Here is a 72089-nt window from a genome sequence, read left to right as displayed (position 1 = left end):
CTAACCTCCTGCAAAACCACCAGAGGCGGAGATGGCGGACGCACAGCGGTCACAACTGCAGATCCAGAATAGGCTCTTGATACAGAATAGGCTCTTGATACATCTCCAAGGGCATCCTGAACATATTCCCCACAATGGTGGGGATAATAACCTCAAATAACGAACACTCCCATGCAAGAGAAGAAAGCAAATAAATATATAAAAAAAAACACTAACGGATGCAATGGAAGGAAAACTTACGTTCGTCGTCCCGGGAGAAATATGGCTGCTCCGCAGGGTATGGCCAAAGGCGGCTCATCCCCACCTGGACTAACGCAGACTCGGGGATCAGACCCATCGGATTAGGAGTCCGCGTCAACTCCTAGAACCACTCCTGACCCCCAGTGTCGCAGCAGGAAGGGAAACTTTGGAGGTCAGCGAACGGCGGGTCATGGCTAGCGGAATAACATCCGCATTAACCCACAAATCTTGTTCTTCCATTCGTGAGCACTCCTTGGAGGCTCAGTCCCTATCGCCTTCCCCTGGACGGCGAAGCTAAACCAGCTGTCGCGGGTTTGAATCTTGTAGATCGCCAGATTGCGATCTACCTTTGGCCTCTATCGCCAGAGCCCTGCAGCAGAACTCGAAGTGTCGGAGCCTCATCACTCCGAATGGATGCAACTGGGATATATGAATCCCAATAGCAACCAAGAAATCACCAAAAAACCTGGTGATAGGCAATCGGAAATTGCTTGTGGTGAACGACTCACCGTACAAGGCAATCTTCCAGGCCGGCGGCTGATCGGTCGTAGAACTAGGTGAAGGGAGCTCCGGCTCCAACTCCGGCGCTAACCCATACAGATTAACGATGTCTTTGAAGTCGGCGGCCTTCCAGTTTATACAAATATTCTCTACAAGCCCCTTAGATGAATCTTTCTTGCCCTCCCAACTTCTCTTTGTACCTTTCTTACTACCAGCCATGGTTGATCGAGATGATAAGTCAGAATGAAAAAGATGAAGGAAGAAGAAGATTAGAAGCAATTTTTGCAAGTGATTTCGGAATGTGGAACGCCTCCCCCTATATATACACATCGCAATTAATGCGAAGAAAGAGGGATCCAGCTCACGTACTGAAACCATCCAATGGCAAAGCGACACGTTAGGTGGGAACTGACAAAACAAAATAATTTCGAATCAGCCGCCTAAAAACTCGTGCACCAACCTCAAGCACCACTCTTGACACGACTTAGACAGGAGACGTCACATCGCAGACGCCTAAACAGTACCCCAGTTCAAAACAACAGGAATACTAAAGGACTAATAGTTGCAACCCGCGACAAAAGAGAAGAAGTCCATAATTCCACCCGCGACATCGACTCATGGAAGCAACAATGGACTATGGGGCTTATAGAGGGAGGGTAGCAAAGCTACCCACGGACCCCTTATCCGACCCGCTGACCGTCAAAAGACATCCGCCACCCATGGATCCATTACCCTACCCACGGATCGCCAAAAGACATCCGCGCAAGGAATGTGTGGATTGGTAAAGCCATCCACAACCCAAGACACTGCTGAGCTCCATCATAATCCGCGGATGGTCACGCAAGCATCCGCGAAAGGAATCCACAGACAACTTAAAGGACTCATCACACGTATGATCGCCACGTGAGATGGAAGAGCAGTTGTAACAAACTATTTCTAGAATATTCCCTCAAAACCTCCTGATAGCGACATCGGCCAATGGAAAGAGGACACCTGGTGAAAGAGCTTGTACAGATCTAGGTCTTGATAACAACGATACACATGTTGATTCTTATATGATTAGGCTTGCATACGTTATGTGTGTGTAGTGTGTATGTTGAGTGAACAATTCGGCAGAGTAATGAGAGAGAAAAATGGCAAAATATCATAACTGTTACATTAATGATAAGTTACAGGGTATTTATAGGGGATGACCACATTCGTTAAGTTAACACTTAACGAATGTGTCATTCGTTACAGATACTTTAACGAATAAACATACTTATTCGTTATACTTTAAATGATAGCGAATGGCCCTCATTCGTTAAACTTGGTTAATGAATGAGCTTACAAATTAGACGAATGTGTTACATTCGTTACGGGGTAACGAATGTAACTTACATTAGAGCGAATGGCCTATTTAGCCATATTTACATTAAGACCCCTATACTTTAGACTTATTACATTAATGCCCTGATAAAGACCGAGAGGTACAAAACATGTATCAACAAACCCCCCTCGTCTCGAGCTCTTTATCTACTTTAACACTGGAACATCTTCGTCTTCCAGTCAACGCAGCTATGAATCTTGTATGCATAACAGACTCTAACAACCTTCTGAAACTGCATAGCAAGTTCATAATCTCTTACATTAGCAAATCTGATCTGACTTGTAAATAACGCATCATTGTCAGACTCAGATTGGTTAACTAGCCACATCGGATCAATAACACATATTGTCTTCGTGTTAGAACCGTAACCCTAAACAATCACCACTTCACCTTTAATATTGTCGTAGTACCAATAATTGAACGAGGTGAAAAGACTCTGAGGAAATATCTTCATGGGAACCCTCTTCATAGTCTTTGGCGGCTTGACTTGTAAAATTAACTTCCTCCAGCTAGTGCGAGTATCAATCTCATCTATGTACTTATGAGTTGGAACCTGAGGCTTGAAAAACTTGAAACCAAAACAGGTTTCATGTAATAACTGCTTATAGAACTAACTAGCCCACTTATCGTCCCCACGATTTACAAACGGTCGATTGGCTAGGGTTCTCACATCCCATCTGGGCATAGATAAGATATCGTGTGGGCGTTTGAAATAATAAATACCATGCTCCCACTTCACGATATATACCTTAAGCTCTGAATCATACTGCCATGCTACCATGTCACCTCTCACATATTTAGCTGGCTTGTACTTCTTCATTTGGTATGACGATGCTCGATCCCTTGCTAATTTGACTTCCTCTTGTTCATGATAACGAAAGGTCTCGATCATCTTGTTCATCTTCTTTACGTTATGCTCGAACATACCATCCAAAGCACGTTTGCGCTTTTTATCAGTAGTGGATACATGACTTGATTCAACAGCTTTAAACTTATTCTTTTCTTCTTGTAACCGACGTTCTGCTGCATTAAAATGTTCAGTCGTAAAGAATGGAATACCCGAGTCATGGTTATTATCTGTGTAAAACTCCGGATATTCTTCAGCAGTAACATCTTCCACTTCCACTTCTTCAAAATCAGGTACATTCCCGTGAGGAATACCTGTATCAGTACTATCTTCCATCTCCACATCCACGTTCTTACCCAATTCCTCAACTCATCATCATTTAGATCCAGAAGCAAGGCAATTTGTTCTTTCGTTAAAGAATGATCAACAAATTCTCCTTCTTCGATCTCATCAGCATTCACCATACTATATACAATCCCATCCATTCCTACAAACAGAAGCATGTTAGCCAGAATAACATCAATTGGCTTAGCTCTCGTGTAATCTTTATATGGAACAATCTGTAGATTACTAGCTTCAGACCCACCACCAACACTCGCATCAGTCTTATTACCCGCCGACGGTGTGGAACTTCCGCCCGGTTGCTGATCTACCCCACCCCCTGCACCATCCTGATAGTCTTCATTATTCTTCAACTTCTTTAATTCATCTTCTTTGCATGTCAGTTGAAGAATAATCTCATCCTGCTTATCTAATCTCTCCCCCCTGAGCAGCAATCAGGGCTCGAAGTTCCCTATTATCACGTTGAGCCGATAGAAGATGCCTTAGCAAATTCCGTTCTCATTAGCACCTCAGTCTGCTTGCATTTGATTTTGCTATAAATGCAACAGATTCATCATGTGAAATCATTGAGCATGAGGAGCCATGTGATAGAAATTAGGATGCACTGGTTGCATTGGACCCTGAGGACGATTGAATGTCATAAACGAATGCCCAGGCCTCGGCAACGGAGTAACAGGAGTAGATAGCTGTGGTGTAGGCATCCGTGCCAATACAGTATGTAATATGTCTCCAAAATGAGGATCATGCCTCACAGTAGTAGCCAAAGTCAGAGTTGGAGGCATTAGAGAAGTAGGCATCTGCACAGGTGTTGGAGAATGAGGAAAATCTGTCAGTGTAGTATGAGTAGGAAATCGTGGAATCTGTGGAACTGGAACTGGAGAAGCAGTAGAAGAAATAATAGGAGTAGAAACAGCAGTAGAAGGCACAAATGGCTGACTCGGTATCTTAATATCCGAACCCCTTCTAACTCGTTGTTTCTTGGGTTTCTCCCCCTTTTCCGTCATCGGTTCTTTACCTTTACGCTTACGCTTCTGTTCATAACTTAACTCGGCTTGTGGTCCTGGACCACCATCATCTCCACCATCACCACCTTCACGTTCTGAATCGGATTCGTCATGAGCCCAACAATCATTAGGTGGCGCGACATAATCAATATTCGCTAGATGACCAATCAAACGTTTAAACTTTGGTCGATCTACCAAACTCTGACCTCTGTATGATCTCAAATGTCGCATCGTCTCTTCATTCATATGATCGAGCTTCATTACGTCTGCTTGATCTTTTTCCAAGTCAGGCACCAGATCATTTATCATCATTTGTAAAAATCTGGGATACATTAAGAACTTATGTCTGCTGGTGATGTTTTCTTTCAAATGATAATAAACCAATTCTGAGAAATTGAATGATTTATTAAGAACAAGGGCAACAAACGCAGATTGAAGCATCACTCGGCACTCGTCAAATCCACCCTTACGTTCACCGAGACAATGAATCAATACGTGAAGCAGATACTTGTATTGTTCACACAAGTTCGCTTTGTTGTACATAGATCTGCCCAAATCACCATTATACTTTACATGGCCAAATAATCCTCTGATCAATGCTCTATCGAACTCACATCTGTCATCAACTGTGTCATTAAATCCCAATGAGTCTCTGATCACGCCAATATCAATCACCACCCGTTTTTCTTGAATAACCGCTTATATCTGATCATCTTCTTTATTGAACTTAGCAGTATTCCAAAACTCTTGTATTATCTTCTGATAAACAACTGTACGAGTAGAAATGGCCTTGTAGATTCTCGAGCGAATCAGAAAACTAATCATTCCCCCGAATATAGAAGAATCTTCAAAGATCGGTTCAAGATAGGCACAAATATTATGGCTCTTGTTACATGACAGCATGATGGGAGCTTGAACAGGTTCATCTTGAATTTGAGGCTGTTCTGGATTATCTGCTGGTTGTTGCGCGGGAACTGGATGTTGAATGATCTCGTCTACCATTTCTGAAAAAATAAATCAACAAACTGTTTAAATACATCATACTAATTTAACGAATGAGCATCTCATTCGTTACTTTATACGAATGAGACATTCGTTATACAATTAATGTTTTACATTTGTTACAAAGAACGAATCATACTTATACGTGAAGTCATTCATTATTGTAACGAATCAATGTGTATTACTTTAACGAATCAACTCTGATTCGTTACACATATTCGTTATCAAATACACTGTCCATTCTCTACCTTCGCGAAACAGATAGTCTTTCGTTAACAATTTAGCGAATCTGACCTGATCATTCGTTACAAAGGTAATGAATGTAAATTAAATTTTCATTTGACTATCAGGAGTCAAAAATTAAATTAATTTTGACTATTCAAAGTCAAAGACGATGAATATCAACGATGTATCAGTTAGTTTCCTAACAATTTTCACATTTAACTCCAATGACATTGATCTGAAATCAGTTTTATATCCTAATCAATGATCATCGGAACTAATTGTCATCAATATATGAGTTTTAACAGTGTGCAACTGTTCGGTTCATAACTAGTTAGAACATCGATCAATTAACACATAAAAACCCGATGAAAATCCATAAGACTCATATCATTGAGATCGCCAATACCTGTATAACACGAATATGTTAATCAATTGCGATAATAAGCAGGTATGAAATCTTGGAAAAATTTGGCAATAGTTCGTCTAAGGTGATAGTGAAATAGGAAAATGGCGAATGAAACGGCATTCGTCAAACATTGGGATTTTAACCCAATAATTTCACAACGCCTGAGGTCATTCTTTCAAAATTTGAACTAACGAATGACCTCATTTGTTAAATTAATAATCCTGATTCGTTAAATTTTTCAACGAATAAGATTCTCATTCGTTAAAGATTTTAACGAATCTTATTTTACCTTCTCTTATTCGTTAACATTTTAACGAATAAAGAAGTTATTCGTTAATCTTTAACGAATGATACATTATACATTCGATTCGTTAAATGTTTAAACGAATGACCTCCATTCGTTATGCACAACGGAAGCAAATGTCTTTATAACGAATGAGAAACTCATTCGTTATGTTTAAATAAGGAATGGCTTTACATTCATTAAACATTTTAACGAATCACCCAATTTTCCTTAGCGAATGAGACACAAATCTCATTTAAGGAATTAATAATATTAAAAACAATTAGAGTTTTAACAATGAATTAAATAATCAATTAAATCCAATTTTTAGGGTTTAATCGCATAAATTTAAAATACCCAATCAACCAAGGATCGGTAATATTTAATTTAAACGGATATTTACGTTAAAAATACAACTGATACCAGTTGTAAATACATTAAGCACGATTAACTTAAAACTTTTTGGGGATCAATCTTTTTCTTTTTCCTTTGAATTTATTCGCTAGCTTGGTAATTAGAACTAAAGCAAAATTGAAAAGAAAGAAAAAAATCTTTTTGGATTTTCGAAATTTTCAAATAACAAATAACGAAAAACAATAAACGACTACACTATTAAAGCAGTACATATTTTTATGAGTTGAGCAGTGAATCATATTGACGAAAATATCACTGAGTAACACTTCAATTTTGATGATTATTATAAGCGTAACCCAACGATGATTGCAGATATAATTGTCCTCTTAAACTTTTCACGGACTTGTCGGAAACTTTACGATATGCTTTAATTTGGTTCAATTAAGCAAGAAACCATATGTGGACCCCATCAATCAGATATAACATTTCTATCTCTTATACAGTGAATATCACATGTATGTTTTTTCTTTTGATTTTCCAAATTTTGATTAACTGTGACTCATGCAAAAATTATAAAAAGAAAATAAAGCAGAAAGTCAAAATTTTCCCTTAAGGTCGGTATGACTACACGCAAATAAGGTTCCATTTCAACAAAATAAAAAGATAAAAAATAAGTTGAAGTTGCATAAAATCTTAACCCTCAATTCGGATAATCTCGTATTATCGCGCGGAGAAAGTCCAATATTTTATACGAAACACCAAGAAAAATAAAGCAGAATACCCAAATATTAACCCTCAGGTCGGATAATCTTATCGCGCAGGAGAGGATCAAATATTTGAATAAAAATAAAGAAAAAATGAAGTTGAATTTCTTTGCAAAATAAAATAGAAACAAAGCAGAATTTCTTAAAAAATGAAAGCATGCACACACAGTAATCATTTTGACTTTTGACTTTTCTTTAAATCAGATATAGTATCAATCTTTCAAGATGTAATTCCACTAGGTTCGGCATTCATTATCTTTATATCTTATCAGTTCCTACATAGTCTGTCAAGTCTATCTCTGCATATCATATTGTTGGCCTTACGGTAATTTTTAATCTAGTTTATCCATGTACTAGATCAATCCCGTCAATGTACTATCATTTTCCCTTTTTGCTTCAAAACTCATTTTGAGAAGCATTTTTCAATGTTTTTGAAATTTTTCAATATTTGAATGTTTTTGGAGTTTTTAAATTTTCTCTGTACAAACAGAAATCACAATATTTTTGGATTTTATATTTTTCTCCTCCTAAAAACAACAAAAATCGAAAAGAAAACAAGAAATAAAATGATTTAACCAAGCTTTTGAATATCCTTTAAAGATTTTAAACCATTTATACCTAGCAGATATTGAAAACGTGTTTTGTCAAATTCCTTAGTATAAAGGTCAGCCTTTTGAAAATCCGTATGAATTTTATCAATTGATATTAATTTCTTTTCAAAACAATCACGTATAAAGTGATAACGAATTTCAATATGTTTGGTTTTCGAACGGTAAACCGGATTTTTGGTGATTGAAATTGCAGCAGAATTATCAATATAAATGGGAGTAGTAAGAAACTTCAAACCGTAATCCCGCAAGTGTTGCTGGATCCAGAGAACCTGTGAGCAGCAACTGGAGGCCGCCACATACTCCGCTTCGGCTGTTGAAGTTGAGACCGTTGTCTGCTTCTTACACTGCCAGGAAACAAGTCGGTTTCCTAAGAATTGACATCCCGCTGTTGTAGATTTGAAGTTGATCTTGCATCCTCCATAGTCCGAATCAGTAAAGGCGGTGAGATCGAACATATCGTCCTTGGGGTACCATAACCCGATGTCAGGATTTCCCCTCAGATAATGTAAGATGCGATTTACTGCCGCCAGGTGAGTCACTCGGGGACTCGATTGGTACCTAGCACACAAACAAACAGCAAACATGATATCAGGTCGAGATGAGTCAAATACATAAGTGATCCGATCATAGCTCGATATAGGGTTGGATCTACGGTATCCTCCAATTCATCCGGTGATAAATTGTGACCCACGGGAAGAGGTGTTGAGGGAATTTTGCCATTGGATATCTTGAATCGGCTCAAGACATCGTTCACATATTTCGTCTGATGGATAAAGATCCCGATGTCAGACTGGTGAACTTGCAAACCCAAAAAGAAACTAATCTCTCCCATCGAACTCATCTCAAATTTTGTCTGCATTGTCTTCTCAAAGTCTTTACATAAGTTGTCATTTGTCGAACCGAAAATAATATCGTCCACGTAGATTTGGATGAGGAGCAGATCATCACCCACGTTCTTATAGAATAATGTACAATCCATAGTTCCTCTCTTGAACCCACTTTCAATTAGATGGTCAACCAACGTGTTGTACCAGGCTCTCGGGGCCTGATGTAAACCATAAAGAGCCTTGTTTAACCGATAAACACGCTCGGGAAAGTCTAGATCCTCGAAACCAGGAGGTTGCTTCACGTACACTTCCTCATGAATAGCTCCATTCAAGAACGCCGATTTCACGTCCATTTGATAAACCTTAAAATTTTTGTAGGCTGCATAGGCAAGAAAAATTCGTATAGCCTCCAGTCATGCTACCGGAGCATATACTTCAGTGTAATTTATGCCTTCTTGTTGATTGTAATTTATACTTCAGTCATGCTACCGGACCAATCGTGCTTTGTTTCTCACGATTACCCCGCGGTCGTCCTTTTTGCACTTAAAGACCCATTTAGTTGGAATCGCCTTTTGTACGCGATCGGGTTTATCGATTAAGTCCCATACACCCAGTCTTATAAACTGTTGCAGCTCCTCCTATATAGCTTCAACCCAAGATGGTTCCTTGAGTGCCATTGCAACACTAGTCGGTTCTATCTGTGACAGGAAGCAGGTGTATTGTGCAATACTGAGAATACCCGAAGAATGCAAATCCGCATAAGCACAAACTATCGAATCCTCATTAGGAGATACATTATAATCAGCTTGATCATCACATACATTAGCCAATTGGTGCCATGTACGAACCCCGTCGTTCACATCACCAATTATCTGATCCTGTGGATGCTGTGAATGAATCCTTAAAGAAGGATTTGTAGGAACAGATACATTATCACCCAAATTGGTGATATTCTCCTTTACTGTGTCTAAAGAGACAGTTGTTGAATCATCACTGATTAGAATAGGCTCGGTAGTCTAAGGAGCTTCATCTATCATGACAGATGATGAATCCACAAAATCAGCATCATCGGAAGATTCAGAAACAACATTCGGCATTTCTGATACGTTAGGAGAGTCATTAACATCGACAGAAGAAAACCTTAGATTCGGAAGACATTGATCTTCCAAATAAGATCTAATGAGGTCGTCAGGTACTTCATCGACTGTTGATGTAAACGAATTAAATAAGCGATCGTAATCAAACATCCAATCGGGACCAGTACCAGTTGGTGGAGTCGTATAACTTTGACAATCAACGTGATACCATTCTTCCACACAACCCGAAGAAATACTGAAAATCCGCTTCTTCGGAGAGTTGTATCCCAAGAAATAACCCTCAAAAGCTTTTTCATCGAACTTTCAAAAATCTTTCTTTAAAACAGTACATGGACACCCGAATGGTTCCAAATACTTTAAGTTTGGCTTACGATTATTCAGAAGCTCGTAACTTGTCTTTATGAGCTTCTTTACCGTTAGTACGCGATTCAGTATATAGCATGCCGTATTCACAGCTTCGTTCCAGAATTGAACAGGTAACTTTAAATCAGCAAGCATTGTACGTGGAGCTTCAATCAGCGTACGATTTTTTCTTTCAGACACACCGTTCTGTTGAGGAACATATGGTGCACTGAATTCCCGATGAATTCCTTTCCGAATGCAGAAGAAATCCAATACATTATTCCTAAATTCAGTTCCATTATCACTACGAATTCGTCTCACTTTCAGTTTATAAAGTGATTCGATCTTCGTGATAAGATTCTGAATTAAGACAGGAGTCTGATCCTTCGATCCCATAAATAACACCCATGAGTAGCGTGAGAAATCATCTGTTACTACTAAACAGTAAAAATCTCCAACAATGCTAGCACGATTCACCGGACCAAAGAGATCCATATGAAGTCGTTCCAGAGGAGTAACAATAGTGTTTAGTGACTTGCTTGGATGTGATTTCTTCTTTTGTTTCCCCTTCTTGCACGCGACGCGGTGATCATTGAACTTGAAATTCTTGAGTGACACACCATCCACTAAATCATTTGACATTAGAAAGTTCATCTTTCGTAAGTGGATGTGTCCCATGCGTCTATGCCAAAGAATAGAATCTTTCTCAGTCGCTTTGGATACAAAGCAAGTAGCTGAGGGCGAAACTTGTACATCATAACTCATGTCAAGTACATAAATATCATTTGATCGAGGTGATTGCATGAAAACCATGTCTTCAGGAATTGTGTATCCCGGTTGAAGAATAACACATTCCTTGTCGGTGAATATGGTGGTAAATTTCTTATCGCAAATTTGTGACACGCTCAACAGATTATGATCCACCTTTTCACAATAATTAACCTTTTCAAACGTTACTTTTCCGTTTGAAACTTCTCCCTCTTTTGTAATCATTCCTCCTTGGTTACCAGCAAACGCAACATAACCCCCTTGAATATCTTTGATGTTATTCAGAAGATCCAGGTTGCCGGTGATATTCCGAGAACATCCATTATCCAATATCCATTTGTGATTAGACACGGACCGAGATGTACCTTGCACAAACAAGTAAAATGATTAGTTTAAAAAGGCAGCCCAAGCCTCAGTCTTAGGCTCTCCCTTTGATACTTTAGGAGAATCATTTAAATTAACTCCAACATTCGAGACTTGAGAATATGTGACGGTTTTCTTAGTTTTCTTCTTTAAGTATCCATCACGTATTCTTCCCGAATCAACATTTGAACAAATTGGTTGAACACGGTCAACACATTTGGTTGCTTCATTATCCGAATCAATCCGGATAACCTTCTTCGGATTAATATTCGAATACATTATAACACACTCATCAACTTGGTTTTCTTTTAAGTTTGATAATGAATGAATCTTTCGAGTTGATGAGTCTTTGATATCATCAATCTTTGCTTTGCACTTTTTGGAAACATGACCTGGTTCACCACATTTGAAAAATAATCGAGAGTCCCAAGTGTTTCGTGACAAAGTACATGTAGTCTTTGATAGCAAAGATTTATGAATATCATCTTTGGGTTTCTCAAATGTAATTTTCTTCGGTGTTTCATGTTTTAAACCCTTTCTTTTCTTATAGAATTCAAGATTTGTTAAAATCGAAGAATTTTCAAAACCTGACGATTTTATGAATGTGATAGGTTTAAAAACATTAGTTTTTGGTTTTTCTTGAACATTAACAATTTTTGATTGATAAAATTTTTGTTCAAGTTTAGTCATTTGTGATGTGTCATCCTGAAATACACTTTTAATCATTTCAGGTTTAAGAAGATTCAAAGAAACTTCTTTGTCAGAAAACACTTTTGAGAAACCCTTTAATTTAAAAACTTTTCCATTTGATGATTTCAGTTGAGGATTAAAGAATCGCATCAACTCCTCATCAGACACCAAAGGCTTGTCTGATTGAGATACATTAGATTTTTCCTTAGGAATTACTTTAGGATTTACCTTAGGAACGTTTGATGTGTTTGAAGAAACAACCGAAGTCTTTGAACCATACACAGCTTGTTCAAAATCTTCGGGTTCACACAGAATATGATTGTCAATTGGAATATCTTTGTTTTTGACAATCACATCTGGTTTAGACAACTCCTCGATTAAACCATCCAATTTGTTTTTGGTGAAAATCTTTTTACTTTTGATATGAATTGGTTCACGAGCAGGACCAGTTGTATCAACACTTTCAGAGTTATCAGTAGACATATTGGAAAATTTTTCCACATCAGGAATGCTACTGTAATCATGTTTAAAAGCAGGTGGAATTTCGTCGTAACCCAAACCTGCTTTTCCATTTTTCTTATGTGAATGATTAACCTCAATTATTTCATTCAAAAGAAATGAAGAATCTCTAAATTTTCCAAGCTTATTATTCAATTCCATTATTTCGTTTTCAAGATTGGAAATACAGGTTCGGAGTCGAAGAATCTCCTTCAAATGTTGATCAACTTCAATAATTTTACAATGAACTTTAGTTTTAAAATCATGATTGCTTTCAGACAGTTTTTGAATTTTCAGAGTTGATTGCTCTAGCAATTTTGTCTTCTGTTTATAGCATTCATTGGTCATAAAGTGATCTTTTGTGAGTGTATTGTTCTGAGTTAATGTTGTTTCAAGTTTGGCTTTTAATACAACACATTCAACACAATCATTCACTTTTGATGAAGGTTCAGATACATTAGATTAAGATTTGTGACATACCTCATCAATCTTAGCCATACAAGAATAAGATTCAGCCTTCACAGAGATTGATTCAGTTTGAGACGACAGACTTTAATCAGTGTCAGTCTTAGAGTCAGATGAATCACTTCCCTCCGATACATTATCACTGCTGGCATCTTCAAATTTCTCCACTGTTACAACAATAGCCACGTTTGCTTGATTTCCCAACAAACGTTGAGACCAATCAACTACTTCATTGACCACTAAAGCTTGAGTAGCAGAAGATTTGTCTTGGTCACCAGATACAGCAGATTTACTCTTATCCCCACCAGATGAATTCTTTCCTGAAAAACGTTCAGAATTGCGTAAGCCAAAATAGTCTTTCCTCGGCTTGTCACATTCTTTGGCAAAATGGCCAAATTCCCCGCAATTATAACATTTACCTTCAGCTTATCAAACCTGACCCTTTTGTTTAACGTAGGAAGATCTTTTCCCGTTCGTTGCATAAACCTTTCGACTTTACGAACGATCATAGCCATGTTCCATTTTAAATCCATTAGCTCAAGATCGTCCGGGTCGATTTGATCATAATCTTCATCTGTGAGGTCGCTCGTGGCGATCTTGCTTCCAACTAGCTGTTCATAAGAAGTCATGAACGCACACACAAAAGCAAACTGTTGTTCAGCTTCTTGCAGATTTACCTTAGGCAAGCTTGATGCATGAGCATTTGAGTTTGTAGTCGCACCACTAGCCATAAAACATACATTAGGTGGACTGTTTACATTAGAATCCTCTTGGGATTGAGCAACGAACGCATTGATTGGCACTGAACTTGAAGCATTATTTGCTGGCAATGCACCTCCATAAAGTAAAGGGTTTTGGGTTGAAGACTGATGGTTTTGATTCTCCTTCAACGTATTTTGACATTTGATATTAAATTCCCTTTCTTCAATCTTGTTTATGAATTGCACAGCTGTAAGTTCAGAGTTCTGAAAGAAACCGTTCTCTTTTAACACGAACAAGAAAGTCGAATAAGAAGAAGGTAGAGCATTCTTCAGTGTATCGATCTTATCTTGTTCTGTTGGCTCAAGATCGACACTAGACATCTCAACAATCAGATGACTAAACCAGTTAATCATCTCTTCCACCGTTTTATTTTTCATCAAAATAAAATTTCGAAATTGAAATTTTACAAGAGTCTTTTTGCTTTCAAGAGTGTTTCCCAAACTTCTTGTTTTCAACGTTGTGAACAACGAAGCACAGACTTTGATAGTACTGTATTGATGAAAAATGTGTTCTGGTAAAGCCATGGTAAGAGTTGAGTATGCTTTTGTTTCACTTTCAAAATCCTTAAGTTCTTGAGTTTCATATTCTTTAAATGGTTTCGGAGTCCATCCCGCATTGTTATTACCAATCAATGGTGCTGAATATACATCGTCGAGAAACCGGACACTACTAGGATGCATGGATCCCAAGTGAGCACGGAACCTCGGTTCCCAACAAGCAAAATCCGACAGTTTTAACAACTTGGGACATTTGTTATGACTTCTGATCTCATTATCCATGGTTAGCATTTGTTGCAGTAATACGTTCTGAGACGCTAACGCATAGTAAGACGCGTTTTGTGCAGCCATAATGAACCAACTATTTAAACTTCAAGGATTAAAGTTGTCAAAGTTTCAAAGTTATTTGTTTACTGTTCACACGAATGGACACAGTAACGAATGAGAAAGAAGATTAACGAATTACTTTAACGAATGAGTTATTCGTTAAAGGTGAGTTACTTTAACGAATGAGATATTCGTCAAAAGTGGATTACTTTAACGAATGAGTCCTACTAAGCAAGACTTAGATATTCGTTAAAGATGGTTTACTCCTAGTAAACAAGACTAGCGAGCAAGACTTAGATATTCGTTTTTACTCCTAGCGAGCAAGACTTAACGAATGGACTTTAGCGAATATGACACGAATGTGGCTTAACGAAAGAGGTTTAGCGAATAGGATTATAGCGAATAAACGGTTTAACGAATGAGATTGAAATTGTAACGAATGAACAGCTAGTGTTTAGCAAATAGGCGGTTTATCCTTTAACGAATCAGTCTTCAACCTAACGAATGAGTCTTCATCTTAACGAATGAATCTTCAACAGTTCAAACTTTCAATTTCAAACTTCAAACTCGTCAGAATCACACCAAAAACACCTAAAACTTAGATCAAACTAAGCCTAAACCAAATCTGAACCTCACTAACCTAGTCCGAACTCACAAATTCATAACAAATAGGTTCAATTCTTGTTTAAACAATCTCTGTTTCTCAAATTTCCAATTACCTTAAGAACTCAATCAATTCATCATGAAATGCATCAATTGAATACGCTTATATCACCTATATCAACGAATTGTATCGTAGATCAGATCCCTAGGCTCTGATACCACTTGAAAGAGCTTGTACAGATCTAGATCTTGATAACAACGATACATATGTTGATTCTTATACGATTAGGCTTGCATACGTTATGTGTGTGTAGTGTGTATGTTGAGTGAACAATTCGGCAGAGTAACGAGAGAGAAAATGACAAAATATCAGAACTGTTACATTAATGATAAGTTACAGGGTATTTATAGGGGATGACCACATTCGTTAAGTTAACACTTAACGAATGTGCCATTCGTTACAGATAACGAATAAAAATACTTATTCGTTATACTTTAAATGATAGCGAATGGCCCTCATTCGTTATCTCATTCGTTAAACTTGGTTAACGAATGAGCTTACAATTAGACGAATGTGTTACATTCGTTACGGGGTAACGAATGTAACTTACATTAGAGCGAATGGCCTATTTAGCCATATTTACATTAAGACACCTATACTTTAGACTTATTACATTAATGCCCTGATAAAGACCGAGACGTACAAAACATTTATCAACACCTGGACACGTAATAACCATCTCATGACGTGCACAGATAATGGTTACACCATAAGCGGGTCCAGGCTGTCACATCCAATAAAGGCCCGACACGTGTCCATTCAGGCAGAGAAGGAATAACTTGATAGTGACAACTCCGCCAATCACATTCCCTCCCCCTTCGGCTATAAATACGAAGATCATCTCTTCAAGGTATTCATTCACACTCTCAAGCCTTAAGTGATTACATACCGTGTCTTACTTTATTCCGATCAAAGTACGATACTTATTCTCACGCCGGAGGGTAGTTACGGGAAGACCCCTCACTCTGTCCTTCTCGTAACGAGACTCAACGGTGTTCTGTTTTGCAGGCATCAGCTTGGATCTGTTCTCATCACTTCAGTATACTCACATCGGAAGAAATACCCGGTTAGACAATCCAGTTCGATCTAGTGTTTCTTCAAATTCTACCATTATTAGCAGCTCTAACGAATATATTGTACAGCTCCAAGATTATTGTAACTATTGTACAACACAATACCCCACGTGCATCATTACCACATGCTTTATGTAAAAAAGACAGATGGACAGTTATGTACTATGTAGGCCATATCCCAACTATGGGCCATGAACGTATAATGATAATCAATAATAATGAGAGTAGTGATTCTGGTAAGTAAAATGATTTGAGAAGTGGACAAATAGTAGAAAACACAATTAAAACTAATCCAACAAAACTCAATAGTATGATTAACTTGCTTTCAAATACTCATAAAAAATGCTCTCTTAAACTCAGCGTGTATAAGTAACAATACTAATCAAAAATTAAAACATATCTTTATATTTAACAAGAAATTAAATAAAAAAAAAAACGGAGTGCGTGGGTCTTCTTTTTCATCCATTGACCCCATTAAGTTAAGAATTCTACATATATAATAAAAAATACACACTGAAATCAATTTCATCCCAAAAGGGCATTGATATGGATTTATTTTTGTGTGAAGATGGGTACAAGAATATAAAAATGAAATTGAAATGAATGAAAGAGCTAATTTATAAAAAACACAACAGAGACAAACCTGTAGGTGAATGAAGGCATCCCAAGCTGTAAGAGTGTCATTAGACAAACAAGAATGCAATATGTCTCTAAAAAAGTGATTAATACAGCAGGAAGGTTGTCCTCTGTGACATTCTCCAACGAATTGATACACTGTCATCCTGAAGGTTGTCCTCTGCGACATCCTAAAGTAAATGTAAGGGATCCAAACGACTGATTGTTTTGGCATTCAAGTGAGACGGCGCTATGATAGAGAAGCGTGACCGGAGCGGGGAAGAAAACATGGCCGCAAGACAGATCGACGGCGGTAAAGTAGTCGACGGGATTTGGCGGAGAACCACAATTTAGAAATCAAAATGGGAGGGAAACAAAAATTGTAGTGGTTTGTGTGTGATATTTGTGAAATGAAACTAAAATAAATGAAAAGATACTAAAATTATAAAAAAAAATATATAAACGGCATATATAAAGGAATCATTCGTAACAAGAGATACGGTAATTTTAAATTGTTGATATAGTTATAATCAACGGTCGATTAATATTATATACTAATTTCTACAATTGCTCACTGTAATTTTTATTGGTTGATAATAATCTTAACTTAATTTATTTTTAATGGTGGTTTCAAATTTTTTAAAAATGGCACTCAGTGGTCCCCTGTTAAAAAAACATAACGGCGTTAAGTTTTTTTCCGAATTTCAAACTGATTTTTTAGGGCTTTTGATCAGAAGGATGATACGAGTAGATTGATATAAAACTTAACTCGAAGCAATGCTCCAAACAGCTTAATTTTTGTTCATTTGAAGTTCAAACACCCGATTTGAAGAACTAATCAAGCTGTTTAGAGTATCGTTTCGAACTAAGTTTCACATCAATTGACTCGTATCCTCCTTCCAATCAAAAACCATAAAAATCATTTTAAAATTCGGAAAAGACTTAACACCGTTAATTTTTTTATAGGGGAACCATTAAGAGCCAATTTTCTTAAATTTAGAACCAACAGTAGCAGTAAAATAAGTTAAGATTATTATCAACTAATAGCATTTAGTTAAGATTATTAAAATCCAATTTCCCTATACTTTATTATGTGAGACTATGTTTAACATAAGTTAGATTGATGTTATAAGAGCATTCCTAATCCATCTCCTAAAATTTATGCGAGGAGGGTTTGTAAATTATAGTGTGGAGTTGTGAGTGTAAATTATAGGGTGGAGAGAGAAAAGATAGTGATTTTTTGTAAATTTGGAGAAAAGGTAATGATTGTTTTGTAAATTATAGGGTGGAGAGAAAAAATTGTAACTAAAAAATTATAAAAAAATATTATTTAATTAAACAGGAGAAAGAAATGTAATGTTTTTTAGTGTAATTATATGATATATATGAATATAGGGATAGGGAACTGGATAAGAATGCTATAATAGACCATGACGTGAGTATGTCCTAATGAACTATATTGTGCCGGGGCAATTTCATATAATAATAACAAAGTTTCAAAAGTGTTTCAATTAAGTCACTCAACTTTAAAAAGTGTTCCAATTATGTTATACAACTTTCATATTTTATTAAATTAAAGGTTTTAACATGTTTTTTTTAGCTTTTTTCTTAACATAAGAAATCTTTTTATCTTTTTTTTATGTTGACTTTGAGTGGTGATGTGGATTTTATTTTTAAATTTTAATGTAATTAACATGTTTTAAATAATTAAAATTTAACTACATGCATTGCAAATTCCGACTCTCGCATCTTATCCTCCATTTCTTTCTTGACACACAAAAAAATCAGTGAGACTCGATTTGAAAATTTAGTGACCCGATTTGAGGAAAAATTGCATGAGTGACATAATTGGAACACTTTTGAAACTTGATTACTATTATATGAGATATTACCTATTGTGCTTTAATAGTAGAACTGACAAATGTGTTGGGTCATAATGGGTTAGGTTCGAAATGGTGAAATAAAATAGGGTTGTTTTGGTTCGGGTCAAAACATATTGGCTTTCTTTCCCATTGCTAAAAACATGATTTTGTAATTAATATACTTTGGTTGGCTCTTGATGGGTTCGGGTCGGAATCGGTTTCATAACACAACATGATTCGGCTCAGATTAGGTTTCGGTTCTGGACGGGCTTCAACATGGGATGAGTTTCGGATCAGATTTTGATCCGAGACGGGTTTCGAGTTGGGATGGGTTTCCGTTCTGACCCGAAACCCGCACGAAAAAACCTGATACGAACTAAACCCGTTTTGATCTAAAACCTGTCCCAGCCGAAACCCATCTTCTCAGCCTGAAATTAAAAAAAACCCGATCTGAACTAAACTCGTTAAGATATACAAATATCTAGTAATGATACAATAAAATAAAAGGCACATAAAAATGCAGTTTTATTAATTATAAGTATTATATTTGATATTAAAGACTTTAGAAAATCTTAATCTTACATATAAACGAAACATTTAAAAGTTATATGGTTGATTCCTACATTTTCTCAAACTATCAGTTTGCTTTATTTGTAAATGGAGGCTTCTCATACATTTGATCCGAATTCACGGGTATGAGTCTCCCCAAACCTAAATAGCCCTTAAATCGGTTATAACATCTCATTAAATAAAAAATTAATCTCACCAAATATTTGATATGTAAATCTTATAAGATAAGGATGTAGTAAAAATTAATACATAATTTCAAAAAATATTTATAATTAAGAAACAATTTTATAGTAAAATAAATAAGCGGATCATGGATCTCACCAAACCAGATGACTTTTAACCCGGCTATAAAAACTCATTTATTTGTAAAACCCTTAAATCCTAAGTATATTATAAAATTTCTTACAATAAATTAAATTGAAATTCAAAAAAATATATAAATATTAGAAACGAATAATGTAAAACAACCATGTAATACAGGAGAAAAAAACTAGTATTATAATAAAGAAAGTTGGATATAATATATAAGTATCAAGTATGTATTTTATTAGATAACATAAAACTAAATGGAAGTTGAAATTTCTCAATCTCCCTCTCATGTTTTAATTTCCCCCTCTTAAAATTATCTTCTCGTTCCCTCCAAATCAGTAATGTTTTTGCTATTCCCTTTTCCTTACTTTAGTTTTGCTTCATTGTCCATTTAGTAAAAATACTGCATCTCTCTTTTCTGAGTCCTCTGTTTATTCTTCTTTGTGATGGTAATCGGGGGCATCTAATCTTTAGAAAGCAAATTGATCTTGATTATTAAGCTAACGTAAGTTGACTCCTTTAATAAATTTTTTCTAGTTTCCTTTATTTTAAGTTGCTGTATTTTTGAATAAGTCGATTTGTATTTTTAAAATTTGTTACAAATTCAGAGATTTTGCAACGGAAAGTTGCATTTGATTCTTGGTTATGTGATATGCACATCCTAGAACATGCATGTTGGCATCAGCATATGATTGTCCCCTTATCAAATTTTGTCTTGAATAACTGAAAGTGGGCATCCATTAGCATGTATTGTTTTCGGTCTCTTGAGTAATAAAAACTGGATTGGCGGTTGATTTGCTAATTTTATAGATTGGTTTTTCAAGCATTAGTTGGTCTGTTGTACCGTACCTATTAAATTAAATGTGAAGGTTTTAATGCATGCAACATGCTTGTTTTTATGCCTCAATGAAAACCGATTCTTGCTCAACAGGTTTAATTTAATTCTTTAGGGTAGGGGTGAGCAGCAAACTAAATTAACCGAAAAAACCGAACCGAAGCAATAACCGACGTTTAATTTTTTTGTTTTTTTTGAAAAACCGAAATTTCTTTTTGGTTTTCCATTTAAAAAAAAAAAAACGAACCGAGCTGATTGATGGTCATGAAGATGATGAAGACTGGGACTAAATTTTGAAGATGTACAAAATGATGAATGAAAATTGGTATTAAACTTTTAGTGTTTTTTTATTAAGAATTTTGTTGAATTTTAAACTCTATTGTTCTAACAATTTTGTATTCGTATGGTTTCACGTAACACGTGTCAATTTTTGTTATGTGAATTCATTATATATGTGATACTTTAATTCGCTCTTACAAAACTAAAATCATCTTCATTTTTAATTTTTTTTTCAGTGTCTACACACAATTGAAAAAAAACAACTATAACCGACCCGAAACCGAAAAACAAAAAGCAAAAAACCAAAAGGTTTGTATATTTAAAAACCGATGACTTCGATTTCGGTTTCAACTAATAATCGAACCGAACCTTGCTCAACCCTACTTAAGGACTCACTCAAGTTGTGTTCTTGAAATGACATAGCCGAAATAATCGTTAGTGACATTGAAACTAAATACCATTAATAATGCGGGTCAAGTAAATATGGCACACACAAATGACACTATAACCCTATATTTACGTGACACAAATATTAAATGTCACTATGTTGTCAAGAAATTATGGTATATGCAATGCGCCATTAGATGGTTAAAGTTTGGTGACACAAATACTAAATGTCACTAAAAGTGTGTTCTAAGAAAATATGGCATATATTAAAACCAACATTTTAATGACACAAATGCTAAATGCCACTAAAAGTGTGAGCCAAACAAATTTGGCATACGTAAAGTGCTACTAAAACCTTAAATAGTGGCACAAAAACTAAACATCATAAAAAAAACGTGTGCCACTTAATGGCATTTTTCTTGTGTTAATAATGAAAACAATAGTGTTTACCTCAGCAACCATCGTCACATATATTATGAGATTTATGAGATTTGCATTTCACAATATATATATAATGTTATTTTATTTAAATTTTTAGGATTATTTTTTGGTTGCTGAATTAGTATTCCACTCGTGGTTACTATCATATTACTTATGCAAGCGAAGAAAGTAATCACTAAGAAGGAGCATGCCATATATTTGGAAAATGTTTTCCCTCCTTACAGGTAATGCAACTTTATTTTGAATAAAATAATAAATATAAATGATAGTATGATACCAGTGGGCAGTTTATGTTTTATTGAACTTTTGGTTACTCATAACTTGCGGTTTATATGCCTATATAATCAATCCTACATATGCTTTTGGGTCAAACGGGTTCTTGGTAAAATGAGTTCACGCCAAAACGGATCGTTTAAGAAAGTGTCAATTCGGTTCGGGTCTGAATGGGTTCTGAGTAAAATGAGTTCGGGTCACGTCGTTTTAGAAAAACGTCAATTTGGTTCGAGTCAAAACGAGTTTCAAGATATATGAGTTGGGGCCAAAACAAATCATTTTAAAAAATATCAATGTGTTTCAGGTCAGAACAAGTTCCGAGTGGACTTTTAGATGTGGCAAATGATACAAATGCTTAAAATTTAATAAGATTGAAATTTTTAACAAGATTGAAATTTTTAAAAGTGGACTTTTTACCCAACCCTTGTGTGTGTTTTTTTCTTCAAGTGGATCTATTTCTGATTGTGTTTTATTTCAAGCGGGTCAATTAAAATTGTGTTGTTATCTAAACGAGTCAATTCTGACTGTTTTATCTCAAACGAACCTAATGGGATTGCGTTTTATCTCAAAACGATAATCTGGAAAGTTTATATTTGAACCAACCAAGAAGATGCTAACCCATATAAATGTTGTGTTAAGATTTCAAATGATACCCGGCAAGGTTTTTTGAAAGTTGTTTTTAATGTCAGTTCATGTGTATGCTTAATTGGCTGCTGTTATTTTTTTTCAAGGTTCTGATCTTTCAAGCGGAATGGAGATCGAACAATTTTTAGTTTTTTTTTTTTGGTTCCGATCTTTATTGCGACCTCCTAAATTGAACTTATTAAAACTAGATATAATAGTGCCTAAAAGTAGGAGATCAATGAAAATCTTGTTCGTATAAATGTTTGTGTTTGATCGTTTATTTGATTAAAGTTAAAAGGAACAAACATGAACATGCCCAGTTCATGTTTGTTTAGTTTGTGTTCCGAGTCTACATACTTATTTGGACCAACAAGATTTTGTTACTGGTGCATTGATTGATTTAATACATTGATTGATGGTATTAGTTTGTTTGACTTTAAAAGTCAAATGGGCTTGATGAGTCAATGTTGACCAGTTGTAGTACTAATTGATGCAGTTTCGACTAGCAATCAAATGGCTCAAGATCACAATGATTTCATTCAAACGATTCGAATCGAATGATCGGTCAACAAAGCTTAAAAGCTTATAAATTCTTTATTAAAATCACTCAACTAACTAAACAAAAGACCTAACAATCTTATTTATAAATAAAAATAAACATTTAGGCCGGGCCAAGTTAATGGACCGGATGCTCCTGCATCACTAATACTGATTACTCATCTTTTTCTTAATTTAACAATTTCATTCTATATTCATGCCAGTTTCTCTTTTTACTGTATCAACTATCAGTGTTAATACGCATAAACAAATCATTAGGTGTATTATCTCAAGCTTAAAAAATTATGACTTTTATTTTTTTAGTTGGATCGCTTTTACATTTCATTTATCTATTGTTTCTAATTTGATATGACTGACTAAGTGAAGCATGTGCTGTAGATGACATAACACAATGCTGGTGTCGCAGTATATCAAGCTTAAAAACTTTATATGACTTTTAATTTTTCAGTTTGATTGTGTTTTACATTTAATAATCTAATGTTTCTAATCTGATATGATATGACTAAGTGAAACATGTGTTTGTAGCTGACATAACACTATGTCAATGCTGGTGCTTTGATTAATCGGTCACATATGCGTTATATTGTTTATTTACGTAACAATATTAACCATAGTTTTTAATTGTTTCCTTTTTACATTTAACTATGAAGGTTGCACGCGTTGCTGATCTTGCTTGCCACCGACACCGACTTATGGACAACAAAGTGAAATGGCCGTTAAAGTTGAGACGGACAACCAATAAGTGGTTTGCTTTAGCCAGTTGAAAAGAATTCATCTCCACCAATGACCTCCAATGGTGATATATGCAGTTTCCGTTTTCTTAGTGATGACTGTATTTTGTGTTGGGTTTCTATGAAATTAACAAACTTAGTTAACCATTTAACTAGTCACAATTAAGGCGGAAGCGTGATATTTACAAACTAAACATATGTATCCATGTGTTTATATATGTATATGTTCATGAATAACCTAGTTTATTCATGTTATAAGATTACCAATAATCTATTTACTAGAAACCCGAAGCAAGGATCAAATGATACGGAAAAGCTAAACTATCAAGCTAGTAAACACTTACATTCTTAACCCTTTAAGAGTTTAGTAGATGGTTGAAGAAGATGATGATGTGAATGTTAGACTTTCAAAGGAAAACCCTCAAACGGAATATACCCCGAGCCTCCAACACACACCGAGCTATGCTAGGAAGCTTGAACACGAAAAACCCGAGACCCGAGCCTTTCCTTTTCTTTTTGGCCGTAAACAAGAAAGAAAGAAAGGAAGAAGTTGTATCTTTTGTTTTGTTTACTTGAAAGTGTATATATAATCAATGTATCTTGATCATTATTTATTATCATCATGCAATATCAAATACCCATGATGTTAGGTGATTTTGATCATGTATCCTTACCAAATACATGACATGATGTGATCAAGATTATGGGGTGTGGGGCCCACCCAAAACCGGCCCCAATTATACCTTTTTTTTTTTTTTTTTTATTTTATTTTATATTTTATAAAATATATAAACACCCCATCTTTTATAAACCATTTTATAAAAGAATACATAGTTAAATAATTATTCCAATAATAATTATTTGAATAAATAAATTAACCAATTAATTTATTTAACACTTTCAAGTAAATATTCAGAAACCCGATTTTCTGAATGTATCGTGTTCTGTATTTGTTTTATAGATCTTATCTTAACAAATATATAATTGGTGTGTGTCTAACTCGTTATTGGGTATGACCCGACTTGGATCAAACACGGCTAGCCGCATTAACCTAATTATGTGTCTCGGGCATATGGTATTCCAACAATCTCCCACTTGCACGTGACTCATAAGAAGTTAATGCTAATGGTGAATACCGCCTAACAACAGGTCACCACCCCTAGTGTGTTTGACTAAGTGCCATTCAATAACATCATCCCCTTCAAGTCCATACTTGATATGATATAGGTAAGTCTTATCATTACATCCCTTTGTTACTAGATGTCCTGTTAAATCGAAGAGACACAGATTGATCATTCTCTCATTGATTTAACTTAACAGGCCTTAGACATCTAAACTCTCAACACATAAGAGGAACAAATCCCATCTTGACTGCATACATCCTTGTTGACATCTCGTATGATATCTGAGCTCTTTCTTTTACGTCATCGTGTTACCGAAAAACAAAGAAGAGAGTCAAGTTATCAGACTTGATGAAAAGACCAGATCCAATATGCATCTCAGGTCAAAGGACACAATAATACTCGCCTTTACTCAAGGATTACTTATGATCAGTTGCACTAACTCCATGCAGTGATCCTTGAGAGCGGATCATGTCCAATATTTGTATCCCACAAATATCTATGAACCTTGGTGGCAAACCTATGCCTTATATTCATCACATGAATATCAACCAATCCGGGTTCATAATAGTCTTACCTTCATACTTGTTCCCACAAGTATGATCGACTACGGACGTTTAGAACAACATAAGTCATTCATGGATTAAACATGCAAATATAGAACATAACTCATTGAATAATTAAAACATAATTAATTTTCATGAGATACCCATTACATTCGTTCTTATACAAACACTAAATACAGATTAAATCCACTCACTAGAATACCGAAGTCCTAATGCACAAACATGACCCTCATGCTTTGGCCTATCGAGGAGCTTCGTGAGTGGGTCCGCAATATTTTGATCGGTATGAACTTTATGAATACATATCTTTCTCTTTTCAACTTCATCCCTTATGTAGTTGAATCTGCGCTCAATGTGCCTCGTTTTCTGATGAGCACGAGGCTCCTTGATCTGTGCAATAGCACCCTCATTGTCACAGAATATCTCTAGGGGCTCCTGAATGGTAGAGATAATCCCTAGATCCATGATGAACTTTTTCATCCATGCAGCCTCTTGGGCTGCCATTGAAGCGGCGATGTACTCAGATTCTGTAGTGGATAACGCGACAACATCCTGCTTCGAACTCTTCCAAGAGACAGCGCCTCCATTCAAAATGAAGACATATCCCGACTGTGATCGAGAATCATCTCGGTCAGTTTGGAAACTCGCATCCACGTAACCCTTTACGACGAGTTCCTCCTCACCAGACCCATATATTAAAAACATATCCTTAGTCCTTCTAAGGTATTTTAATATATTCTTGACAGCCATCCAATGACTGTCACCTGGGTTGTGCTGGTATCTACTCGTTATGCTTAAAGCATACGAGACGTCCGGTCTGGTGCACATCATTGCATACATAATAGATCCTATTGCCGAAGCATAAGGAACATGCTTCATCCTATCCTGCTCTTCCTTAGAGCTAGGACTTTGGGATGAGCTCAACACGGTTCCTCTAGGAATAGGTACCAAACCTTTCTTAGAGTTTTCCATCCTGAACCTTTTCAGGATTTTATCAATGTACGCACTTTGATTGAGTCCGATCAATTTCCTTTGTCTATCCCTATAGACCTTTATTCCCAAGATATATGTCGCTTCTCCAAGATCCTTAATTGAGAAACGACTACTTAACCACGCTTTAACGTTTTCCATACTTGGTATATCATTTCCAAATAAAAGTATATCATCGACATACAAAATAAGGAAAATGATTATACTCCCACTAGCCCATTTATACACACACGCCTCATCACCGTTTTGGACGAAACCAAACGCTTTGATTTCTTCATTAAAACGATGATTCCACATCCGTGATGCTTGTTTCAACCCGTAGATTGATTTCTTTAACTTACAAACTTTATCAGGATTAGATGGATCGACAAAACCTTCAGGCTGAACCATATGGACATCTTCCTCAAGATATCCATTTAGAAAAGCGGTCTTGACATCCATTTGCCATATCTCATAATCAAAATGAGCTGCAATGGCAAATAATATCCTAATCGACTTAAGCATCGCGACCGGCGAGAAGGTTTCATCATAATCAATCCCTTGAGTTTGCGTGAAACCTTTTGCTACAAGTCGTGCTTTGTAAGTATCTAAATTTCCATGCATATCGGTCTTCCTTTTGAAGACCCACTTACATCCAACCAGTTTGGAGTTAAGTGGACGATCAACCAATTCCCAAACTTGATTATCGTGCATGGATTGCATCTCGGCGCTCATGGCTTCAAGCCACTTGTCACAATCAGGTTGTGACATAGCATCTTTGTAGGAGATCGGTTCATCCGAATCGACCAAGTAGCAATCATCCACAAGAAATCCATATTTCTTGGGAGGTCGACTAATCCTATTAGATCTGCGAGCAACGTGTGTATGATCAACCATTTGATCATCTTCAACATCCTCGTGTTGAAAGCTAGTATCGACCAACTGTGTATCATCAAGTGATTCTTGAACCTCTTCAAGTTCCACTTTCTTTTCACTAGGTCCTTCCATAAGGAACCTAGTTTCTAAGAAGTATCCTTTGCGTGAAACAAACACTTTTTGTTCACTAGGATCATAGAATATATATCCTATATCATCCTTTGGGTATCCTATGAAGATACACCTGATGGATCGAGCCTCAAGTTTATTTGGGGTGTCACGTTTAACATAAACTATGCATCCCCATACCCTTAAATATGAAAAGGATGGAACCTTTCCATGCCACACTTCATAGGGTATTCGATCCACCTTTTTGGTCGGGGCCATATTTAAAATACGAGCCGCTGTTAGTAGCGCATATCCCCAAAATGATGGCGGTAGTGAGCTTCGTGCCATCATTGATCGAACCATGTCCAACAGTGTTCGATTCCTCCTCTCGGATACTCCGTTATGTTGAGGAGTTCCAGGAGGAGTGAGCTGTGAAATAATTCCACAATCTCTAAGATGACTTTGAAAGGCATCACTTAGGTATTCGCCTCCTCTATCGGAGCGGAGTACCTTGATTGTTCGGTCGAGCTGATTTTGTACTTCATATTGAAATTCTTTGAACATTTCAAAGGCTTCATGTTTGTGTTTCATTAGATAAACATACCCATATCGACTAAAATCGTCGGTAAAGGTAATGAAGTACCTTTCACTATTCCTACTAGTTGGCTTGAAAGGTCCGCATACATCCGTATGTATGATACCTAACAAATCCTTAGCCCTTTCATTTGTACCTTTGAAAGGCTCTTTGGTCATCTCGCCTTGAATACAAGATTCACACTCATCAAACGAACCTAACTCGTTTGTTTTCAAAAGACCTTTCTTTTGGAGAGTATTTATACGATTCTTGTTTATGTGTCCAAGGCGACAATGCCAAATGTAGGAATCACTCAAATCCTTTTTGAGTCTTTTAGTAGAAGTTTGATATAATGAGCTATTTAAGGTATTATCATGAACCAATTCATAAATACCGTTGTTTGGTACAGCTTTAAAATAAAAGATACCATTAGATGATACATGCATTTCTGATCTTACAAATTTAAAGTCAAAATTACATTGTCTAAGAAGGTGCACAGAAATAATGTTCCTAGTCAAACTAGGAGCATACAAAACATTTCTCAAAACAACTTCCAAACCACTTGGAAGCGATAAAGTGAAGTCTCCTCTAGCGACCACGTGCACCCTTGCACCGTTGCCCATGAAAAGATTCACTTCGCCCTTCTTTAAGTCTTCATTCTTTTTGAACCCCTGCAACCAATTGCAAATATGAGTTCCACATCCGGTATCCAATACCCATGTGTTAGAAGAAATAAGATTTAGCTCAACATTAATCATAAAGACATTACCCGAGGTATGCGCCGCATTCCTCTTGTCTTTTAGCTCTTTTAGGTAGACCGGGCAATTGCGTTTCCAGTGTCCGGTCTCCCCACAACCAAAACAAGGATCATCCTTATGACCCCTCGGTTCCATAACCTTTTGTTTCTTTGCCATAACCGGTGATTTGCCCTTACCCTTAAGATGCATAGGAGGACCCTTTCTTTTGGCTACCTTAGCCTTAAGATTGGGTTGAGATCGATTCTTGGATCTACCTTCATTGATCGCAAACATGGGTAAAACCCTTTTGCCCATGCTCGCCTCGGCTGTTTTAAGCATTGAGTGAAGTTCTCCAATGGTTTTGTCCCACCCGTTCATGTTATAATTTAATACGAAAGTGTCGAACCTTTTCGACAAAGAGTTAAGGATCAAATCCGTTGCTAACTCTTTTGAGATGGGACAATTGAGCTTGGCGAGACGATCAATGTAACTTTTCATCTTAAGTACATAAGTTGAAACTGGTTGATTATCATCCATTCTACATGCATGCAAGGCTCGAACCGTTTCGAACCTTTCAACCCTCGATTGCTTAAGGAACATTTCCTTAAGTTGAGTAATCATGTCGTACGCATTATGGTTTTCGAAATCCTTTTGGATTTCGGGAACCATAGTCGCCAACATGAGGCATGACACTTGAATGGAATCTTCCGTGAGTTTGACCCAATTCATATATTCGACCTCACTACCCTCTTCCGGTTCTTCGGGGATAGGTGTTTCCAAAACATGATATAATTTTTCTTGTTTTAGAACTATCCTTAAATTTCGGAACCAATCCGAAAAGTTATTGTGGTTAAGACGGTCTTTAGCGAGAATAGATCGGAGAGAGACATTTTGGACGTTAGGGATTATGTTGTCGTCGACGTGTGCGGCCATCTGCAGAATTTTAATTAAGTTCATTTTAGTGTTTTACCTTTTTAATTATTAATACCCTTTTATATATATACCAAATATAATTAATAATTAAAATCTAGAATCCAACGATAAACCCGACTCCGGTTAGGTGACCTTTTTCCCATTGTCGGTTTATCAAGGTAGTTATTCATAACAATTGCAAACCCTTTTGCAACTTCTAGAGTTTATGGGACCGGTTCGAAATCATATTTCGTGTCGGCATGTTTATCCCATCAACACCTATTAGACCCCATGCTTGGGTGACCCTCTTCACATGGTTCTAATTTAAGTCGTCCTACTTGTATCAACTTGTAATATTAACATACAAACGGTTAGGTGACCTTTTTCCCATTTATATGCCAATATTACCTCAACATATTAATTTACTCTACGCGGTTAGGTGACCTTTTTCCCACTAAGAGCTTACTAATATGTTAAGCGTTATACAAAAGGATGGTGTTTAACTTATTATCCTTAATTTTAAAAGGGATTTTTAGTTTTAATAATTCTAGTTGTAAAACTTTAAATCATGTTCTAACATGCATTTAGTAACATGATATTTTGAAACCATTTTCAAAATTCTAATTTATAATAAAGCCATTTTATTATGGGCGTGAGACGGCTAGTTAATAAATCCATTTTATTAAACTATGTGTCACGTAATTACCGATAATTATTAGAACCCGTTTTATGCTTTGTTAATTAATTCTATGTGACGAAGTTGATATCCTAATATCTAACAACCACACAATCAAACAATCAATTAACAAGCATACACAATTATACTAGACACGAGCCACTAAATTAGACCACACTTGTTAGCCGAAACAAGTGTGTGTCTTAGGTCCAATCCTAAGGGACACATGACACATGGATGTTGTAGCTCCCACTCGATCCCGCATCCAAATGCTTCGAGCATCTTCTTCAACCCCGTTGTGATCCACTGGGCTTGAACTTGGGCCTTAGCTTCCATAAGCTTCCATTTGGGCTCAATTGGTGGGCTTAGGTCCTTTTGGGCTTGAATCCCTTAATGGGCTTGTGAGACCCATTATTACCATACCCGGCCCAATTAGGCCCAAACTTCCAATTTTGCAATCTTCTTTATTTTACAAAATAAATGTCCTAATACATTTTTCTATAAAATAAAGATATTACAAATAACCTATTTATTACATACCCATATGAATAAATAATTACAAAATTACAAAATTGCCCCTAATTAATTATTACAAACCGAAACTTGAATAATTAACTACAATCACAACATCAACCACAAACAAACATCCACTTGGTCTACGGCTCGGTCTAGTATTAACAAACATAACCCGTTATGTTTTAGGAACCCGTTCCAAAACCCCTTGACTTTATCGGGCCTAGCCCAACCCATTTGGGCTTGACCCAATAACTAGATTATGGGCTTCGGCCCACATGTGCACAACACATGGGCTTCGGCCCAATTAAAAAACTCATGGGCTCGGCCCATTTAACCAAAAATGGGCTTCGGCCCATATAGCCTTTTCCCTTTTATTTCCGGTTAGCCCAATAACCATATTCAAGTGGGCTTCGGCCCAAATTCACCCGAATTGGGCTTCGGCCCATTAACTCGGTTTTTTTTTTTTTTTTTTTTGAACAAAGCCAAAAACAATAACAAGATTAAATACAAAAAAAAATCATGCATGTTAATTTTTTGTATAAAATCTTTCAAGGGGAAAAATATAAAACCGAGAACCCGAAGCTTAGTTTCCCGTATCCCGGCTCTTGATGCCATTTGTTGGGTTTCTATGAAATTAACAAACTTAGTTAACCATTTAACTAGTCACAATTAAGGCGGAAGCGTGATATTTACAAACTAAACATATGTATCCATGTGTTTATATATGTATATGTTCATGAATAACCTAGTTTATTCATGTTATAAGATTACCAATAATCTATTTACTAGAAACCCGAAGCAAGGATCAAATGATACGGAAAAGCTAAACTATCAAGCTAGTAAACACTTACATTCTTAACCCTTTAAGAGTTTAGTAGATGGTTGAAGAAGATGATGATGTGAATGTTAGACTTTCAAAGGAAAACCCTCAAACGGAATATACCCCGAGCCTCCAACACACACCGAGCTATGCTAGGAAGCTTGAACACGAAAAACCCGAGACCCGAGCCTTTCTTTTTCTTTTTGGCCGTAAACAAGAAAGAAAGAAAGGAAGAAGTTGTATCTTTTGTTTTGTTTACTTGAAAGTGTATATATAATCAATGTATCTTGATCATTATTTATTATCATCATGCAATATCAAATACCCATGATGTTAGGTGATTTTGATCATGTATCCTTACCAAATACATGACATGATGTGATCAAGATTATGGGGTGTGGGGCCCACCCAAAACCGGCCCCAATTATACCTTTTTTTTTTTTTTTTTTATTTTATTTTATATTTTATAAAATATATAAACACCCCATCTTTTATAAACCATTTTATAAAAGAATACATAGTTAAATAATTATTCCAATAATAATTATTTGAATAAATAAATTAACCAATTAATTTATTTAACACTTTCAAGTAAATATTCAGAAACCCGATTTTCTGAATGTATCGTGTTCTGTATTTGTTTTATAGATCTTATCTTAACAAATATATAATTGGTGTGTGTCTAACTCGTTATTGGGTATGACCCGACTTGGATCAAACACGGCTAGCCGCATTAACCTAATTATGTGTCTCGGGCATATGGTATTCCAACATTTTGCTCCTCACTGACTTATAAACGATTATTGTCGACCCATGGTAATCTTTGGTTTTGAAACAATATAAATTTGTTGGGTCATAATTTAATGGAATGTCAGTTTGATGTTTATGTTTTTTTTCTTGGATGTTTATGTGTGTGTATGTGTATACATACTTATATAATTCTGAATGTTTATATTCATGTATACAAAGAAATTTTTACAGATTCATAATACCTTCAAATTCGACCTTATACATCTTTATATTTGTTCATCAAAATATTTGAACTATTTCACATTGTGCAGTTGTTTACATTATATTTTTTAACCAACCTGTGTTGCATAAGTTATTTGCTTACACGTTAACTTGATTTATAAGTTTCACACATTACATTTAATAATATGATTTAAAAATTATTTTTTCTACCTGTGTGTGACACGGGCATATAAGCTATATATAATCCGATTCAATAATCTCTTATCGTACATTACGTACCGCGACACCCTTAACCCTTGATTTCAAAAAACACGCGGTGGCAAATTTGTAAATTATTTCAATTCGTTTCCATCCCAATTAACCGTTGCGCTGATTCAACCATCATCACCGACACCATTTGCAGACACTCATTACAGAACTTTAAATATGTTCCAGATTTATGAAATCGATAATCGATTGATGATTTCTTGGTGATTACGAGATTATATGAAGTGATTTCAATGTTCAATTTCATGCTACAGATAGTTTAATTTCATATCTGAGCTTCTAAACGTTTAAAGGGTTTGTCTATAATGTTTAATTTCAGATCTAAGCTCTGATTAGGGTTCTGAACTTCTCAACCTTTTGTTCTGAACTTCTAAACTTGAACGTAGGGGTGTTTAAGAAATCCGAAAAAAACCGAAATCCGAACCGAAACCGAAACCCAAATAATCCGATCTGAATTCTTATTCGGATATTCAGATCGGATCAATCCGAATATCCGAATAACTAATTCGGATTCAGATCGGATACGGATATGGATTTCAAAAAATTCCGGATAATTCTGTTGGTCTCGGTCTGCCCAAGACACATATTATTATTGATGTGGCTAGTACGTTATGATCCAAGTCGGGTCATACCCAATAACAAGCTAGACAAACACTAATTATATTTGTTTATTTATGATGTAATCATAGTAAATAAATATTGACACTTATGTTATTTGGAAAGGGTTTCTAAATACGATATACTTGTGAAATAAATAAATCATATGGATGATTTATACTTTTAGAGAGAGCATTCCATAGTGTTATTTAAGATGATTAAGTAACAATATGTGAATAATGTTACCTAGCATGTTGCCCATATTGTGTTATCTTTATAACACAATGTAACTATTTTTATAACACAAAATATATATACATATATATAAGTTATATATGAAAGATTTGAAAATAATGGTAATAATAAAAAAAAGGAAGAGTTAGTTTATTATTATTTCAAAAGATAGTGGCAACATGCAAGGACTCTCATTGGATCTTTGGGTGGTGCTTTGAAAGACCATAAGACTCTCCCTTTCACATGACATAATTTCACAAGTATCACAAAATCTTTCTCCTCTCTTTTCTCTTTACATTTTCGGCCAAAATAGGAGCCAAGGGAAGGAAGAAGATTTTGAACAAAATCCTAGCTAAACCAAGGGTGTTTGACAAGAGCTTGGGGTATACAAGCTTGAGAAACTCCTCTTCGAAGTTCTAGCCAGCCATTTCATCACCTCTTTCATACTTCCTTGGATTTGAAAGGTAGTCTTGACATGCATGGACTTAAGTGACATGCATGTGTTTGATAGTATATATTTCGTATATGGATCCGGGATTGGGTTTTGCATGTATAAAATTGGTTTTATACACTTTATATTAACAAGATTTAAAACATATATCCGCTGCGTTTTGGTAATAGTAAGGTTTTATCACTTTGATAATCTTGTTAAAACCCAACAATGGCATCAAGAGCCGCTTATACGGATGCATGCTTCATTAGACACAAAAATTTTCAGGTTTATGGTGGGGTTTTACCATATGGCCGAAAATTTTAGGGCTTTTGGTTACCCCATGGTTTTTCAAGGTTATACTTTACATGCATGTGGTAATCTTGAAAAACTAAGTCATTTGGATGATTGATTGTGTTGTTTGGACAAAAACCCGAAACTTTCGGTTTGGTTGTTATTTGGGCCGAAAGTTTGAGGGAAAGGGGAACCAATTTTTGGTCTTGGATTATTGCATATTTGGATGTGTAATAGATGTTCATAACCTAGCCATGGCCTTGTGTTTGGTTGAATGATTGTGTTGATGTGTTTGTTCATTCAAGTGGTTGTTTGTTCATTCGATATGGTTGTAATATTTATTTGGATTTTAATCTATTTATTCATTCATTTGGTTTGTAATAATAAGTATATTAAATGCATTTCTTTTACTAGAAAAATGTATTAGGACATATTTTGTAAAAGAAGATGCAAGGATGGAAGCCCAAATAAAGTGGAGACCACAACACGGGGGTGAACACTTGGAGCATTTGGATGTGGGATCAAGTGGGAGTTCATCGACACAAGATTATGTCCTTTCGGGTCCCTTAGGAAAGACCTTTTTGACACACTTGTCTTCGGTCAACAAGTGTAGTCAATATTAGGAGGCTATGGTTATGAACTTGTGGTTGTATGTTTTATGCTTGCATGGTTGATTTTCTTTTGTTTGTGTTATTGCAATATGGTTTGCTAAATACTTAAAATCAACAACTAGCATAAAATTGGTTCCTTAGAAATCGTTAGGTAATAAAAATTGGTTTTATTAAAGTCTAATGATTTCATAATAAAATGGGTTTTATTAATAGGAATTTTGAAAATGAGTTTTTCAACTAAATACCATACATTTGAATGCATGCAAATGGAAGGTACATAAAAGGTTTTCCAATCTAGAATTTAGAAAACTAAAATCCCTTTTATAAAATAAGTCGAACATCATCCTTTTGTACAACACTCGAATCACTTGGGAACTCGGTATGGGATAAAGGTCACCTAACCATGTTGGAGGAAACTTGTGAGTTTGAGGTGGGTTTACCATACTTGTGGGATAAAGGTCACCTAACCACTTGTATGTGAAATCTCACACATGTGTATAAGTAGGATGACTTAAATTGGAAACCATGTGAATAGGGTCACCAAAGCATGGTATACAATGGTGTTGATGGGATTAAACATGCCAACTAAACCATAAGATGTTTAACCGATCCCATAAAACTAGAAGTTGCAAAGGGTTGCAATTGTTAAACGTTGACTACCTTGTTAATTTAAATAGTAGGATAAATGTCACTTAACTACTATTTGAATGTAACGTTGGGTTCTAGATTTTAATTATTAATTGTCTAGGAGACATAAAGGGTATTAACGATTAAAATTAATTATTGATATCGAAAATACTAAAATTGAGCTTTGTTATATTTGTAGATGGCCGCAATCAACAATCCACGTAATGTTTTTATTCCACCCGTTAATAACCTATCACTAAGATCTATTCTTGATAAGGATCGTCTAAACTATACCAACTTTATGGATTGGTATCGAAACTTGAGAATCATTCTCAAGCAAGAAAAGAAATATTACGTGATAGACGAGCCTATTCCCGAAGAACCTAGCATTGACGATGCCGATAACTATAACAATTGGGTAAAGCATAATGAGGATTCCGTGCAAGTTTCTTGCCTCATGTTGGGAACTATGATTCCCGAAATTAAAAAGGATTTTGAACTTCATGGGGCATACGACATGATCACTCAACTTAAGGAAATGTTCCTTACACAAGCTAGGGTGGAGCGCTTCGAAATGGTTCGAGCGCTTCATGCATGTATGGAAGAAACCAAATCTGTTTCCTCCTATGTGCTTAAGATGAAAAGCCACATTGATCGTCTCGAGCGCCTTAATTGTCGCGTCTCAAACGAGTTAGCCACGGATTTGATCCTAAATGGGCTAACCAAGAAATTTGAGACTTTTGTTATGAATTATAGCATGAATGGTGGGACAAGAGCATTGGTGAGCTTCATGCAATGCTCAAGACGGCCGAGACGGGAATGGGTAAAAAGGTTTTACACGTTCTCACGATCAATGACGGAGGCAATAGGAAGAGGCATCACCCGGAACCTAAGGCAAAGGTTGCCAAAGGTAAGGGACAAGTCATGGCTAAGTTCAAGGAAAAGGCGAAAGCGGGACCACCCAAACCGAAAGAAAAGAAGCCAAAGGTTTGCACGGAGGATCCGTGCTTTGGATGTGGGGAGATAGGGCATTGGATGAGGAATTGTCCAACCTATCTAAAACAGTTGAAAGCTAAGAGGGATGCGGAGCAAACCTCGGGTACAACTTTCATGATTCATGTTGATCTTAATATTATTTCCTCTAACACATGGGTATTGGATACCGGATGTGGAACTCATATTTGCAATTTGTTGCAGGGGTTCAAAGGAAATGAAGGATTCAAGAAGGGAGATATTAGTCTCTTCATGGGCAACGGAGCAAAGGTTGTTGTCGAAGCCCGAGGGGACTACATTTTGAAGCTTCCAAATGGTTTGGAAGTTATTTTAAATAATGTTTTGTATGCCCCTAGTTTGACTAGGAATATTATCTCCGTTTCACTTCTAAGACAATATGGTTATGATTTTAAGTTTTGGATGATTGTATTTATGTTTTCATGAGTGATGTATTTTATTTTAAAGCAATGCCATCTAATGGCATTTATAAATTGGTTCATAATAACACATCTTATGATAACATGTTATACCAATCAAGCACCAAAAGGCTCAAAATGGATTTGAGTAAAACTTATCTTTGGCATTGTCGCCTTGGTCATATAAACAAAGATCGCATACATACACTTCAAAAGAATGGTATTTTGGAATCAAGTGAAGGTGATTCATTTGATAAATGCGAGTCTTGTATGTTAGGAAAGATGACCGAGGACCCCTTTAGTGGAAAAAACCAAAGGGCAAAAGACTTATTAGGTATCATACATTCGGATGTATGTGGTCCTTTTAAGGCAATGACAAGGAATGGTGAAAGTTACTTCATTACCTTTATTGACGACTATAGTCGTTATGGGTATGTGTACTTGTTAAGACACAAAGATGAAGCTTTTGAAATGTTCAAAATATTCCAAAATGAAGTACAAAATCAACTCGATAAAACTATCAAAGTACTTCGTTCGGATAGAGGAGGTGAATACCTAAGTGATGCTTTCTAAGATCATCTTAGAAGTTGTGGGATCATCTCACAACTTACTCCACCGGGAACACCACAACATAATGGTGTGTCCGAGAGGAGAAATTGAACTCTATTAGATATGGTTCGATCTATGATGGCTAGAAGCACACTGCCTCTATCATTTTGGGGTTTCGCTTTGCTCTCCGCGGCCCGTATTCTAAATATGGCCCCAACCAAGAAAGTGGACAAGACACCTTTTGAAATATGGAATGGAAGGGCTCCATCATTATCATATTTAAAGGTATGGGGTTGTGAGGCTTATGTCAAGAACAACACCCAAAACAAACTTGAAAGTCGATCCACTAAGTGTATCTTTGTAGGATATCCCAAAGATTCTTTGGGATATTATTTCTACAAACCAACCGAGCAAAAAGTGTTCATTGCTCGAAAGGCTGAGTTCTTGGAAACTAAGTTCCTTATGGAAGGTACTAGTAGAACGGTGGAACTCGAGGAGGATCGAGAACCACAAGCCGATACACGTTTGGTTGACACTAGCAATCAACAAGAGGTTGTTGAGAATGATCAAATGGTTGATCAAAATACACAAAACGTTCGCAAATCCGGTAGAATTAGTTATCCACCCGAAAAATATGGATTTTTCATGGATGGATGCTATGTGGTAGATTCGAATGAACCCACCACATACCGTGATGCAATGTCACAATCCGATTGTGACTAATGGCTTGAAGCCATGAACGTAGAGATGCAATCCATGCATGACAACCAAGTATGGGATTTGGTTGTACCACCTCTTAATTCCAAACCGGTTGCATGGAAACTTGGATACTTATAAAGCAAGACTTGTAGCAAAAGGTTTCACTCAAACTCAAACTTTTTCTCCCGTAGCAATGCTAAAGTCGATTAGGATATTGTTTGCCATAGCATATTATGACTATGAGATTTGGCAAATGGATGTCAAAACCGCTTTTCTAAATGGGCATCTTGAGGAAGATGTCTATATGGTTCAACCCGAAGGTTTTATCGATCCACAACATCCTAATAAAGTATGCAAGTTAAAGAAATCAATCTATGGATTGAAACAAGCATCTAGAAGTTGGAATCACCGTTTTGATGAAGAAGTTAAGAAATTTGGATTCATCAAGAATGGTGATGAAGCTTGTGTGTATAAGAAAGCTAGTGGGAGCATCATCACTTTCTTAGTATTGTATGTTGATGACATACTACTATTTGGAAATGACATTCTAACCATGAAAGGTGTAAAAGCATGGCTTGGAAGTTGTTTTTCCATCAAAGATCTTGGTGAAGCCGCCTATATTTTGGGAATAAAGATCTATAGGGATAGATCAAGGCGGTTGATAGGTTTAAACCAAAGTGCATATATTGACAAAATCTTGAAAAGGTTCAAGATGGAGAACTCTAAGAAAGGTTTGGTACCTATTCAAAGAGGAACAATATTGAGTTCGTCTCAATGTCCAAGCTCAAAGGAAGAGCAAGATAAAATGAATGAGATCCCATACGCATCGGCTATTGGATCCATCATGTATGCAATGGTATGCACTAGACCGGATGTGTCATGCGCTTTAAGCATGACAAGTAGATTCCAACATAATCCGGGAAGTAGCTATTGGATGGCGGTTAAGAGTATATTGAAATATCTTAGAAGGACTAAGGACATGTTTTTAATATATGGTTTGGGTGAGGAGGAAATCGTTGTAAAAGGTTACACGGATGTGAGTTTCCAAACCGATCGAGATGATTCTCGATCACAATCGGGATATGTTTTCATTATGAATGGTGGGGCAGTCTCTTGGAAGAGCTCGAAACAAGATGTGGTAGCTTTGTCCACCACAGAATCAGAATATATCGCCACCTCATTGGTAGCTCAAGAAGCTGCGTGGATTAGGAAATTCATTGCCGACCTAGGGGTGGTCCGTACCATTCAGGACCCTCTAGAAATCTTTTGTGACAACGAGGGTGCGATTGCTCAAATCAAGGAACCTCGTGCTCATCAAAAGACGAGGCATATTGAGCAGAGGTTCAACTACATAAGGGATGAAGTTGAGAAAGGAAAGATATGTATTCGCAAAGTTCACACCAATCAAAACATTGCGGATCCACTCACGAAGCTCCTTGAAAGGCCAAAGCATGAAGGTCACACTTGTGCCTTAGGACTTCGATATTCTAGTGATTGGATATGATCTAATTTTGTATTTAGATATCGGAACAATTGTTATTTTCACTCATTCATATGATTATGGTTTATCATTATGACATTTTGAGTTATGTTCCATTTTAGCATGTTTAAATCCATGAATAAGTTACTTATTCTAAATGTTCGTAGTCGCTCATATTTATGGGAACAAATATGAAGGTAAGACTATTATGAACTTGGATTGGTAGATATTTATAAGGTCTAAATATAGAGAAAAACGTTGCTGCCAAGGTTTATAGATATTTATGGGATATAAATATTAGACTGACCCGCTCTCAAATGTTACTACATGGAATCTTTGTGATTGATCATAAGTAAATTTGAGTAAAAGGCGAATATCATAGTATCCTCTGACCTGAGATACATATTGAGTCTTGATATTCACCAACTATTATACTCTGCTCTGAAACATGACAGTACATAAGTCTAAGATCAGGTATAGTACAAGGTGATTGTGAGAGACGTATGTAGTCAAGAGGGGATTTGTCCCTCTTATTCGTTGAGAGTAAGATGTCTAAGGCCTGCTAAGTTAAATCAACAGAGAATGATCACTCTGTGTCTTTGGATTTGACATGACATCTGTGGCAAAAGGATAAATGATAGTTTCACCTAAATCATTTCAAGTAAGGGACTTGAAGGGGATAATGTTATTGAATGACACTTTGTCATTCGTATTAGGGGTAGTAAACCGTAGTTAGGCGGTATTTACTGCTTGCATCAATCTTCTATGTATCTTGTGCAAGTGGGAGATTGTTGGTCTCGGTCTGCCCAAGACACATATTATTATTGATGTGGCTAGTACGTTATGATCCAATTCGGGTCATAGCCAATAACAAGCTAGACAAACACCAATTATATTTGCTTAATTATGATGTGATCATAGTAAATAAATATTGACACTTATGTTATTTGGAAAGGGTTTCTAAATACAATATACTTGTGAAATGAATAAATCATATGGATGATTTATACTTTTAGAGAGAGCATTCCATAGTGTTATTTAAGAAGGTTAAGTAACAATATGTGAATAATGTTACCTAGCATGTTGCCCATATTGTGTTATCTTTATAACACAATGTAACTATTTTTATAACACAAAATATATATACATATATATAAGTTATATATGGAAGGTTTGAAAATAATAATAATAATAAAAGAAAGGAAGGGTTAGTTTATTATTATTTCAAAAGATAGTGGCAACATGCAAGGACTCCCATTGGACCTTTGGGTGGTGCTTTGAAAGACCACAAGACTCTCCCTTTCACATGACATAATTTCACAAGTATCACAAAATCTTTCTCCTCTCTTTTCTCTCTACATTTTCGGCCAAAATAGGAGCCAAGGGAAAGAAGAATATTTTGAACAAAATCCTAGCTAAACCAAGGGTGTTTGACAAGAGCTTGGGGTATACAAGCTTGAGGAACTCCTCTTTGAAGTTCTAGCCAGCCATTTCATTATCTCTTTCATACTTTCTTGGATTTGAAAGGTAGTCTTGACATTCATGGACTTATAGTGACATGCATGTGTTTGATAGTATGTATTTCGTATATGGATCCGGGATTGGGTTTTGCATGTATAAAATTGGTTTTATACACTTTATATTAACAAGATTTAAAACATATATCCGCTGCGTTTTGGTAATAGTAAGGTTTTATCACTTTGATAATTTTGTTAAAACCCAACAAATTCGGATTATTCGGATATTCGAATAATCCTAATATATAGCATGTTATTAGTGTATATAGCCAAGTCCATTAATATTTACAATAACTTTATAATCATACCTTCATTATTCGTTCACTCAACCTAACACACCATAGACGAAAATGTCATAATACCCCGTCGTTATACCCTCTAACACTAAACTTCCTTGTTCTTGTAGTGTTTTATTTTTATTTTATAATTTTGTATGTTTATTTAATAAAACTTATGTTTGTATATTTGTTATACGGATTATTTGGATAATTTCGGATTATCCGAATCTATACGAATTCAATTCGGATCGGATACGGATCGAATAGGAATATCCCTAATTCGGATTGGATCAAATTTCGGATAGGGCTCCAAAATTTTCAAATCCGAACAATCCGAACCGAATAAGCCAAATAACCCGTTATCCGATCCGATGAACACCCCTACTTGAACGTTTAAAGGTGTTCGTTTTAGTCAGAACGTTTAATTTTGTTTAGAACGTTTAAAGGTGCTCGTTTTTTGTCAGAACGTTTAACTTGAACTTTTAAAGGTGTTCGTTTTGGTTAGAACGTTTAAACGTAATATTTTGAACCATAATCAGAATTCAATTGAGTATATTATTATGCAATTTCATAATCGATTGATGAATCTACATCCTCTTACACATCAATTTGATTGATTATATCATCATTTTTTTGATCAATTTTCTTGATGTTTAACGCATTTCATTTTGACTCTGGTTTTTGACTTTAGAGATTTCATACTTTAAGCTCTGATTAGGGTTTAGAAATTGGATGAGATAGAGCGATGAGTTCAGAATTTGAATCAGAATGGATTTGTAATCGATGATATTGATCATGAACTAGTTTGGGTTATTTACAAAACTGCCACCACGCGTTTTTTAATCCAATGCTCTGGAAGGTCGCATACGTAATGTACGATAAGCCATTATTGTACAATAACACACCCTATATATCTATACTATATAATAAATAAATCTTTCTAAATGCCACATGGTATCACCAAAGTGTTTCTTACAAAATTTTCCCTTCTCTCTATCATATTAAATACATTCTTTCTTATTAATAGTTTTGCATTTTATTTTTGTTTTCTTTTTAATATTTTGTTTTCTCTTTTTAATAATTCTTTCCCGACTTAAAAAATTACATACCAACATAAATTTGTTATTTTGTTTATCTAAATATATTGTATTAGTTATTAATATTAGGTTTTATATAAGTAACTAATTTTTACATTGATTGGGAATAATGATTGTAAAAATTAAGGTTTTAAACATATTATATTAGTTAATTAGTATTAAGGTATTATAAGAAATGATATTATTGGTTGAAGAGGCAAGCCTAACATAAATTTAAAATTTCACTAAACTTTAATTTATTAAATATATATGATTATTAACTAAATTATAAGTTTTTTTTTTCTTTTCAAACCCTTAAAAGACAAATTCACTATTGATGTATTCTCAGTGTTTATGTTAATTTAAACGAGCAGGTTTCTTTAAAGTATCAAACATGGTCCAAATTAAAACAGTTTATGATTAGAATGAGTTTTAGCCCATGGGTTGGTTTAAAACGTAACCGTTTACAAATTCTTTTTTTAGAATGAGTTGTGGCCCATGGGTTGGTTTAAAAAAGTAGCCGTTTACAAATTTTTTTTTAGTTGACCATTTAATCAACCCATCATTTATGTTAAGTTCATCATCTTAAAAATCCACAAAAAAAATATAAATACTAGACTACATGTTTTGGAATACAAATGTTAGACATTAGCATGATGTTAATCAAATGACAAATTGACTTTATTATTGAAGATTTAAAAATAAATATTTATTTAGCGAATGAGTTGTCCTTGCATAAAAAAATGAGGTCATTCAAGAAAATTAACGAAAGTCTACTATCCATGTTTCTAGGAGATGAAAAATATTACTATTCTTCATATGGGATCTATCAGACATAAAATGATGCGTTACAAGAAAATATTAGTTTCCAGATGTTTTAAATGGCCTCAAAATCTAAGGTTGTCAAGTCATAGATTAGTTATAAAAGGCAATGATGAAGTGACGTTGCTTAAAACATTAACTAGAAAATTGGTCTATGCAATGAGCTAAACTGCATATGAAAATACAATATGATAATCGTGCTATAGAAGTCGAAATCATATCAAGAAGTAATATTGGAACTCACACTTTTATTCTAAAAAAAAATAAATTCTACACCTTTAGATAAAATAATTAATTTTACAAAGAATGAAATTTCAACTTTATTTTTGTTTCGTAATTAATACTAAAAAAAAGCCAAGGCCAATCAATATAGATGGTTGGTTTGTTTTTAGACAATTTATGTTAGCTCATGTTCAGTTATATGTTGCATTATCTAGAGTTAAAAGCAGAAGCATTGTGAAATTATTAAGTTTTAGTATAGAAAGTAAAGTTACAAATATTGTGTACAAAGAAATATTTAGAAATTTATGAATTTTCTAATAACTTTTTATTTTTATATTGTGTAATGTTTAATTTATTAAACCATATAATATATCTTTATATTTGTTGAACATATTTTTTGTATTTCACATTATGTTATTATTTAAATAAATTTATTTATTATAACTCGTGTGCTACACGGGTAGCTAACATAGTATATATATGTGTAGGGTTAGAATAAAATAAAAACTCACTTGAGTTGTGAAAACTCTAGAAACTCATTCTCAACCATATGTTTTTAATTAAATTTTGAAACTTGTGTACAATTAAAGTTAATAAAAAATGTTTATATCTTTTTTTCTTGAAAAATATGTTTAAAAGTTAAAAAAATACGTAACAATTTTTATTTTTTACTTTTTAATGATTTGTATTAAATGCAACAACATATATTACATATGTAAAAAAATGATGTTACATAAGGTTTTCACGGGTTTACTATACTTCTCCTATATATATATATATATATATATATATATATATATATATAGAGAGAGAGAGAGAGAGAGAGAGAGAGAGAGAGGTAAGATTTCTTTCGAGAACCACTTTGAGTTTAAAGAATTCGAAAGAATTCAACGTAACAATTTTTTTTACATATATGTAATATATGTAGGTTACATGTACGTAGAAGAATTACAGATTTTTTTACACATTGAGTCGACTTATTACATAGTTGTAACGGACATTTAAATTAGTGTAATCACTGTACATCTTTATTCTTTATCTTACTTAATTTTTTAATCAGATTTAATTACAACCACATAATCTAATCTATTTAATTAAATGTGTGGTTAAGAATGAGTTCTTAAGTTCTTAAAACTCAATAAAATTCTCAAATTATCCCTTTCCTATATTTATACATAAGGGATTCTATCGTGTAATGATTCAAGGAAATATACCATAAATATTCTTTAAAGTTTCTATCAGTCATCCTTCTTGATGAGGTTTGCCTCACAATTAGGGGTGCTCTTTGGGTTCGTTTTTCGGGTTTTTCAGGTTTGAGTTTTTTCTGGTTGGGTTAATCGGGTTTCGAGCAATGTTGTAAAAGTCGTTAGGTGGTCCTAGGCGGTCGACTGGAGAGTGGCGAGTACTCGGAAGTAGTCGGGGATTACTCGGAAAATACCTAAGGAGTACTCGGCCGAGGCGGGGAGTACTCGGCCGCTTACTCGGGAGTTTTACAACATTGGTTTCGAGTATCCTATACAATGAAACAAAAAACTTTAATGCTAAAATTAAAACAACATTATCTTCTTTGCTCGTAACACAAATAATCAAATAATAAGCCAACATTACTTGATAAAGTCATAAAACAATTCAAAATAAGAGTAAAACTAAGTAACTAACTCGAACCATAATCGTCTTCAATCAGGCGTGATTTGGTTGTCCAATTATTGTTGCTATTAGTAATAAACGGAAAACATAAATTAACAATAAACAATCGATCCATAATAGTTGTAATGACAAAAGTTGATTAGGTTTAGATTCTGATAAATTTATTGACTAAGACTAAGCCTATTTTACCTAAAAATATATTTAATTTCTAAACTAAAAGTTTAATCGGGTTAACCCGAAACTTATAAATTAAACACGAGAACCAACCCGAATTACTTCGATTCGGGTTCGGGTTAGTCTTTTCTTGGGTTCGGGTTTTTCGGATCAGGTTAGTTTGGGTTCGGGTACGGGTTTTTTGAGGTTGGATTTCGGGTAAAAGTGACAGCCCTACTCACAATCATAGACAAAAGAAAATATAAGTGGCTTTTTATACCATTTATAATATTTGGTCCCTCATATCAACCAATGTTGTTAGTTGCCCACAACATACTTGCGAAATTGTGATTGGCTCCATAATGGATTGCCTTCAATCAAGCATGAGTGACTAAGAAGTTCTATTCTCTGAAATTGCAAGAAGACCTTGGGACTCTGTGCGAGTAAAAAAATTGATGAGTGACTAAGTTCTATTCTCAATCTACAAAGGGCCGTCTTTGAAAATTCGAGAAGACCCTGGAAGCCTGTGCGAGTTAAAAAATATGACCCCTATGTGTAAAATTGTTTTTTTTAAAGAATCCAAAAGGTGTCCCTAATCAGTCTAAGGCTTATATCATCCAAAACTAAATAGGCTTTTTTATTATATAACTTTTTCGTTGATTTTTAAATTTAGTTATTATTACGGACTTTTGTTTAAGAACACTAAATATAAAATACATAATAAAAAGATCTTAACATAAAAAGAAAGGGCCAACTAATAAACAGGAATATTTGGTGTGAAACAAAGAAAAAGGAAATTGCTTGGCTCAGCATTATTTTGGTGTGAAACAAAAGAAAAGGGAATTTGCTTGGCTCAGAATTAGAACTTGAGACATTTTACGTCTGGAATACCATGTGAGTCACCCGAGGTTCTTGTTTTAAATACGTTTTGCATTTGATATATGTATGCATATAACAAACTAGTTTTCTCTTTTGGGCCCCTAAAACTTTTGGGCCTTGTGCAGTGGCACAGCCCACACAACCCATAGGTGCCAATCTACTCTTGTAGACTGAAAAAAACAATATATGATTCATAAAGAAATTACTGGATTCATGTAAGCATCCGTTATGTATCTATAAATAGTAGCTTTCAATGAACACATATGGTAATCTCAATACTAGTCAAGGTGACTCGAGTACTCATGACCAGTCCAGCTGAACTCTCAAACTACCAATGTACAATACAAGCCATTATTGAATTGGATCATCTATCCACTTTATATTTTTATAATATTCAACTAGAAAATTCATACAAATCAACTAACCTGATGACAGGCCTACATGTTATCTGTTCAGTCTAGGATGTTACAATCCAAATCAGTCCGAATCAGCTAGGTTAGGAGAAATAAGGTTTAGTACATGGTTTAAAAAATTAGGTTTCGTAGTTCGGTTTACGGTTTGAAACCGGCTATAGATAAATTGAAACGGCCGAAACATAAAATAATAAATACCACTAATAATAATAATAATCTATATAATTTTAATTAAAATAAATTAGCCTCTTCATGTTTATGCATCTTAAAATGCAAATAAGTAATTTTAATTTAATTTAACATATTTCAAGATCTTAAATTCTTTTTTAGTGTTTTTTTATATAAACCCCTTTTCCTTAGCTTGCTAATGATTTAATAGTACAATTTGTGTTAAGAAAAGAACACTAGACCAAACCGTCAAAAGTCAAAACCGAACTGTTTTGACTGGCTTATACCCTAAATGCTAAGTTTAATATACGAAATTATAAACGACATACTCAAATATTATATAATCCTCCTTCCATGGTACGATAAACGCCTTAATATCGCGAACAAGCGTTAAAACATTATCATGCTGTTATATAACAAAAGAATTCATCTCTAAATAAAACTACCCTTTAGTTGCATTTAACCGCAATCAATGGCACAACTCGGAATCTCATTTTACAAAAGATACATACAATACGCAACCACTAGTTTTCCAAAGTTGTAAATAACTGACCTTGACTCGCACCATTCTCCTTAACCGGTTCATAAAAATGACCTTCACGGTCATATACATCACGACAGCAACCCACTTGGTGCACAGCTGCTTCTGGCTAATAATGCACCATGAGATGGAGGATTAACACCGGTCACCATTTCAGGCAACCGGAGCATATTCTTTAATGGCGGCTGCAAGCTTGTCCCGGTCCTCCTCACTCTTTGTCCTTATCAAAAACGTCCGTGCAACAACTTTACTATTCTCACTCCCGTTATCGTCCTATAAAATAATAAACTCACGGTCATGTAAGTATAACCTATTTAAACCAAAAAACATCATATAAAATTATGAACAATGAACGTACAGCGGTATGAAAAATAGCAACAATGGAGTTCTTTTGCAAGTTTGTTTTTATGCCAGGATATAATAATGCGTTAAGCAGCAATCTTCCCACCTGTCATAAGTAGAATACAAAATGAATTATATGTACTTAATGCAGAATTTATGAACATAAGAAAAGGGAAAAAGAAAACAAAGTACATCATTTCTAATCAGAATTGTCGGTTTGGAGTCTTTAGTGCCTTTGGTGACACCTTCTTTGCATTTGATAGATAGTTGTCCAGTGCCTTTATCTTTCCACGCATCTTTATCCGTTGGATTAGTTGACTGAAATCAGAAAGTCAGATTTTACTATGTCAGGCTTGATCGTGTACACTATTTACAAAAAAAGATAATATTCACATCTAAAATCATATATACATATACAAACATATATATACAGTGGGCGTTCTTTTTAGAACCAGTAGTATGTTGAGGATTGCAAGAACCTCATTAACCCTTGTACTACACTACTATTTATTTACTTTTTTTCTAAATAAGGAATAAATAGTCTTTTATCCAAATGCACATACACATATACACTATATGCATGTGTATTATATGCATATGTGCACATTTTATTATTTTTTAAAGAGTGGAGAGGGATAAATAAAAAATTTCTGTTTATACAGAGATATATTTATGTCTAAAACTATACATACATATACTGATACATAGTGGACATTCTTCTCGGAAATTACAAGAACCGAATTAACCTTTGTACTAAATTTACTAAAGTGCACTTAAAATTTTGATATGTTTAAGATTTATTTTAAGAAAATTGGTATTAATAGTCTTTTATCCAAATGTATATATGCATATACCCTATATGCACGTGTATGAAAATATAATATCAAAGAAAACAGTGAGAAGAGGTAAAAAAACCAATGTTTTCCAATTTTAGCATTTTATTGAAGCGACATGCACATGTCTCAGCATACTATTGGTTCTAGAAATAACGCAACCCTACATATATAGTGCATAGAACACAATCCCAATCCGAGAAAAACTGCAACACGTGTGATGTTAGATTGTCTCGAATGAATGCAAGTTTCTATCTATTAAAAGTTTCCTTTCTAAGTTTATCTATTTGACATTGTCACTCTTTCTAACACAGAAGTAGAATAATATTTATATGTATTTGTCAACAAAATTCCTTTTTGATAATTACCTTAGCATAGAGCTTACATTTGACTTCATGCACCACAAGTATGCCAGTCTCTTCAGTCTTCTTCAAAGACGGGCTGCTTGGCTGCTCAATCTCATCATCTATCAAGAAACATAAACGATCACTCACTCGACAACATAGCTTCATAAAACTTGTTACAAAATAAAATTTTATAATAATTATGTATCTTACCGCCACCGGCATCATTTGAAGTATCCGCCTTTACAGGAATTGAACTCTGCCCCCCTAAGAAAAACAAAACAAATCAAAATAATGAACTTGACATGCAACAATAATCATACTAACAGAAAATAAGTTCAATACCACTTACCAAACGAAAAAGGAAACGGATTGTTGGAGGGTGGTGTGGGGGCCCACGAGCTTGTGAAACTTGAAGTTGCAAATATTGGAGTCGATGCAGAAAACGGGGGTACATTTGTAATTTCCTTATTTTCTGTAACAAGTTTCTTCTGAGCAGCATGTGATCCATGTTCTAACAAAGCTTCACTCTTTGTTGAATTTGATTTAAGCCAGTTGACAACATCACTAAAGTTTTCCTATATCAAGAACATCAACAAATGAAAAGGCCCGTTTTTCCTATACAGAAACTTCCAATCATTATTTAACACAAAAACTACGTTACCATGATGTTTGAAGCATGCGTTAGGTAGTCAGTAACGCCATCTTCCCAGAGTTCATCAGGGTGATTCTGTAACTGAGATTGGATCCAACTGCACAGAATAACAAAACATAACATCATAGATACTAAATAACCGACCAAATTATAAAAATAGAGCAAGCTGCAGACAAAACATAACAGATCACACTTCACAGACCAAGCAAACTGGTTATTGAGAGCTCTAACATGTTGCTTTGACGATTCAGCACGTTGCATATTCAACGATGGGACCCCTATCGTCTTTGTTTGAGATGATGTTGCCCACTGAGCATCAACTTGAGGTCCAACCATAACTTTTTTACTCTGAAATCACATAATTACAGTAAGAAATCAAACCATTATGCACTCGTTTTTTCTTTCAATTTGCTAATTTAAATTCTAGGGGTGTCATGAAACCGAAAAAACCAACCCGAAACTTGGACTAAAAAAGCGAGAGAGGCAAACAAAAGCGACGTTTAACCTAAAATATATTCATTGAGTTTCAGTAGACAAACTTGGTTCAAACTTAAAACTCACAGACATCATCTCCGTCTCGCGCCAAGTAAGTCCCACACTCCCATCTTCTCATCTGTAAGTTCTTATCGCTTCTTCATCCCACCTTCTACAAGGTTCATCTTCTTCGCATCTCCAAGGCTGATCGCACTCATCAGACCCTATAAAAAGTCAGCCTGTACAAGAAGCCTAGAAGCATTTGTCCATCACCACACCCGGAAAGCTCCCTAGGCGCTAGCTTTCTGAACATTGCTCACCTTATGTAGGAAAAGGAGAAGAATGGCTCTCCTTAGGTCGCTTCTCACCTCGAGCATGCTTTTTTAATCCAAGCTCGAAACCAAAATAAACCAAACCGCGAAAAAATCGATGGTTTGGTTTTTGTTTTTGTAAAAACCGAACTTATGATTCGGTTTTGGTTTTGCATATAATTAAAAAAAAAAAAACCCGAACCCGATTGCTAGATTTTTATTTTACATAATTCATAAGAAATTAATAAACTTGTAACTCGAATATTTAATAGCCCAAATGTATGATAATAGATTATTAGTTATTAATTAACAAGATAAGTTTTTCCCACATTCATTATTTTGTGCCAATTTTTTCAACCAAAAATCTTCAAGCTCAAATAGCAAAAAAAAAAAAACAAAACCCAACGGTTTTTAAAAAATTCAGAAACCAAAGTTTCAATTTTTATAAACCGACCCAAACCGAAGCGTGCACACCCCTATTAATTCCCAACATCTTAATCTAGCAAAACCCATCTAACATCTCAGCATACAGCTCAAAAGACCTACAAATCAGCTCCACAATATCATCTCAATTGGCTCAAATTTAGAGAAAACAGATAAAAATGAGTATAATCATGAATTAAATCTAATAAAAATGAAAATGAAGGTACGTACGAAGGAATTGGTATCTGGGTTGGATTCTGATACACCTAATAATCGCTTGGTTCCTTTCATAATAATAATAATAATAATAATAATAATAATAATAATAATAATAATACCCTTTTGGGCGTAAACTAGGGTTTCCGTATCTGATGTTCGAATCAAGACGCGAGTTGTAATAATGCGCAGTCAAGAGTTACGAGTTTGAGCCGTTGAAGGAAATGTTTAATCTGAGCCGTTGGATTTACCAGATGGTGTGCTCTTGTCGGCCCAAACTACAAGTAGTTAGCTTCAACAATGTAACCCACGTTCATGATGTTTAGCACGTTGAAGTTATTCATTCAAGCTTCTTAACTATATATTGGTATCAAATCACTTATTTTTACTTAATTTTAATTCACCTTATTTTAAGAAAATTGTTTTATCCCTATTTATCTTTTTTTATTTAATGTTAAATAAATTATTATGGTTGTGTATGATGAGGATTTTAAGCATATGTAAATTAGTATTGTTATAAGGTATACCCATAGGCCTTAGGGTGCGTTCGTTTCATAGAATTTGTGGGAATTCAAAGGAGTTGGAATTAAAATCTCATGACATGGCGTGTTCATTTCGTTGGAATTAGAATCTTAATTCATAGGAATCTAAAATGGTGTGTTCGGTTGTCAGAGAATTGAAATTGGAATTCAATTCCTTCAAATTCCTTTAAATCAAGGGATTCTAAATCCTTCCAAAATGTGGAGGATTTCAAGTGAATTCGTTGGAATCTTTTCTCGAGATTTTTTTTTAACGAGAGCAACGAAAAAAACATTTTAGTTTTTTTTTGTTTTCGATTTATATTTTGAGTTATGATTTTTTTTATTATTTTTGAATATTTTTTTGAGGGGTTTTAAAACCCCTCAAAAAAATATTCAAAAATAATAAAAAAAAATTCATAACTCAAAATATAAATCGAAAACATAAAAAGTAAAAAAACTAAAATGTTTCTGCCGTTATCCTCGTTAAAAAGATAAAAAATAAAAAAACCGATTACAATTCATTTGTTAAACGAACACATCAAGAATGGAATAGGATTCCAATTCCTTCAAATTCTAATTCCTATTGGAATGTTTAGATTCCAAATCCAATTCCTTCAAATTCCAAATCCTATGCAAATTCCAATTCCAATTCCAATTTCATTCCATTCCGTGAAACGAACGCGCCCTTAGTATTTTTTTTGTTGAATTGACTTAACCCATTAGTATTATTATAAGCATGTATAAATTATGTGAATATGTGTTGTTTTTAAGATTAGTTGTTGGAGGTAAATTTAAAATACAAATCGAGACAAAAATGAGAAGTGTGAGAAAAAGTTGTGACCACACAAAAAACCCCTTAAAAATAAATTCAAATAAAAAAATCGTAACTCAAAATATAAATAAAAAACAAAAAAATTTAAAAAACTAAAATGTTCTCCGCATCATTCCCGTTCAAAAAAACCGACGAAAAGACACAATGCCGAGATCAAAGACACAATGACAAAAAAATGAATAAAAGACACAATTATAACTAAAAAAAGACATAACAGATTGCAAAATATAACACAATATCAAGAAAAAAACACAATGTCAAAGAAAAAAAAGACACAATCAATGATAAAAATAAACACAAAACACAATGATAAATAAAAAGACGGTGGAAACATTTTTGTGTTTTTACTTTTTTAGTTTTTTTATTAAATTTTGAGTTATGATTTTTTATGTGGCTATAAATCCTTCTCATTTTTGTCCCCCCTTTGTAGAATAACTTGACCCTAGTTGTTGGTACATGATAAATTGTATGCACATTTAAAATGTTGTTGGTGTATTATGCCAGTAGTTCATTTGTTTCGAGTCTATCGTGTCTGTAATAGTTAGCTTGGTTTTGGTGAACTTATGTTCTGGCGAAGTTAGGGACAACTTCACTTAGGGTGTTAGGCGAAGTTGTCGTATTATTTAAACCTAACTTACGCCGTTTTGCATAACGAGGTCTTAGGGGTGTTCGTTTTGTAAGGCGTAGCAGGTTTTGGTGTTTCTAGTATTCACATCTAATAACAAAGTAACCTTTGTCCTACGTGTTACGTGTTTCTTTACGTGTCTCTCGATTAAACACTCGTATCGTATACGTAGGGGATTCCGCACCCTTGTGTTACGAGATAATCTTGTGTTGATCTGGCTGGGAACCTACAATTGGTATCAGAGCGTTTGCTCGTGATTGTGTGGTTCGGGATTATCACACTTGTGTTTAAAGAACTCCGCTAGACTTTTTGCGGAATCGTTTCACGTAAAACACCGTTCGTTCAGTCAATTCCTACACTATATTACCCTCGTCACACTCCATACTACCTTTTAATCATTTGAAACAAGAAAAACACTGCTCAAAATCAGATCTCACATCCAGCGAAGTTGCCGTCACCTGTTATTAGGGTTCCGGCGAAGTTCCCTTTGGCGAAGTTACTTGGTGAAGTTAATTCTTCGGCGAAGTTGTATTTTGGCGAAGTTACTTGGTGAAGTTGTACTTTGGTGAAGTTAACACAAGGCGAAGTTATACTTTCTTCGCCATCACAGAATACCGTTTCAATTAGTTCCAGCTCTTGTTTCGGTTTAATATGACGTCGATAAACATCACTGAACTGGTGAAGATGGAAGTTGAAGCTGGGTCAGCGACTAAAGCTCCAAAGTTACTTAAAGGCACTGATTTTGTTGCGTGGAAAGACAGATTTGAGCAGTATGTGAAATATCAAGATGCAAAGATGTGGGTATGTATTCAGGATGGTTATATCCCTCCAACAACTGAGTTTGAAGGACGTGAGCAACTAAAAAAATATAATAAGATGGAGGACGATGAGAAGAAAATGTACGAGGCAGAAAGTAAGGCACTAGCTGCAATCACCATGGCACTACCTCAGGAAATTCTTCATACTTTCTGAAAGTACAAGTCGGCTAGAGAATTGTGGGAAGCATTGGAGAACCGCTATGATGGTAACGTCGGAATTCGAAACTCCAAGACAAAGTTATTAAAAACTCAGTTCTCGGTATTCAAGTATCTTAAGAATGAATCGCTTGATGACATCATTATAAGATACTATCACTTGATAACCGAATTGGACAACTACTCCATAAGGTATTCTGAGAGTGAGATTGTGGAAAAACTTCTTGATGCTCTTCCACCAAGATGGGAGATGTACACAGTTCTGATGAAAGAAGATAAAGAATTTGATAGCTTTGATTTAGAGAAGGTGGTTAACAAGTTACGTAATTATGAGCTTAATATGTTACGAAAAGAGACGCCTACTGATCAGGTTCAGGATCCGGGAATGTATGGTGCAAAAGGCTTTGCAAACTCAAGCTCTAAAACAGATTCGACCGCCTATTACTCAGGCGGGGAACCAAATTCTACGCAAGATGGTCATGTGGTGATGACTATGGATGGAGATATATGCTTTGTAGCAAGTGGAAGTGGTTCTTCAAAATCTCAAACCTCAGTTAGTAATTCTTCTACCAGTCTTTCAAATGTAAATTACTCAAAGATGCCAATGAGTGTAAAATCTGCTGAACAACAATTTGCTCTTTATGCCTCTTTCATTCCGTCTTATGAGAATTACATCAGGGGAAAGATAGTTGACCCTGCAACCTTGGATGAGGACTATGATCAGATAGATGCTAATGACATGGAAGAAATGGATTTGCAGTGGCAAATGGCGATGATAGTAAGAAGGGTAAAACGGTTTATGAAGAAGACTGGACGAAAGTTCGTGGGAGAGAGACCGGGATTTGACAAGTCAAAGGTTCGTTGCTACAACTGTCAACAGAATGGACACTTTGCAAGAGAGTGCCCAAATGAGAAAGTTGAACGGAGTCAGAACAGGCCTACTCAACAGAATGGGAATGGAAATGAAATAAAAGCCATGGTATCTCAACAGAATGGTGGGTATAATTGGAACATCAAAGTTGAGGAGGTGATTGAACAAGCAAATCTGGTTAATATCGTGAGTGAAAGATGTGACAAGGAACCAGTGGAGGATCAAGCATACATGGCAGAAGTGAATGATCAGCTCTCAGAGGTATATTCTGAACCTCATTGTGAACAATGTGAAAAATTGTCTGATCAATTAAATGCTTTAACTGATCAGTATGTAAGTTTGGAAAAAGAATTAAAAATTGTAAAAGAAGAACATCATTACTCTAAACAAAAGGAAAACAGTTACTCGGTCAAAATTAATGCTGGTAAAAAAGACATAAGATGCCTTAAGGCAACATTAGCTGAGAAAATCCAAGTAATCGATCTAAGTTATGAGGTTGTGGAAGAAAAACCAAACTTATTGCTGAAAAGGACAAACAGATAACAGATTATCAAGTGAAAGTGGTGGAACTAAACAGAAAACTTGAACAGTTTAGGAACTCTTCAATGATGCTTAATCATGTCCTAAGTGTTCAACGTTCTCCCAACGATAAAGGAGGAATTGGATACAATGAAGTTCCACCACCTTTTAACAATAACTATACTTATAATCCTTGTAATCAGCCACCTGCCTTTGTTAAACCAGATGAGACAGTAACGGGAAATATCAGCTCCATCGACTCACCCGTTAGAGTTCAATCAAGCAACACCAACGTTAAATTGAGCAATCATGAGAACCTCGATAAAGATATTAATGAATCGGTTCAGACAAAATCGTCAATTGTGGATCAAGATTCCACTAATAAGGAGTCTGTGAACATTCGCAAAGTGGATGATGAAGTCGTGTTACTCATACGGGGGGAGAGTGATACTTTTCATCATCATCATCATCATCATCGTACTCAGTATATCCCACCAATAGCAATGCTATGGTAGGGTCTGAGGAGGGTAAGATGTAGACAACCTTACCTCTACCCCATAGGGATAGAGAGGCTGCTTCCGATGAGACCCCCGGCTCGATAGTAGTTTTGCATCAAGCCTTGGACATAAGGTACATAGCACTCAATCATCGGGACACCGGCTGATTGATGCATGTGCCCTTGTCTTTCGGCTATCAACGCCACCACATGATGCCTGATTAACCTTCCCCCACTTTTAACGTTATTTTCACGAGATTAGTAAAATAACGTCAAAATTAGTGCAATTTTACTTTTGCCCACCCGAGAGTTCACACATATATACATTATATGCGTGCACCGCCAGCAGGGCATAGAGTGATACTTTTAGTGAAAAGAAATCTTCTTTAAACCCATTCGTTCCCCCCTATGTGAAACAAACTGTCAGTGAAGCAACTTCATCTTCTGCTGCAACTTCTGAAAAGAATGTTCGGAGAGACACAGATTATCCAAAGAAAATTAATTGTCCGAACAAAAGTTGTTTTCGATGTAACAAGGTAGGTCACTTTGTCAGTAACTGTCCGCTGAAAAGGAAGAAATCTAAAATTTGAGGCCAACCAAAACTGAAAATGGAAAGAACTTTAAAACTGGTACTGGTAAGAATTCTAATGCATCCAACTTTAATCGTTGGACAAATTTAAGATTTCACAGAAACCAACCTCGTTTTTTCCCAGTTAATCACCGAACGGGTAACTTCAAATCCATTAATGCTAGAAAATCAAGGATGTTTGGATGACCTCATAATCAGTTTTCTAGAAATCTTCCATTCAGATCAAATGAAAACCTCCCTCAAGGGAACTTTGGGCAACCAAGGAGTTGGATGCCGTTTGACAGGTTTGACCAACCCAAGACCAGAAGGGCTTGGGTCCCCCACTTTTAATTCGTCTCTTTAACTGTGCAGGAACAATCGAACAGGGCTGTAAACAACATGTGGGTTGTCAACAGTGGCTGTTCCCGGCACATGACTGGTAATAAGAAATTGTTACGTGATTTGAAAGTTGTACAAGGTGGAAGAGTTAGTTTTGCAGGAGAAAGTGGAGGAAAAATTTCTGGAGTCGGTACTTTTACTAATGGGAAAATCAAGTTGGAGAAGGTTAATTTTGTGAAAGAGTTAAAGCACAATCTTCTGAGCATTTCTCAGATCTGTGACAAAGACTACACCGTGCACTTTACAAAGGATGAAGCACTTGTGCTTCATCCTGGTTTCAAGATTCCTGAAACCTGGGTTGTGATGAAAGCTCCAAGAGAGAAGAATACATACGTGATGGACATGAGGTCCACCAAGATGGAGACGGAAGAATCATGTCTCTTGTCAAAAGCAACAGAATCTGAGTCGGAATTGTGGCACCGAAGGATGGGTTATATCCATCTACGTATGAAGCAGGCTCCAGTGGCCATATCCACCTGTGAGGCAGAATACATGGCAGCATCAAATTGCTGCTCCCAAGTTTTATGGATACAACAACAAATGCGAGATTATGGTATGAATTTCACTCAAACTCCTATTTGCATTGATAACACTGCTGATATCTCAGTAACTAACAATCCCATAAAACATAGTAAAACAAAACATATTGACATTCGTCATCATTTCATACGGGATTGTGCTGAGAAGAAATTAATCATGCTTGAAAAGGTTGATTCACTGGATAATTTTGCCGATCTCTTTACAAAAGCTTTTGATCGGTCCCGTTTTCAAAACCTTATTGAGCTTAATGGGATGATCAATCCCGAGTAACCATCATTTTTCTTTTACACAAAAAAAAAATCACTATCGCTGAGAATTATGACGGTCGCTCAAGTTTGAAGGACATGTTTTTGAATATGTTTGGTCCTTGTATCTACGTGTAGGCTCAAAGGATAGCCATTAATCTAATAACTGAAAGCCACTGGGGCGGTTATGATGAGTTTTTATTCCTTCGCTGAAAATTATATCGGTTACATTCAGTTGGAGGGACACATATTTGTATGTGTTTGGTCATGCTAATCCACTGGATTTTTGGGATAGCCATTTACCCAAAGACTTAGAAGTGATCGGGGCGTCTGTATATAAATTTTTTTTAGGGAAATGATATACTTTTTCAGTCTATAGCTTCTCATGAAGCTTCAAAATTGATGTTAAATTGAAAATTGATCCAACCTTTGGAAAATGATAGATGAACTGATTTTGTGCGCCTAACGGGTGAAGTTATTAGGCTTAAAAAGGCTTTAGAACAGTCATTGTTTGGTACGGTAGCTTTCCATGATGCGTAATAGTTAATGTGATACAAATTAAATCTGCTCGATTTACTGTGGAGAGTCATTTTGAAATGTGCATGTCTCCACATATATCTCCCCGAATGAAAGGAAGAAAAGTGATTACCCAGTCATACACGAGCCCGTTAGTGTCTTGATCCCGGCGTATATTGTGTTATCTTTCTGCAGTGATCCAGATTCGGGACTTGCAGATGTTTGTTATAGTTCTTTAAAAAAAAGAAAAAAAAGGGGGATTATTATTTCTTATTGCCTTTGAAATTCACAAAGTCTAACATGGATGAGGCACCAACTGAGTCTTGTGCAAGATGTAAGGATTGTGAAGCCGACTCAAATGTACATTGTTTAATCAGACACTACAGGTCGAAGTCAACTCGGGGTGATCTGGGGAAAGCCAAATACGCTTTGAGAATAGATATGAGACATCACAGTTCGATAAGTGATGTCCATATAAATTTTGAGCCTAATTGAACCTAATCCGTATCACAGAAGCAATGAAAATCATACTAAGTTTATACCTGCCCTCAATCTGTTTCTCTATGCCATAATAATGCTGAACATGGATCCTTGTGACAGCCTCTTAATCAGTATGATTCCATGTTCGGATCTTTTCTTAAACATGCTGGGTTCTCTACAGACTGAAATTTGATCCCGTCAATGTTATTTTACTTTTGTTTATTTTATATTTTTGTCTTATGTGAATAACATAGAATCTAGGGTTACTCATTCTTGGTCTTTTCCTTCTTTCAAATTGTTTTAAATTATCTTCGCTTGGGAGGCGATGTTGGCAAACTGGCGAAGTTGTTATAACTTCGCCACTGGGTTTTTCAGAAAGTATAAAAGGAAGCAATGGTCCATTTTTGGTCAAACTGAACACTTAAAACCCTCTAAACCCTCGGCGAACTTATCTCTCTGGATCAACCCTCATATAATCCGCTTCTTGTCTGATAATAAGGTGCAGTGACGTCTACCGATTCATAATTTACTTGTTTTGTTGGTTAATCAGTCCCATAATGCAGGGTTTTGATCTGTTCTCTTGAATAACCCTAATAATCGATAATACCCGTCGGATTTTGAATGTTTTAGAAATGTCTGGCACTCCGAGACCTTAATCGAACATTCTTGTAACTGTTGTCAGTCTCTGATTGTCTGTAATTGCAACTGAAAAGGATCTTGAAATACAGCACTGTATATGCGGCGAAGTTCGTATTTGGTGTAGTTACTACAACTTCGCTGCTTGAGATCTGATGGTCACAACTTCGCCGACACCAACTTCGCTTCCCCCATGCTAAGCGAAGTTACAACCTGACTAAACATTTATCTAACTTAACTCGTTTGCCTTGCAGGTATGGCAGCTATAGCAGGTGCGGGTGGTACAGGTGGTGATGGAGGCGATGGGGATAAGAGAAAATTCTATCCGGGGCAAAACATGTATGTGACATTGGACCCAGATGCTTGTGGGGTGGATGATTACTCGGAAATTATCATGTTTCTCCTCCGATCAAGGATTTTTCATGCTATCACTACGACTCTTCCGATCTCTTTTCCAAATATAGAAGACTTTTGGAACACAGTGGAATATGATTGTCGTGTGGAACCTCCAGTGATGTGTGCTACCATAAATGGTCAGGTGATACAGTTCTCTGCAAACCAGATACAGGAGGCTCTACAGTTTGCGCTGAAACTACTCAGGACCCCACTGAGTATTCAGCCTCTTTTAGGAATGGGGCATTTCTTCGTATAGGATACTCTGGTCCGTTGGAAGACTCACAACGTCGAAAGGGATTTCTATTGGATCAATGGCGTTTCTTGATGCATGTGTTGATTGTTTGCATGTTCGGCCGCAAAGCTGGAACCGATGGTATGGGTGCGACAATGCAATCTGCCATGACCGCGCTGACATATAATAAACCATTTAGCTTCAGTAAAATGGTGTTCTACGAAATTGATCGTCAGCGGCGGGCAGCGGATAGGGAGGGTTTCTTAATGTATCAGAGATTTTTACAGATGATTTTTAATCATGTTGCCCCTAATCTGCCACAACGTCGTCCTATCTCTTTTGTGGAATGTGTAAACAAGAAAATTTTTGCTCAATGTCGATCATCGAGCGCACGGAGTAATCCTGATCGTCGTCCGAGACACACCGCTTTATTTGGGTATCTTGTGAATCCTGACTACGTTGCTCCACCAGAAGATGAATTTGCTAATCCTGCACCGGCACAAGCTCATATCCCACAACCACCTCCCGTGGTTCATGTTGCTCCAGTTCCTGTTGATCCTGTTCAAGAAGCTCCCTTACTGGATGATCCAGTTATAGATCCTATTATATCTGCTGCAGAGGGGATAGATCTTGATGTTGCTTTGGGAGTGCAAGGTATTTTTGGTACTTCCTTTGAAGTTCGGGTTTCTTCAATTGCAGTGTCTGGGGTACCATTTTCTTTGATCGTTGGTTCAGTTGGTCAATCTCGACCCTCAAGAGAGGATTCAGAGGAAACTTTATCTGCTTCTTCCAATGATGAGGCTGTTGAAGCTCAGAGAGTTCTGGTTACACAAGAGAGGATTCAAGGAAAAAGGAGGAAAGATTCGGATGATAGTGAGTCGGATTATGAACATGAGTTGTATGCCTTGGTTCATAGATCAAAGAGGGCTAAAGCTGGTGAAAGCTCGAGTATGTTTAATTTGCCCCTCCACAGTTATCTGGTATGTCTATAGTGCCTCCCTCTTCATCCGACCCATTAACAGTGACATCTAGTGTTACAACGGTGGCTTTGTCAGCACCATCTTGTGTACCATCTACAGTTGTGATGTCTATGCCAGCGATTGTGTCTCTACCACAACGTACTATTGCTCCGTCTGAGGTTGTGTCTATGTTTGTTGAATCTACGATGATGGCGACTACTAGGTCCTCTGTTTCAATTCCCCCATCATCAGAAATTCCAGTGACTCTGGGTATTCCTCCGCCATATGCTCAAGACATTTCTCACATGTCATTTACCTTTGATGCTTCATTGTCAGATTTAGAGCGGATAGCGGATCTAGAATGTGTAGTGGCTGACCAGTCAAGAATTAATCTCATTCATACACAAGCTATTCAACGGCTAGTGGCTGAGAACCAAATTCAGTCATCTCTTCTTATTGAACATGGTAAACTTTTTGATACGCTTAAACAGTTCTTAGCATCTTAGGGGGAGACCAGTTGCAAATGGGATGAGTTGAGAACCAAGAGGAGAGAGGACAGAGATGATGATCCCAATGCTTCGAAAGATGCAGGTGGTGAGCTGCCAAGAACTGAACAAACTCTTGGAGCTTCCACATCTCAGGGGGAGTCTACTGGTCCATCTGGCAGTGCAAGTGGTGAGACGGTTGTAGTGGATGATGAGGCTATTGATCCATCTGGCAGTGCAAGTGGTGAGACTTTTGTGGTGGATGATGAGGATTATATGGATGAAGATGTTTTGCCTCTTAGTGAGATTGAAAGGCTTGGTGAACAGATTGAGATTGACAGTGGTTTAGAGGAAGGTGAGATACCTGATGATAGTGTTGAACATGATATTCCAAGTGCTGGTTAAGAACGTGTGGGTCAAGATGATAATGTGTCGAGTGATTCTGAGTGGAAGGAACAGCCACGGTGGAAAGAAGAATATGCTCATTGGTTTATCAAAACAAAGAAGCCAGTGGTACCTACGTTGTTCAAGAAGAGTTATAATATTAAAGGGTATGCTGAATCGAAAAAAGGTATTATCTGTTGGTTGTATGATGATCAGCTAAAAGTGTTTGTGGTGAAAAGATATGATGGGATTCAGTATTTTGCTAAGAAGTTGAGATCGTTCAATACGTTACCTGAGTGTGAGGTGAAGGACTTGGCTCGTTTAAGATTGATTAATAGGAGTGGGGACAATTTTGCTAGTTGGGTTAGTAAAATAGTGTGGAGTGAAGTTGTTAAGGAGAAAAAGTTTGAGTTATTGAAGCCTCAAAAGGGGAAGTTGGTTGAAGATACAGATCGAGGAATGCGGGCTGATGGCAAGCCCTGGATGGTTATGAAGTACAAACCGATTAGATGTATGAAAGAGGTTCCAATGAAGACTATGCCTCAAGATGTGTTGCAAGAACTTAAATGGTGGTATGTTGATTGCCAGACTACTGAAGCCATGATGGAAGATCAAGATGAACAGGAGATGTTAAGGGTGTATGATCCAATGCACTTGGTTAATTTGTCTCAAGCTGATTTGCAGGTACTAAACGTAAAGAAGATTTTCTATATTCCTGCTTGGAAAGATGAAGCGAAGAAATATCAAAGGGTGGTCTCAGTTTGTGTGAGACAAGGTGTGCATGCTTGAAGATGGAAAGTACGGCTTTTTGGATTACAAGACGAGACAAAGATGTAAGAGAAATGAAGCTACTGCCAAGGGGGAGTCTGTTGGTGCATTATGCCAGTAGTTCATTTGTCTCGAGTCTATCGTGTCTGTAATAGTTAGTTTGGTTTTGGTGAACTTATGTTCTGGCGAAGTTAGGGACAACTTCGCCTAGGGTGTTAGGTGAAGTTGTCGTATTATTTAAACCTAACTTACGCTGTTTTGCATAACGAGGTCTTAGGGGTGTTCGTTTTGTAAGGCGTAGCAGGTTTTGGTGTTTCTAGTATTCACATCTAATAACAAAGTAACCTTTGACCTACGTGTTACGTGTTTCTTTACGTGTCTCTCGATTAAACACTCGTATCGTATACGTAGGGGATTCCGCACCCTCGTGTTACGAGATAACCCTGTGTTGATCCTGCTGGGAACCTACAAATGTTTTTTTCAATAATATTAGAAGAATCCAGTTGTAATATTTTGTTTTTATTTTCGTTTGTATGCTTTAATCTTATCAATCCAAAAAAACAATCTTATAACAAATCATGCCTCGGATAGGCATAATGTAACAGCTTCAATTCCTGACAGTAACTTTTTGGTTTTTTCTGTTAATTCTAAGGACACTTTTTTTTCACATCTTTTAGGGAGTAGAATACTTAGTTGCGTATCGGTAATTTAGTATTGTTTTATCACCTGTAAAGTGATGGCCAGAATGAGTGAACAATTTGTTGGAAGTTTTGGGTATAAGTGTGAATGAAAGTCTTAAATTTGAAATTGGTAAATACTTGTCCCACATTGGCGTGGGAACAAAATAAGGAGTTGTTTATAAGGTAAAGCCTTTACTACTCCATTGAAGCTTTATGATGTGTTTTACCACAAGTCCTATCTGCGCACAAGGAGGGGGGGGGGGGTTGAAAATTTCAGTTTCTGGACTAGAATTTCTTCAAACTCGTGCGTGCTCGCACATCCCGTGGACATGAATGCAGCTCCAAAAACCCAGGCCTGCGTAAGGCAGTTTCTACACTCGTTTTTTATACTGTTAAACTGAAGCATTTCGTTATTGTTGGATCATTATTTTTTTGGTTTAACTGCACCAATGACCATTATTATGATCATTATTCAGTATTATTATGCACTAATGTTCATTATTCAGTCAATATTCTGTTATGGGATTTATGGCTAAACACACCAAAATACCAACATCTCTCTCTAACTCTCTACTGCGACATTGTTTCGTTTTTGTTTCAAGTAAGTGATCAAGTCCGGCAGTATGCTACTGCTGCTTCGAACCTGCGTACCCTGGGAACAGACCACGAATCTATTTAAAGGAATTATGTCAAACACAAGCCCGGTTCACTATTACTGTTTCTTGTTTATTTGTTTCTTGTTTCAGATTTTCATACATGATTATTAACACAATTCAAACTCTTGAGGATATGTTACGGGCTAGTATCATTGATATTTGAGATAGTGGGGATCATTACCTGCCATTATTGGAGTTTTCGTATAACAACAATTAGCACGCCATTATTGACATGCCACCCTACGAAATGCTATATGGTAGGAAGTGTCAAATTCCTATTCCTATTTGTTGGGGTGACATGGATCATAAGGAACTCGGGAATAATGAAGTAACCAGGGCCGTCTCTGAGAATCAAATACCTAGGCCTAGCATAAAAAAGGCCCATAAGCTCTAACGAGTAACGAAATACATAAGATAGTTTTTTTAAATGACATTAATTTTATAACAATAAAAATAGCAAATATATAGTAATAAACTCAAATATAATAGTAGCTAACCTCTAACCGATGATTCGTGAAGCTCTCCTAGCATTCTTGACATCAAACTGTTTGATCACCTCTTCGCAGTTTATACTATCTAAGATTTCGCTCTCGATGGCTATCATTGCCAATGTGTTAAGTCTTTCTTGGGACATTGTGGATCGTAAATAAGATTTTAATAACTTCAACTTTGAAAAACTTCTTTCTATGGATGCCACTATGACTGGAATAGTTAACAATATTCTATATGCAATCCTTGCATTTGGGAAATTTTCTTGGGTCTCGTTCAAATGCTTCATGACTTCAATAGGGCTACTAAATTCCATGGTATATAATGTGTCTAATGCGCTTAACTCCATATAAAGCTCCTTGCCATCAATATCCGATCTTCCTTCAAACTTTAGTGTATTTTCAAGAAAATTACAGGATAACTTAAGATCTTCATCTTCAATTCCTCTCAAGTTTTGTGGAAACAAAAATCCAAATAATTTCTCATAATTTTTGAATTTATCAAATCTTGTCTGAAGAGAAGCAATAGCTTGATCAATAATATATAAAAAATAATTTACTCTAAAATTCTCTTGAGGGGTAAATGAAGCTTTTTGGCTACTTGAACACTCATCACTTTGTTTTTACCTTTTAATTACATGTTTTTGTGCAAATATCGAGTCGATGCCCATTTCAAAAGTAACCTTCTCAGCTTCATCTATAGCTTTTGAAAAACCATTTTCTCTAAATTTCTTAAAGAAGTTAATCAATCTCTTTATTTCTTTAATAGCAATCTCTAGGTGCATATCTTTCGATTGTAACCTTTTTCTCACTATATTCACCTTGTCTAACACTTCATACCAAATGATAACTGATACCAAAAGGTTAAAACCAATATTTTCTGCTATTGTAGTTGCTTAATTTGCAATTGCAAGATCACCGTCTTTTTCTCCAACTTCAAGTAAAGCCTCTCATACATCAGTAAGTTGCAATTTAATAGCTTTAACACTTTTGACACGACTTTCCCAACGCGTTTGAGACAAAGACTTCAGACTCCAAGATTTAACATTTTCTTTCAAAATTTGCCATCGATTATTAGAATTTGCAAAGATAGTATACATACGTTGGATCTTTCCAAAAAAACTCTTTCCTTTAGTAGAAATGGTAGCCATACCATATAATGTAAGATTAAGAGAATGGCAACCACAAGGAGTGTAAAATGCTCTAGGATTCTCATTTAAAAATCTCGTTTGCATTCCTTGGCGTTTTCCTTTCATGTTTGCTCCATTGTCATAACCTTGACCACGCATATCATCCAGTTCTAAACTAAGAGACTTTAACTCCTCAACTGTAATATCAAATAATCCTTTCCCCGTGGTATCATTAACATCCAAAAACCCTAAAAAGGACTCCTCGACAGTAACCAAATTAGAAGAGAACATTAAATACCTCACAATTATAGTCATCTGTTCCTGGTGGCTTAAATCTGGAGTGCAATCCTATATGATTGAATAATACTTTGCTTCCTTTATCTGCTTTATGATTTCTTATTTAATTTCTTGAGCTATCATAAAAATTAACTCGTTTTGGTGTTGTGTCCAAGATAATGAATATGAACCTCATCATTTATGATCCGCGGACATGCTCTTTGATAGCCGGGTCAAAATCTTCCAACATTTCAACAAGACCCAAGAAATTTCCATCACCTATTTAAAACAAATTCAAATAAGATGTACAATTAGTTACAATTTGGCTGAAGTAAAAAAAAAAAAAAGAATTTACCATTACCTTTTTTATACAACTTTTCTTTTGTTCCATGAAATGCTAAATTATTTTTAGCAAGAAACTTGTCTAATGCAACGATTCTTAAAAGGACTTGTATCCAATAGTCTATTTCTTTCTTGAATTGCTCGTATTGAGTTTTATCAATTGTTTCTTTCAACTTTAATCTTTTACGCATATAAAACCAACTATTCATATTTGTGAGATGATTCAAGGAATCTTCGTGGTTTTTGACACTAGTGGAAGCATGGTGCCAATTATTATAACCTTCCCCATCCAAATTACCATTCGGGAGCCCTTTTCTAAACACTTTACAACAAAAACAAAATATCTTGTCTACCTCTATCGAATATACTAGCCATGGGCGATCACATTTCTCCAAATTTGATAAAGTTCTTGTATATAAAGCTGATGAAAATCGTCTTTTATGCTTATCATACGGACTATTTACTATATTATTATCTCTTTTAGGACCTTTCTCAACCAAAAGTTAATCTCATCAGAATTAAGTCCTTCCCACTTTCTTGGATCAAATATATCAACATGATTATGCTTGACATGCTCTTCATTTATATTAGCCTCAACATGCTCTTCTCTTCCGGCTCTTCAAGTACTACTTCCACATGATCTTGTTCATTAGCATGTTGTTGCTCTTCAACCTCTTGCTCTTCAATAGGCTTTTCAATTGCCGGTTTTTCTATAAATTTATGCATAGCACCGGCTTGAGACTTTTTTATTGCATCATCTCGTTTTCTTTTTCTTTTATGTTTTTGAGCACCGGATAGTTTTTTAGGAGGCATATTCCTATTATTTCAAAGAAAAATAATTAATAATACTCAATTATACATTATACATAATACACCATTGTACTTATATACATATCTATATTAAATAATAAATTCCTTATTCTATATAATATTTCTATTAAATTAATCAATATATATAAGTTATTCTATATAATATTTCTATTAAATTAATCAATATATTATATTATATTATATATAAGTATAAGTACAATGAACATCAATCAAAATATCAATACTATCTAACCTTCAAGTCTCTCTCCGTGAGTTCTTCTATCTTCCAAGTTCTGAGTATCCGAATTCCGACGGTACGCCGTCCGTCCGTCACTCCGTGCCTCCGACTCTCCGTCCGTTAATTAGATTTTATCTCTTGAGCTGCCGGCTTCTCCGTGTGGCGGTGTCTTCGTCAGTCCGTCCGTGACGTCCGTCCCGTTAGCTTCCTTTAATCCTTCATCTGCTTTATTGGAATTCAATAGGTTTATGTTTATAGTTATTATCATTTTTATTTTTTTTAATTAATTTGGGTCCAATATGTAATAAGGGGATTAAAATTTATCCATATTCTATAAAAAAATTAATATATACATACATACATATACATATATATATATATATTATATATATATATATATTGTGCCCCGGAAAAGTAAGTGCCCCGGCCGGTTGTCCGGGTTGCACCAGCCAAGAGTCGGGCCTGGAAGTAACTAAGGCTACTAACGAAAATGTGGGTATGATTGGAGCTCGATTAAAGGTCGCACTAGATAGACAAAAAAGTGAATAAGGCCGCTTAATTGAAATTGGAGATTTTATTATTCTTAAGTCTTCCCTTGGAAAGGAGTTGCTCGGTTTCGAAAAGGAAGAAAGCTTTGCCCACGGTTTATTGGTCATTTTTGGATCATTGCACATGTGGGTGAAGTAACTTATCATTTAGTCCTATCAATAGTAGGGATGGCAATATGGGTCGGGTTTAGGTATTCCCAAACCCATATCCGGTTATAAAAGTCCATCCCAAACCCGTCCCAAACTCGTCGGGTTTTAATCGGGTAATTACCCGTCGGGTTTCGGGTTTTTCCATCGGGTTTCAGGCTTCATATCGGGTTTTGGAAAAATACTCGTCGGGTATATGCGGCTCAAAACCCGTCAGGCTTCTACCGGGGTTTTGACAAAATATAACTAATTGATTACAAAGATGGTTACCATAAAGGTAAAATATCTTAAATAATTGACATAAACAAGTTTTGACAAATATAATATTTGGAATATAGTATATGTATAATATAATTAGCTATATCGGGTGCATCGGGAATATAATCGGGTAAATGGGTCTATGTTATCGGGTAATCGGGTCGGGTAATCGGGTATATTAGAAATCCCAAACCCGTCCCAAACCCGCGAAAAATTTCAAAACTATTCCCAAACCCTAACGGGTCGGGTATTACCCATCCCATTTATGTCGGGTTTCGGGTTTTCCCATCGGGTTTGAGTTTCGTTGCCATCCCTAATCAATAGAGCTTAGTGGCATACACAACACTTTTTATGTGTATCACCATCGACAACTTGGTGGACGAGGCAAGACATGCACCCGCGGAAGATATTGAAATTGATGAGCTACATAATTATGTGGAAAATCCAATTTCTATGTTAGATTGAAAGATTAAACATCTTAGAATCATGTTCTTTAGACAAGTGAAAGTTCAACGGAAACATCTCAAGGGATTCGATACAACTTGGGAGTCGGAAGACAATACAAAGAAATTTTATCCATTTTCTAATATATAATTAGATTTCGGGAATAAGATGCTAAAGTAGTGGAGTGAATTAGTAACATACCGTGTTTATTGTGCTTATTTAATAAAGAATGTGATAATGCGAAAGGTTCTATGTACCTTGAATGTTAAAGTTCAAAACATTTTTATGTTGAGTTGTTTTATCGGGTCTTATAAATGACAAGATATGATATGGACTAGATGACATCCTTGTACTTTAACATGTAAAATATAGTCAAAGGACCGAAGTGCCATTTCTATTTACTTCATGATTCTCCTTCATTCGAGTTAGTTGCATCTTATTTTTATGGTTTAATCATTGAAAACCCCATTAAAGACATTAATAGTGGATGTATATTGAAAGTTCTTGAATTAATTTCATGGGTTTTGATATCAACAATGGATCAACAATGGAAGCTGATACACTCACTTTTGATTTTAGTTCTTATATGTAAGATCAAACCCTAAAAGTTGTATGAAACCATTTTTTTGTGTTAAATGACTAGGGTGATATTGTAGAAAGGTACATAAAGTATAAGGAAAGTGTGCACATGAAGTGTTGACTGAAATGGCTTAGTGAAACATCAAATTTGATTAAATTGATGAATAAAACATTTTATGTTAGATGAAAATTTGATTAAATTGATGAATAAAAAATTTTATGTTACATGAACAATAAGTGATGAATTTGATTGAATAATTGTATTGATATGAGCATGTTGGCCCATGTTATAATAACATGAATTAGTTTGAATTTAGGAACTTCAAGGTCGAAAAGGAAATCCAAGAAAGTAACTAAACAAGTCAAGGAGAGAACTATGATTTACTTATTTATGCGATTACTTACTGTCTAGTCTTTGTCAAATGAATGTTAAATGTGAAACTTTGATGTGAGACATCTAGAAATGTAATGGAAGGAAATTTTACAAGCATGGGATTCACAAGAAGTGTGACATGCTAGATCTAAGTATATAGGACCTACAAATGGTGTAACCTTTTCGTAGAATGTAAGATCGAGATTCATAACATGTATGATCCGATTATATATTTGTATGTGGGATCCACAAGATGTGTGACCCATTCGAATAGTATGGTATAGGATTCATGAGTTGTATGAATGATTGAAGAGAACATAATTTACAAGTAATGTGCTTCATGAGTAATGTGATTGACGGGATTTGCAAGTAGTGTGAACTGCTAGCATTGTGATGAACGGGATTCACAAGAAGTGTGGCACATTAGTCGGTTGTGAAATGGGATTCATAAGTTACGTGACCCAATTGAAAGGTCGAGAATGAGAAAAATGAGGTGTGTGACCCGTTCGGTTGAATAAGTTAAAGGCGAATCTAGAAGTTAAGTGTATGACCGTATTGATGGGTGAGGGTCAGAGTGGAGGATATGATATGTTGGAGGAGTAGTGGAGTTTGGAAAAGGGAAAACGGTTTCATTAAAAGTGACATGGCGTGAGATGCTGATTTTATTAGAGGAAAGATCAAAGCACTTGTATCCCTAAATCCGGGATGATGTGAGGGGTGCCCGAAAAAAAAGACACATGGTGAGTTAACAGGTTTGTGAATGGTGCTAGAAAGGTGCACGTAGTGGATAACAAACGCAGCATAAGGTGTTTCAATAAGTAAAAGAGGGATGACAACTATAAAGAAGATCGGTGTGTTATAGAAAATTCCATGTAATTTGTTGCATTTGGTACTTGTTTGAGTTGTTTGTGAATTTTCAAGCCCGAACGTTGTGTTGGACAAGAAATGATGAAAAAATGGCGTTTCTTGGAGAAATTTTATTATGTCCGGAGGCTGCACCACCGTTCAAGAGAGGCGCATGAATGTGCAAGAGAGGCAAACGATCATTTGCGGACCAATACCTAGTAGTGCATGGGCCCGCACAAGCAGTGCAAACTAATTAAAAGTTAAAGCGGCACGACCATGTGAAGACTAAACACGACCATGGCAAGACCAAGATCCCAGCAGTGCACGAACAATCCCGAGCCAGTGCCAAGCAAGTGCAAAGACCATCCTAGAGACGTATGACTGTGCATGACTCTTGCATGGTCGTACAGGTGTCTTGGTAAATTGAATTGGATTTTCACTGAAAATGGAAACTTCAGAGTTGGTAAGACAAAAACATAAAGCTGACTTGCCACTGTGTTGCATGACCGTGCATGTTCACTAGACTGCTTTTATATCTTCTCATTTACATTCATTTGAGTGTGTGAAGTCTTGGGGGGTATTTGTCAACAATTTCTAGAATTATTGGAGGATCTTTGGGGGCTTCTAACATCACAAGATTCATCATTCCATCCTTCAATCCTTGTTTGATTTTGGTTTGCATTTTTATCTTTAAGAGCATGTTTTGTATGATTGATTCTAGTATGCTTGATGTTGTATCAAGCCTTATGGGCTAAATACTCTTGCTACTTTAGATCATGCTGAAGCTTTTACTTATGTGATAATTTATCTATGCATGATTTGACAAGTTTGGTGTTCTTTCAAGTTTTTGATGAATTGTTGAGTTATTATTCATGGTTGAAATGCTTGTTAAATTTGAATGACCTTGTTAGTTTTATGAATGTTTGACAATTTATTGTTGAAAAACCATGTGTTAAGTGTTAATTCTGTTGTATCATTATGTAAGGAATCACTAATGATAATTGACTTGGTTTGAAATTTTGACAAGTATAAAATCTATCACTTGATATTGGAAAATTGAATGATGATAATGTGTTTCTTGAAATAGTTTATATTTGCTAGAGATTGAGGCCACGATCCTTGGTTTATGTTTTCTAGTTGAAAGATTCATTTGTCAGTTTTGGTCTCTTTTGTTTATCTATCTTTGTATAATTTTAGGTGGTTAGAATATTTGTTTCATAATAGCTTTCTTTGATTATGAGATTAGGTTGTTTTGACGAACGTCTTAATTTGTATTTATCAAATTAAATGAAGACTCGAATGATGTTTTTATGCTAATATTAGGTTACCTTGATAGGAATCTAATATTTATTTTTATCTAAAAGATGTGTTTCCATTTCATTGTTGTCATTATCACTAGTTTAAGTGGATACATGGTCTACGTAGCTTCTTTGGTATGATTGTTTCTTGTATTGTTACTTGCTTTATTTCATTTTATGGTTGTTTAGTTAATCCAAATCCAAATCAAGATTATTTTGTTCAGTTGGTCATTTACAAAGATTTAGTATTAGAAAATCACCGTATCTATGGATTGATACTCGATTCTTACCATCACTTACTACATCCAACATGTACACTTGTTTTTCGTGTGTGGTTTAATTGTAAGTGAAACATATTTTTAAAACT

At 35.7% G+C, this 72089-nt stretch overlaps 2 protein-coding genes across 2 annotated transcripts; both read right to left on the bottom strand.

Annotated features, from left to right (window-relative positions):
- Window positions 1-47656: 47656 nt before the first annotated feature.
- On the bottom strand, window positions 47657-51232 carry LOC143537595 (uncharacterized). Its single transcript, XM_077031330.1, has 9 exons — window positions 51179-51232; window positions 49942-50087; window positions 49749-49836; window positions 49437-49662; window positions 49298-49351; window positions 49109-49206; window positions 48100-48225; window positions 47924-48013; window positions 47657-47838 (listed from the first exon to the last, which is right to left on the bottom strand). Exons 2-9 carry the CDS (start codon window positions 50073-50075, stop codon window positions 47719-47721), a joined length of 936 nt encoding a protein of 311 aa, XP_076887445.1. The 5' UTR covers window positions 50076-50087; window positions 51179-51232; the 3' UTR covers window positions 47657-47718.
- Window positions 51233-64444: 13212 nt separating this feature from the next.
- Window positions 64445-65878, bottom strand: LOC143537588 (uncharacterized). The gene is made up of 3 exons (XM_077031324.1): window positions 65536-65878; window positions 65072-65265; window positions 64445-64945 (listed from the first exon to the last, which is right to left on the bottom strand). The coding sequence occupies exons 1-3, from the start codon at window positions 65876-65878 to the stop codon at window positions 64445-64447; spliced, it is 1038 nt and encodes a 345-aa protein (XP_076887439.1).
- Between the last annotated feature and the right edge of the window lie 6211 nt (window positions 65879-72089).

This window comes from Bidens hawaiensis, unplaced genomic scaffold (assembly GCF_021521415.1).
Source record: "Bidens hawaiensis isolate Kalapana, Puna unplaced genomic scaffold, B.hawaiensis_p1.1 tig00011229_1, whole genome shotgun sequence".
Classification (NCBI taxonomy): domain Eukaryota; kingdom Viridiplantae; phylum Streptophyta; class Magnoliopsida; order Asterales; family Asteraceae; genus Bidens; species Bidens hawaiensis.
This window is presented reverse-complemented; position numbering and strand designations above follow the sequence as displayed.

What these genes read in the sequence shown, in the direction of transcription:
- LOC143537595 (XM_077031330.1), bottom strand. Translation starts at nt 50,075, where the DNA reads ATGGTTGGACCTCAAGTTGATGCTCAGTGGGCAACATCATCTCAAACA. An exon ending in CGCATGCTTCAAACATCATG is followed by an intron (nt 49,663 to 49,748) that starts GTAACGTAGTTT and finishes TTCTTGATATAG; the next exon opens with GAAAACTTTAGTGATGTTGT. An exon ending in CAATTCTGATTAGAAATGAT is followed by an intron (nt 48,014 to 48,099) that starts GTACTTTGTTTT and finishes TACTTATGACAG; the next exon opens with GTGGGAAGATTGCTGCTTAA.
- LOC143537588 (XM_077031324.1), bottom strand. Translation starts at nt 65,878, where the DNA reads ATGACTATAATTGTGAGGTATTTAATGTTCTCTTCTAATTTGGTTACT. An exon ending in TTTTTTTGGAAAGATCCAAC is followed by an intron (nt 65,266 to 65,535) that starts GTATGTATACTA and finishes TTTGGTATGAAG; the next exon opens with TGTTAGACAAGGTGAATATA. An exon ending in CGATATTTGCACAAAAACAT is followed by an intron (nt 64,946 to 65,071) that starts GTAATTAAAAGG and finishes GCTTCTCTTCAG; the next exon opens with ACAAGATTTGATAAATTCAA.